This window comes from Camellia sinensis, chromosome 2 (genome assembly GCF_055761805.1).
Source record: "Camellia sinensis isolate YWXY chromosome 2, ASM5576180v1, whole genome shotgun sequence".
In the NCBI taxonomy this organism is placed as follows: Eukaryota; Viridiplantae; Streptophyta; class Magnoliopsida; order Ericales; family Theaceae; genus Camellia; species Camellia sinensis.
Window position 1 is genome coordinate 194,402,334 of NC_138962.1, and position 71,730 is coordinate 194,474,063.

At 38.2% G+C, this 71,730-nt stretch overlaps 1 long non-coding RNA gene and 2 pseudogenes across 7 annotated transcripts in view; 1 reads left to right on the top strand and 2 right to left on the bottom strand.

The window, feature by feature from the left end:
• LOC114263113 (hydroquinone glucosyltransferase pseudogene) overlaps positions 1-3,743 on the bottom strand; it is a 17,791-nt pseudogene extending 14,048 nt beyond the window's left edge. Inside the window, exon 1 of the transcript XR_014360224.1 lies at positions 3,263-3,743. The product of XR_014360224.1 is annotated as a hydroquinone glucosyltransferase pseudogene (transcript). The remainder of the gene's footprint in view (positions 1-3,262) is intronic.
• A 14,087-nt stretch (positions 3,744-17,830) lies between these two features.
• Positions 17,831-27,950, top strand: LOC145820520 (uncharacterized). Of its 5 annotated transcripts, XR_014362223.1 has the most exons (7): positions 17,831-18,418; positions 19,388-20,453; positions 20,638-20,729; positions 20,860-20,897; positions 21,060-21,457; positions 21,890-21,958; positions 22,738-27,950. It is a non-coding gene; the product is annotated as an uncharacterized LOC145820520 (long non-coding RNA). The 5 variants fall into 5 exon arrangements; XR_014362224.1 differs by having other exon boundaries at positions 20,638-21,457; positions 22,738-22,806; positions 26,743-27,950; XR_014362222.1 differs by having other exon boundaries at positions 20,860-21,457.
• A 5,992-nt stretch (positions 27,951-33,942) lies between these two features.
• On the bottom strand, positions 33,943-46,045 carry LOC114263124 (hydroquinone glucosyltransferase pseudogene; annotated as a pseudogene). Its single transcript, XR_014362225.1, has 2 exons — positions 45,899-46,045; positions 33,943-35,541 (listed from the first exon to the last, which is right to left on the bottom strand). The product of XR_014362225.1 is annotated as a hydroquinone glucosyltransferase pseudogene (transcript).
• Between the last annotated feature and the right edge of the window lie 25,685 nt (positions 46,046-71,730).

Below are 71,730 nucleotides of genomic sequence, written 5' to 3' on the forward strand. Positions count from 1 at the left end.
GTCATCTCCGGGCTTTGACATTCACTCACATCATTTCATAACTTCGAGCTCTGCCAAAGAAAGGCAACTGTAAACACTCAATTTTTGATCGCCCTTAAGACTTGGGTGCCACCAATTGATTGCCTAAGGATGAATTTACACGCTTGTCCAAATGGTCGATTTTCTCAACAAGAAACCTCAGTTTTAAGCCTCAAAAACCTATAAAGCTTGTGCCTTGTTTTTGGACCAAAACAACAGATTTTCATGCCTGACCACTATTAGTGGACAACTGGCCACTTGTGTAAAAAAATAGATCTTTTTGACAACTGTGCCAACTGTCTCCACAGATGCATGCACTACACCAGCTGTATCTGTATGGATATTTTCAAGATAGTCTCATATATTTCTATATATAGATGACTCCCTCTCATAATTTAGGGTTAGAAAATTTTGTGGAGAAAAGTCTTCAAAAATATTTTTCTCTCTACATTTCTCTCTTTCTCTCTTGCAACTTTTATACCTTTTGTTTAGACACTCTAAACCAAACCTTGAGGGTTCTTTGCTGAGGTGTTTGAGCTTGCATTTTAGCTCTTGAGGGTGTGAAATTATTGGTTTGTGAACAAAAGGATCACTCTTCTTCAAGAGGTATATATCCTAGCTCTTCTTTCCCGTCATTTCTTGTTATTTTTGTACTGTTTTTCACCTATATTTATAGGCTGAAACTTGTGGTTTAAGGCCATTAAAGGTAGAAGGGTTGACTACCCTTCTTCAAACCTTGCTTCCTAGGCCTTTACCCTTGTGTTTCCCACCTTTTCATAAACTCTTTTTGAGCTTTTTATTAATTTGGTTTTGAAGTCCCAAAAATGGAGGGGTTAGCCTTCCTTCCTTTGGCCTGTTTACTAGCTTAATTGCTCCATTACTTTAGCTTGCTTTTGTAGATGTTTTTACCTTAATTTCAGTGTTGTTTTAGCCTATTTTAGTACTGCTTTAAGTTGTTCATGTCATTTATGCTTTGTATTGCATGCTTGTAGTGTAACGCTCCTCATGGGTTTGGTGTTTTAGGCATTCGACACCAACCTATTTGAGTTGATAGCATTTATTTCAAGCTTTCCATACTTGTGTTCATCTCTAATCATCTCTATACTTCTCTCATTTCTTGGTTTCTTCTTTGCTTTGAGAGTCGTTTCAAACCGATTGTTTGTTTAAGCTTGAGATAAAGATTGTCGTGCTTAATGGTTTAATCTTTTCAGAGGTTCATTACCAACGACATGACATCTCTCTCATGCCCAAAACAACCCTTTGGTTTGACACTTCCCTCCTTTAATGGACTTAATACTCATTTTGGACTCAATCAATTGATGAATGGAAAAGTAATAAAATAAAGTAATAAATTAGAATAAAATGGACCAAGATAATAACATGGGTTGGGTTCAATCGGATGTTAATTGAACCCATTAAGTCTTGATTCGTTTCATACTTGTTAGTAATGAAAACGGTTCAAGAGTCAATGTCAACCATTTCCCTTGATTAATTTCATGATAGGGAGATGTTCTTGTTTGTCTTTAGTTCCATTTATTGAGATTGCATCCCTTGATTCTTAGGCCATCATGCAATGAATTTGCTTTGATTGATGGTTTGTGAATCAAGCCTACCCCTCTTTTGAGTTGTTTGATGATAAGGAGAGGCATGGTGGATAGACATCCCTTAAAAATGCTCTGTTTGTGCTCTATTTGTTATCTGTTACAGCAAGGCAGTACCCCAAACTAGTTGTCGGCCGGCCACTTTTTTTGTACGACCGTCCACTACTTCTGGCCGGCCATCCACCTTTTTTAGCCAGGCAGTACCACTTTTTTTCACAGGGCAGAGTAGAATAGAGGCTGAGGCGCAAAACAGTGCAGAAGCATTTTCGAGGTGAGCAAATCATGTGCATACATAAGCCATTCCCTCATTTCTCAGGGCTTGTTAACTTGTGGACTTGCACTATTTAAATACTTAGTTAGAATAGTTAATTAACTTGGTGTCGTAATTAGTTAGATTAATTAATTTTGTGTTGTAATTATTTAATTAGCTAGCATGGTTAGTTAAATTCAGTGTTGTAATAATCAGTTAGCTAGCTTAGCTAAATTCATTCATTCGGACCCTCCTGCGCAAGGGAAAACTTGTAATAATGTGTATGTCTTCCAACCCCACATCTTTCTCCCTTTTATTTACTTACTTATGATAGATAGTATAGAATATCATGTTTACTTAGCATTTTCTATGATTTGCCTCCATTGTCTTGCATGCATTAGGCTCGGCGCATCATTCTAATTCACATTGTTATTTATTTCTTACTTGAAAACATGCTTAAGTCGCATGCCATCAAATTGATTCACATGTTATGTTAGTAGTCGAGCCGATTTGACTTGCATGTCGCATGTGTTGCATTAGTCATGTTGCATTATTTAGGAACATACATGTTTTCTTTGTTTTGCTTTGTTTGGCTTGCCGTAGAGTACTAGGTGAGCACTTATTGCTTTAGCATAGCACATGCGTGTGATTGTTGTCATGTCAAGCATGATTACCATGAGGCTAAGTGCTTAAGTGATACACTTATTTGAATGCTTGTGGATGAAGGCTAAGTGCCTAAGTTCCCAAGCCGAGACACTTTGGCGATGACAGACACGTGGCCTTTGGCACGGGTCACGGGTTTCTTAAATTTTTGAAAAATATTTAGGTAGCAACTCTGTAATCTGGCGACTCTGTAATCTGGCAAAACAGTCCATTTTTGGTATTTTGATTCAAAATCGATTTTTCAAAAGATTTGCCGAATTTGGGCTCTTTTATGTTTATCTATTTCACATTGCACTTGTGAAATTAGATTCAAAATCACGGGAGTCCGAATTGTAGGGCTAGTCGTATCTGAAAGGAGCACGAAAAGAAAGCTACAACGTCAATACTGCCAAACAACATTAACAATAACCAAACGGTATTGACGCGTACTACTGGCGAGTTTTCTTCCTCGCACTCTAATTTGGCCACGTAGTGGCTCTTGTCGTGCTACCCATAACCCAACACAAGGCCGTTTACCAACTTTCATCAATCAGCTCAGCTCCGAGTTGTCCAACCGGTCAATTGCGGCTCGACCAAATATTGCGAGGCCCATACAGAGGATGATGTCCTTAGCTTAGGCCATCCTTAGGTCGGCCCATTCCATATGTAGTCCAATTCTTTGTTCAATGTAAATTTCCCTCAATTGCGCACATAGCTTGGCTTACACTTCTCAACCGAGCACACACATAGCTCAGCCATTCTACTCATTGGATTTTCCCCTCTCAGGCTTCTCACAACCCATAAAAATCTTTGGCCACTTTGTTTCAAACCCAATGCTAACTCAATAAGCTAGTCATGAGAGGTAGAGTCTCACCACTTCTAAATGACACAAACACTACTAACCCACTTGACTGATTATCTAACTATTGCAAACACTCGGACCGTTCCAATCCATCACTCAAACCAGTTCGGATAAGCGGTCTAACTAGATAAACTAGCGATTTGCCCGGTTCGTCCGCCAACAAAGCTTTTATAGCTCCCTCTTCCTTGTCCACAAAGGTATTCATAATTATGCCCTCGGCTAAACCATACCTCTTAAAATTCTCAATGAGTCCCTTGTACGCTTTGCTTGATCGGTCTTGAATCGAGGCTGGGAGATTTCTATCGTGAACCGGTACACAACCAGAGAATTGTATCGGTTTAGGTAGGTCTCTGTACTTGCCCGTAACCATCTCATCGATCTTCGGCAAATGAAGGCAAAACAACAATGAGATGGTTAATGAAGGAAAGACCAAGTATAGCGAGACGCACAACTCCTTGGCTACATCAATGGTGTCAATGTCGAATGGATCGAGGATGAGAGAAACCAACCAGGTAGTGGTGGATAAGGAAGCTAAAGTGTGTTTGAGAGAGAGGAGAAAGAGAGTAATTGTGAAGAAGATTTGGGAAGCAACACTAAGGGGGTCATTGGGTAATTGAACAAGTAAGAGGAAGATATGGTGGATGGTTCGGCGAAGGGGATGAGAATGGTGACGAAGAAATGGTGGTTATGGAATAGTTGCTTGGCGAATTCAATGAAAGGGATGAGATGGCCCTTACCTGGACTTGGTAAAACAGCTACATGAGATGTTTGGTCTGTGGCAGCTGAGAAGAGAATCATGGTTTTGGTGATATGAATGAAGAAGTTTGGAAATTAGTAATAAGACCTAAACAAACTAGAATTAAATGAAGTATCCAAAGTAATAGCAACTTCCTGAAATTTATATCATTAAATGGAGAATGATATATAATATCACTTTTTAGATTTATTTTTTATATTTAATGATGTAGAAGTAATGTAATTGGTTGTTAATTAAGAAAAATATGAGAGAGTGTGTTGTCTTAAATATCCTAATTGATTGCTAAATTATTGAGTTTAAAAAGGATTGAGCTTCTCTCATGTTAGAATCTCAATATGAGAGAATTGATTGATCTGTATAGAGCCCACCATAAGTCCCATTTCAATAATCTGAACTGTTCAATTTTTAGGACTCATTGAGTAGAACATTCATATAAAAAATTAAGATGATCGGATATCAATAATTATATGTTTGAATTAAATTTATATTACAAAAAATGAATGGTTATTCTTGAAATTATATTTGTCATCTATTTTTTTTAACATATATGATTCAAATATATAGTGTGTGAGTGATTTTCCGATCACACTGCCCAACTCAGTATTCAGCTGGAGAACACTGGCAGAATAGATGACACCTAGCTAACCTGTAACAGAAAGAGAAGATTCCGGCGGTGGTTCGGCCACCCGGGGGCACTCCGATGATCAAGTCAGTATATCTCTAAAAAATAATCAATAGTGCTTAACTCACTAAACAGAATATAAATTGCGTACCTTAGACCCATCGGGGGTGCCTCTCTTTTATAGCTAACTCAATCCTTGTCCCAACAGGAGCCTAGCTCTAATGGACTTAGGATTACTATTAATCTTGGACTCCCAGTAGGATTAGGATAAACTCCCTAAGAGTCTTATCCTTTCCCAACTGTAGTCTTTCCCTTTTCTAGGACTCTTGTGCCTTATCCGCTTATCTCAGATTCTGATATCTTCGGAGATAACCTCGGCTTGACCGAGATCACCTCGGCATCATGACCTGGACACGTGGCACCTCAGCTGACATGTCGGCGTCACCTTGCCACGTGTTGGTATTCAAAAATATATCCCCACAACTGCCCCCTAGGTTCTATTACCTCGACATTTTGAGGTGATGGAACCTATATCAGTACCCCATGCTAATTCATCGGCTTAATCCGAGATCATCATCGTAGGCCGACATGTCTTCTTCAAGATCAAGAATTCCAACGAACTCCTTTATGCATATGAGCTGTCAAACATTACTTTTCAACCGTTTCATTCACGCGTTTTACCCTTATTGGATCGTGCTTGTGACGCGCCAGTAAACCGTATTGTCTGCGCGCGCAGTCTGACGCATTCGCTGCTCTAGGTGCATTAATTTGATTTTGTCGCCTTTTCAAGTTTTAAAAAAAAAAATTTCCCTCTTCTTTCATTCCTTTACTTTTCATTCTTTGATGCTCTCTATTACTTGTTGCCATTACTGCATTTGTTCAAACTTGTGAATGTGTTTCTTCCACGATTTTGCCCTTGCCCATATCTTGAACACACGCACTGTTTCACCACTTCCCTATACTTTTGCAACTGTTCTTGGCCCTATACTTCTTGTATTCTTTATACTCTTGATAGACCATCTCTGTTCTTGATTCTGAAACTCGTTCTTGTTTCTGTTTTTTGTGTTTTTTCCAAATTCGTGCCTTCAATCTTCGTTTCCATAGACTTAGGTTTGGGATTTGTCTGTAGAACCCACAATTTAGGAAAAAACTGAAACCAACTCCCTCTAGATCCATACAAACCCTTACCAAAGTGCACTTTTAGGTTTTTGGCCGAGGTCCTTTAAACCTTCCAAAAATACTTCTTCCAGAAATCTGATATCTCTATTTAAGCCGACATCATGGGTATGTAGAAACATAGGGTAAACACCCCATCCAAACTAGAATTCTTTAGACAAGAGTTTGAAATCCCAGCCGACGTCCATCTGAGGTTGGCTGGGGATGATGACTCCATCATGCCTACCGATGACTCCATGCCTTTCCCTGTGGTAGCCTTCATTGAGTGTGGACTTCGGCTCCCACTCAACATCCTTTTTCATGAAATACTTCATTATTACAAGTTGAACCCAATGCAACTTTCCATCAATTCCAATCTAACCATCAATGGTATTATAGCCTTAGCCAAACAAGAAAATGCTAGGATCACATTAGCTGACATCCAATATTGCTACACTATGTGTGGCCTTAAAAAAGACACTGGCTACGTTTACTACCTCAAGCCGAGGTCCACTGAATACAAAATCGTTACCGACCTCCCTGACTCCAACAAGGGAGCTGGGGACGATTATTTCATTACTTCGGGGAACTGGGAGTTCGCCCCAGATGAAGACCTCCATCTCTTCCCTCTCCTTCGATCAGTCTTTGTAGAGGCCAATGGTAAGAGCCCTGCATTCATACCTACTTATTTTTTAAAGTATTTCATACTTTATCTATTTCTTAATGTTTGTTTTTCTTGCAGCTGTTCCTAAGCCACCAAAGAACTTTCGCCAATCCTTCATTCCCAGCAAGGATTTGAAGAAACTCTTAAACCTGCCAATCCATAAATGAACGGCGCCTCTGGTTCTCAATTTTATTCCAACATATAAGTTAGCTTTGCCCGACGTCCCTAGGAGGAAGAAGAAAAGCCTTTCTCCAACCTCTGCCACAACTCCCCAAACCGCGTCCACATCTTGGACAGACCAAGGATCAACCTCTGATCCAGCTAAGCAACCGTCAACTTTAGCTCCATACTTGATTCCAATATCCCAACGCCGCCGTCGACGCCGAACAGTTTTTACTGCCGAGATAGGTCGCCCAAAACCAGTTGCAAAAGATCTCTTGGCCAGCATCCCTTCTGATGTTGATGAACAACCGACACAAACCCTGCCTCCTCCAAAGCCAAAACGAATCAAAAAGGCTCAGCCAAAAGCAAAGGTGCCTCAGATCGATTCTGAGGATACCTTACCAACTTCCAAACTGGCTTTGAGCGAGAAAACTGCCTCTGTCCCTGCGAAGAGGTCCACCGAAACGCTTTCATCCGATTCTACCAAATCCAAAAAGCTGAGGTCATCTTCTGTAACGACCTCGGGGTCTAAAAAGCCTGCTGCCCCCTGGGCCCCCAAAATTACTCTGGAAGATAAGCCAGTCATGGCTAATGATAGTGCTGAGGACATCAATGTCGGCGTAGCCCTCAGTACTACTCTGCTTCTCCCCGGCGATCTTGACCGAAACACCGGGTTGGGCGAGTATGAAAATTATGCTCTAATGCTTCAACGTTCTGTTCAAGTAAGTGTCTTTCATCTGGTACTTTTTTCCTTCTTTCTTATACTTAGAAATTTTCTAATAACTTTTGTTTTGTTCAATTTCAGGCCATCCAGCATGCCCATTCTTTCTCTGCTCAATCTTTCAAAAATCGAGAAAAATTGGCCGAGATGAAGAGGGAGTTCTCTTCTCTTCAAAAGGCCAACAAAAGCCTTCAATCAAAAATGAAGAAGTTGGAGGACCAAGCCGAGGCCGCCATCAAGGCCCAAACCGATGCCGAAGAAAAGGCTGAATCTGCCAAGGCCATTAGGAAGGTCTCTGAGGCCCAAAAAAAAAAGAGAGGCTGAGGAAAAGATAGAACAGGCCCAAAAAGAGCTTCAAGAGGCCTTAGCCACGAAAGAAACCGAAATCAAGGACGCCGATGAGAAGGCATATGCTCAGGGCATGGCCGATGTCACAGAGGCCTACGAAAGGCAGGTGAAGCAAGCATGCAACAGGGGTTTCACCCTTGGTTGGATGTCTCTTCTGAAAAAGCTTGAGGTCCCCGAGGACTAGCCTCTTCAGAAAGCTGACGCAATTCCTCTTCCATTCCCTCCAACTCCTCCACCAGCTCAATCTGATGATGATTCTGAATCTGAAGAGGAGGAGGCCTTGGTCAGGAAATCCAAGGAGGCTAATGGGGCCAAGTCTTCTTTTCTGAATGAGCAAGTCCTAGACTTGACTCAAGATGAGGAGGGTGATGAGGTCCTCAAAGATGCTGCTCCTGAGAGGGTTTCAGCCGACGTCTCCCTCACAGACAAGAGTATTGAAGAAACCTTGCAAAAGATTGATGATGAGCTTGCAGCGGAGAAGACGGCCGAGGTGGCTTCTCAACAGTCTTCTAAGGTCCTAACCCAGCTCACTACCGATGCTGGGGAATCTTAGTTTTCATGTCTTTTTGTTTCTTGTATTTCGAATTTTGTTTTTGAGATAATGTAAGCTCTTTGTATGGTCGATGTGCCCTCTTTTTGTTGAATGCTAATACAACTTTCTTTCATTGAGTGCTTGCACCTTTGTCTTCTTTTGACTACTTTTGCGTGATTCTATACTTAGAATATTCTGCATGTCTTTAACATACTCTTCCTTCTTTGTGCAATCTTCTCGGGGTGACACACCTCGGATAGACAAACTTCTCGGTTTAACTTAACTTGTAAACTTTTAACAAGTGTTGAACAGCATATTGGTTTAACTCCACTTGTAAATTACTACAAATTTCAACAAGTGTTTAACAATGATTTTGGTTTAACTTCAACTTGTAAATTGTCCACAAATTTCAACAAGTGTTAAACAATGATTTCGGTTTAACTTCAACTTGTAAATTGTTACAAATTTCGACAAGTGTTAAACAATGATTTCGGTTTAACTTTAACTTATAAATTGCTACAAATTTCAACAAGTGTCAAACATCGCTTCGGTTTAACTTCAACTTGTAAATTGTTACAAATTTCAACAAGTGTTAAACATCGCTTCGGTTTAACTTCAACTTGTAAATTGCTACAAATTTCAGCAAGTGTTAAACATCGCTATCAATTCTCTTCCCCCTGATGTGAACTTAAGTTCCACTTGGGTTCTCATCATACATGTATTCCTGAAACATCGTCAAGTTAAAAATCAAGCTCAAATCTTTATTTATTTACTTCGGCAAGTAACAAAAGAACAAAGAAAAAACTCTAATGATAGAAAAAGTTTCAAATTGCAAGTTTTCCAAGGCCTTGGCAATTCTTTGCCCCCATTATCTTCAAGCTGATATGCTTAGGACCTCCACGTCCTTGTCTTTGATTTCTGCCCTTTGTGTGCTGCAGGTGAACTTCATTGCTGCCATGGAGAAATTTTTTACCTGTAGCTAATCTCCTCGGACCTCTTTTATCCCATGCTCTGTTGGGAACTGCAATAGTTGGTACAATGTTGAGGGACCTGCCCTCATTGCATGCAGCCATGGCCTTCCCAGAATAGTATTGTAAGGGGATGGTGTGTCGATGACGGTGAGTTCTATCTTGATCTTCCTGGTGCCAGCCTACACCTCCAAGTTTACTGCTCCTAGTGGCCATGTCGGGGTTCCATTGAACCCGACCACCGGGCCGTTGGATTGCTCCATGTCATCAGGGTAAAGGCTGAGCTCCTTGTAACATCTGACGTACATGATGTCACAAGAGCTTCCTTGGTCAATCAGGATGCGTTTCACTTAGCACTCTCCAACCTGGAGGGATACTACCAAAGCATCATTATGCGGGCGCTGGACCATCTCGAGGTCGCCTTTGGTAAAAGACACTACTGGTCCTAAGTACTCATCTGCCCGATGTCTCTTGTCCCCGACTTGGTAGACATGTTGCAAGTGCTTCACCTTCTGAGTCTCCCCCTGATTTCGTTCTCGTTGACCCTCGAGTGAATTACATTAATTACCCGAGGTCCTCCTGCCTGAGGCTGATGTGCTGGGGGAGGCGGAGCTGCTTGCGCCTCGGGTAATCTTGCATGTTCTTCTCTCGTTCTGGTGTCGTCGACAAGGTCTCTCAAATGGCCTTGCCTCACCAGGTCTTCCAAGTGTGTTTTCAAGGCTCTACAACCCTGAGTCATATGCCCATCTGCATTGTGGTAGGCACAATGCCTGCCAAGGTTTCTTCCCATAAACTCTCTTGGAGTCTTCGCTAGCGTTCTGAAATAGGGTTGGTTCCGAATTCTCTCCAGGACATTATGAATCGGGATTCGGAACACAATTGTGACTGCCTGTGCAGCCTGTAGTTCTGCTTCTTACTTGTTGGTTCCGTTATTACTTCGGCCTCGCTTCGGCGAGCCATTTTCTTTCTCGTGTTTTGTCTCCTTATTTCCCGACGTATCTTCCTCGGCTCTGGCGTACTTCTCGATTCTGGCCATAAGCTCTTCTATACTTTTTGGCAATGTCTTTGTCTACGACTTTCGTAGTGGACAGTTGTCTTTCAGGCCGTTCTTGAAAGATACGACTGCTACCTCTTGGTTGCATTCGGGTATTCGGTTGGACACTTCATAGTACCTCTTTGCATAGGCCCTAAGGCCTTCATCCCTGCTGATCTTCAAAGCCATCAATGCGTCCACCCTTAATGGCTGCAGCTTGTTTGTCATGAACCTGGCCACAAACATCTCAGCCAGGCCTTCCCAAGTCTTCACACTTTCCTTCGGTAGTTTGTGGAACCAATCTGATACAATCTCCCCGAAGGATGAAGGGAACACTTTGCAGAGCAATGGCTCATTCCCACTATACAATGCCATTGAGTTCAAGTATAATCCAACATGGAAGTTAGGGTCTGACTTACCATCGTATATTTGGAACCTCGGCATACTAAATCTCTTCGGAGCTTCTATTTTGTCTAATTCTGCCGAGAATGGTGTTCTCGGTGTAAACACCCCATTTTTGATCGTCCTCAAGACTTGGACGTCATCGTTTGAACACTCGGTGATCATCCATGTTCGTGTTCATTTTGAGATCCTAAAGGACTTAGCTACGCGCCTTGCCTTAGGATCTCTCGACTTGACTGTTTTGTGCTTGGTTGTGGACCAAGGACTTGTGGTTTTTGCACCTGAGGGTAGGAAGTGGCTTGTTAGCCATCCCTTAAACCCATCGGCTGTGGCATGAAGCCACCGACTTTACTTTCTTTCTACCAACCAATTGTTTGGTCGGTCGGCACAGATATTTGGCCGATTGTCTCTTTTCCTGGCCGGTGACTCCTTTTTGCCTTTTTCAGGCATTGTGCATGCCAGTTGTGCCAGCTAGAGTGCACAGACTTGTCCTCCATACACGTGTATGGAGGACTTGCACCCTTTGCACCCTTTTGCTCTAAGCTTCTTGAAGAAGCTTAGACCCTTTGTCTTAGCTTCTCCAAGAAGCTTGGACCTTTGGTCTAGATTCTTGAGGAAGCTTGACCCCCTTGCCTTAGCTTCTCTAAGAAGCTTTGGTCCTTGTTTTGTTCTATAAAAGGAGGCCTCTCCTTCCATTAGAGAGGTTGAGCAAATCAGAGATATATATGTCATATATCTCACTCTCTCTCTATATATCCCTATATCTCTTCATTTGTGTGTGTTATAGTGTCCAAAAGGGTGTTTTGTTCTTAGTTTTGCACTAAAACACCTAGTGTTACACCATACTTTGGTTTTGGGAGGTGTTGAGAGTTTGTTCTTGGAGTTTTGAGTGGGTTTTGATCAGAATGAGGGGGCTGGAGTTGCTGTTCTTCAAGTGTTCTTCAAGGGTGAGCACTATTGCTTTATATTTCCCATTTTTGTACTAGCTTTTAGCCTATCTTGCATGTTGTTTTAAGCTTATTGTATAACTGATAAAAGTTTTGATTTTGCATGCTTTTGATCTTTATTTAAGGTCACTTTTGTGTTTGGGGTTGTTTACCCACTCTAAGGCCTTGTTTGGCCTCCTTTTTGTACCTTTTTTGTGAGCTTCGGGGCCACCTTGTATTGGCCTTCTCACCACTGAAATCCAGAGGGATTTCAATGGTGGGGATGGTGTTTTCAGGTCCTAAGAAAAAAAGGGTCATCCCCTCTCCTTATTGTCTTGTTTACTTGCATTTTTGGCCTTACAAAGGAGCCCATATTTGCATGCATCCTAAGCTTGGTTCAGGCCCTTTTGGTGACTCTTAGGACCTGCCTAGCCTCTGTCCATGCTTGGTTTGGTCCCCTTTTGTTTGCTTCTTGCATGTGTAGAGTAACCCCTTTCTTGGCTTATCAAAGGAGCACCCCATTCTAGTATGTGTTGGCTATGTTTCAGTGGGTTTTTAGTCATATTTTGGCATGCCATGAATCTGTTTTTGGCTGGTTTGGTGGTCCCTCATTTGCTTCAGATGCTTGTAGTGTAAACCATGCTTACTAGCTCACATTGCATGTTGTTTTGGCCCTCCATTCTAGCATATTTTGGCCATGTTTCAAACATGTTTTGTTCATATTTTGGGCTGCCTTAGCTCTATTTTTAGGCCTCTTGGTTGGTTGGTGCTTTCCATGCATGGTTGTAGTGTAATAGCCTTGCTTACCTTTGAGTTTTGAAGCCCCTTGCATGCGTTGCTTGAGGTGTTTGCATGTTTTGGTATCATAGGGAATGCTATTTGAGAGCTTATATGTGTGCCATATTCTCATGTTTAGCATGCCTTCGATGCGTTTGAGAGTTGCATCATTATGCCTTGTTTATGAGCCTTTGCATGAGCTTCATTTTGGTGCATGCCAAGCCCTCATTTCAGCTCATTTTGCCACTGTTTAGGGACTGCATCAGGTCTGTTTGGGGTTGGTTTCATCATTTGAGCATTGCTTTGCATACCTCTAGTGTAATGTGCTTCACTAGTTTCGGTACTTGAGCCTATTAACATGCATTGCATGAGTTGTTGCAACATTTCGGAGTCATTTTGTATGCTATTTCAGAGCTGGAGTGTATGCCATTGTGCCTCATGTTTCATCCTTGCCATGCTCTTGGAGAGTTGTATCTTGTGCCCTTGGCTTGGAGCCTTTGCATTGTGCATGCTTGTGTATGTCTTGTTGCTTTGATTTCATCATTTCAACACTATTGGCCACTGATTTTGGCATGCTTGAGAGCTACCCATGTTAGTGTAAGTCCATCTTACCATGTTGTTGCATGCTTGTTTCATTTTTCATGTTGTTGCATGCCATACATGTCCACATGTTTAGGTTGTATGCCTATTGCATATTGCATGTTAACATGCTCATGTTGCATTAGATTTGTTGCACACTTGAGTTATTTGCATGCTTTCTTGCTTGCCTAGGTTGCATTGCATCGTGTGTGCATCTCTTGCCTCTTGATCAATCATGATAGAGGTTGGGACCCTTTATGTGTTTTGTGCATTTCATTCCATATTGAGTTGCACACTTGACTCTTTGGCATCATGCATGGAAATGCGTGATTGGTGGCCCGAGGGTCGAAGACCATCCTCCCTTGAGTTCATAACATGATAAGGAGGGTGGTCGTGCACACATTGCTTTGAAAATGCATTGCCATGCTCTATTTGCCCTCTGCTGCTGCAAAACAGGATTCTGCAGGAAGAGTTGGCCGACCGACCACATTCAGTGCCGGCCGGCTATTCATTTCTGGCCGAGAGCTATACAACTGGTCGATGACCACTTTTCCATGGCCGGTGACTATTCCTCTTGGCCAGTGACCTTCCACAGTGCTCAAAAGGTGGTCCAGAAGCAGCCTTAGGACTTGTGCAGTCTTCAGATGTGCAGAGCAGTGTAAACGGAGGCAACATGTGGCATGGCGACGGATTTCCGAGCGAGGCGAATCGAGCATGCAAGCATTTGACCCCCTTCTCGAGGTAGCTTTACCGCTTTAGTAGTTTAATTAATTTGTTAATTAATTACGGTTTTGTAATATTTAATTAGCTTGTTAATTAGTTAATTTGTATTATTCTTTCAAACCCTTCGAGAGTGGGCAATGTTGTAATAAGTGTGCATGTGTGTGATGCATGTCTTCCAACCCCCATTTCTTTCTCCCTTTTATTTAACCGCTTACGATGGTTAGATTTAGGGCATATTTCAATTAGCATCCTTATGCTATGCATGTTTGCATCATTCATATGTCTTGCATGCACCGGGCTCGGCGCATCATACTAACTGCATTGTATTTCAATTCCAAGTTGAATACGTGTTAGTTGTAGCATCTCACATGCCATCTTAGAATAGCCGAGCCTATCTTAGTTGCATTTTTCATGTGTTGTATTAGCCATCTTAACATGAACTAGGATCATGCATTGATTACTAACTAGTTTTTGTTTTGGCTCGGAGTACTCGGTAAGTGTTTATGCTTTAGCATCCTTGCATGAGTGTGAGTGATTGCGATGATAGGATGCTTACCATGAGGCTATATGCTTATGTGATATAACTGCCTGAATGCCTGTGGGTGAAGGTTGGGTTTCTTGAGTTGGAATAATTCGTTGAAACCTGTGTTTTAGCCTACTTGCGAGTAGCAAACTTCAATCCATTTTTCGAAACAAACGGATATACGATGCTTTGTTCCAACTTAGGCAATCCAGTCTATACTTGTTTTGCTGTACGCATCACGTAATAATTCTAGGCTAATAAACCAGAATAAGAGCACATAATGTTTTCAAAAATCGATATCATGGTTAGTAGAGGCCGATCTTTGATCGAGCGAGCGGGGGTGCTCATAGCTGACCTTTCCCAATCATACCCAAGTTCCCGAGCCGAGGCAACTTTGGTGATGACAGACACGTGGCCTTAGGCAACGAGTCAAGGTTTCCTAAATTCCCCCAAAATAAATATTTAGGTGGTGACTCTGTATCTGGCAAAGCAGCCCATGTTTGACACTTCTTTCTAAAAAATTGGTTTTTCAAAACGATTTGCCGGATTTCGACTCTTTGATGATTCATCGGTCTTGCATTGCACTCTGCGAGATTAGATACAGGACCGTGACATTAAGTCCTAAACTGTAGTGAGCCCAATGAACAAAACGGGGTTTCCCCCCGGGACGTTCGGGAACGTCTACACTCGGTTTAACAAGGGAAGTTACCTCGGCATGGTCTTGCTTCCTCTTGAAGTAATCTCTTAAGTCTTCTTTGGTCCGGCCAGGAGCTCGGCTGTCTCCTGACTTCAGTGTTTTCGGGGCACTGCTCTCAGCCTCGTTGCGAGCCCTTTTCAACCTTTCTTCGTTAGGTGTATCAAAGCATAGCGCCTGTCCCTGAACATTCCGATGTTCTTTGGGGCAGGCCTCCCTGGTGCGGTGCGTCCTCCGTGATTCTTCTATTCTCGACTCTCCTCGCCCAACCTCCCTCAAAGGCCGATGAGAGTGTCTTTCGCTCCTGGTGTGCTGTGGGGCTTCTGGGATTGCATTCTGCCCTCCCTTCTGGGCCTTGGCCGCTGGGATCGGCGTGTCCTGCAGCGGAAATGGTGGTTGCATGACGTTATTTTGCATTATGAAGTTGACGACTGATTGCAGGTCTGCCAACTTGTTTGCCATCTCTTTTACTTCTTCATCCCTCTGCAGGCATCTATCTTTCCATACCTGAAGGTTATCTTCGTTATAGTACCTACTTTGGTCCGTCTTCTTTGGTGCGTCGCTAGTCGGGCCGACGTCCTTCTCTCCGTGATTCTGGTCATGAGTTTCTGCGTTGCACTCGTCCCCTTCGATATCAAGGTCAATAGGTCTCCCACTCTCAGCAGGAGTGTCGTCCCCAATTTTTTCCTTCTGTGAGTTACTGGCCATCTATTCTCCTTTCTTTCCCACAGACAGCGCCAAATTGTGTGAGTGATTTTTCGATCACACTGCCCAACTCAGTATTCTGCTACTGTTCTCCAGCTGAATACTGAGTTGGACAGTGTGATCGAAAAATCACTCACACATATAGTTACTAATATACAATCATCTTATTTTTTACATAAATATTCTACTTAATAAATTCTAAAAAGTAAACGGTTTAAATTATCGGAATCGATTTCAAAATAGGCCTGCCAAACCTCAATACTCTCTCAAGTTGAGATGATAATTTAAAAGAAATCAAACCTTTTAAAAAACTATATTTAATTTTTATACTTAAATAGCAATGTTCTCATTAACGAGTTATTTGAAATGATTTAAATGATTATATTTTTTGATTTTTTATAAAAAGATATAAAATAAATTAAAAAAATGATGTAATCTAAATAAATACACATATTTAATTTATAATAAATAATACCTAAATTATTAATTTTTCCCTCATACCCCACTTCTTTTCTCTTAAATTATTAAATAGCAACGTCTTTTATTTATTTATTTATTTTTGGGGGGTGTGGGGGGGGGGGGGGGGAGGGGGGTTGTTAACGGCCTTTCGTTCTCACTTTTACTCTCTTTTCAACACACATCACACATGTACATTTTTATTTTTGTGTTTATTATTATTATTATTCTTATTCTTTATCTCTTTCCCTTTTCTGATCTCAATAGGAATTTTGATCTCTTTTCCTTTTCTTATCTCAATAGGATACAGATTGTTTGGTAGTAGGGCTTCTAGAACTCATGATATGCAAAATGGCAGGCCTCGACATGGCATAAAATTTGGTCCAGACATGAAAAATAGTGTGAAAATCAATATTCATTGTTTTGTCATGGCCTAAAATGGATTCGGAATAAGTTTTATTATTTTATTATAAAAAATTAAGATTTGAAAGATTAAAATTTAGGAATAAAATTATTTTTTAGGAATTAAATATTTTTATTGTGAAAAGTATCGTCATTATATTTTTGACAACGAAAATTAGACATTGGTGATGAATTATCATCCTTTTGAGACTAAATTTTTTGTCTAAAAAAATAACTTATTTTGAAACCAAATTATTTTGTCTCTAAAAGTCTATTTATTAGTGACATTTTTAAAATTTTGTTTTTAAAAATTTTGTTTTTTACTTTTCGGAACAACATTTTAACGACTATTCTCACGGTGATAAAAATTGGTCTCTATATATTTTTTCCAACAAAATTTTCACTTTTAGAAATTAAAATATTTAATCTCTAAAACTCTTATATGTTGTAGTGTTTAGATATCAATTTTGTAATATTGTCGTTTTCAAAAATAATTGATTCTCCTATAATTCAGGATAGATGTGAAAGTCTTCTTAATGACAATCTAATAATGGAAATGGAAGGAGGTGCAAACGATTAGCATAATGATGATTAAAAAAAAAAATCAAAGAAAAAATGAAAGAGAGAGAGAAATGCCAGAAGCCTCGCCCTCTCCAACCTACATAGGAGATTTATAAAAAAATAAATAAAGTGCGTAAAATTTCTTAAAGTGTGAAGGAATTTACCATTAGGTTATTACAATATGAGAGCCTCATTTGTATGGGACCAATTAAAAATTTCCTTTGGTTTATATTGTCCTCTTCAATGGTCCCGCAGGCAGTGTTGTCACTACAAGAATTTACACATTTTGCGATCACTTTTGCCGATCAAAAAAATTTTAGTCGCAAAAAAATGACATTTGGCGACCAAATATTAATTAGTCGCGAATGATCGTTATTTTTGGCGACCAAATATTATTGGTTGCAGAAGATTATATTTTGGCAACCAAAAAATATGTTGGTCGCAGAAAGTGGTATACTTTTGTCGACCAATTACAAATTTGGTCGCGGAAGGTCACATATTTTTTGGCGATCAAAAATTTGGTCACGAAAAACTTATTTTCAGCAACTAAAAAAAATTAGTCGCCAAATTAGTATTTTTAGCGACTAATATTTTAGTCGCTGTTCATTAAGATTTGGCGACCAAAAAAATTTGTCAGCGAAAGAACCTATTTTTGCGACTAATTTAATCTTTTGGTCGCCAAAAGTTTGGGGGGAAATTTGAAAGATGGAGGGGAGAAATGAAATTTGAACCACCGTGGCACTCATTAGTTGTATCCATGTACTACTGTTGCAACTTGTGTGGAACAATGAAAGGAACAAGACTTTTGAAGTAGCAGATGACTCCCAAACCTCATTTTCTCTCTCATGTTGAAAACCCTTCTCTCCCGCATCAAACCTCGTCACAACACCAAACCCAGTTCTTCCCCTTCCTTCTCCTTCAAACCCTACATCAAGCAACTCGTCAACGAACTCTGTGACATCCTCAAAACCCACCACCACAATCAATGGCAAGACACCCTCGAAACCCGCCTCTCCGAAGAAGAAATCGTCCCATCTGACATTGCCCATTTGGTGCTCGACAGAAAAAAAAATTAAAGCCTGATGGTTTTTGTGGACATTGCCCGTCGCACATCGCCATCAACATCGCCCTCTGTCTAATGGACTCCTCATTTCTGGGCCGTGGAAGCAGGGTTGGAGGGTGAGATACGAAGGGAACGAGTGGGATTCGGAGACCTTGAAGGTTTTTGTGGTCCCTCATTCGCATAATGACCCGGGTTGGAAGCTCACTGTTGAGGAGTATTATGATCGACAGTCGAGGCATATTCTTGATACCATCGTCGAGGCTCTTTCGAAGGTGATCTGGGTTTAATTTTGGGGTTTGAAATGTTGTTCCTTAATCTGAATTCAGTTGGGTTCTGTTTGTAAACTGAGTTTAATTAGTTAGTACTAGTTGCTTGATCTTAATTTTGTTGGGTTTTACTGATTTCAAAGGTGATCTGGGTTTAATTTTGGGTTTGAAATGTTCTTTATTGATCTGAATTCAGTTGGGTTCTGTTTGTGAATTGAGAGTTTAATTAGTTAGCAGTAGTTGCTTGATCTTAATTTTGTTGGGTTTTACTGATCTTGATTATTGATGAACAATGATTCTGCTTTCGATCTAGCTTAACTATAGTGCCGGTAAACTTACTGAGAAAAAAATTATACTTCATGCAAAAGAATCTAATGGTCTTCATTACGGAATAAGATACTTCCACACAAATTCACATTTTTGGTTGAATTTTGACAAATTATATATTTCATCAATTATTGGACCAAGTGAATTGGATGTAAGTGATGAAAAAAAAGTCTGTAATATATAGTAGAGTAATTTCACAAATGATTTTTTAGATACTCAGGCATTTAGTTTATTGGATGAGAAAATATATGCAAACTTGTTGGCTTTGAAAACTACTAATGGAACTAAAAAGTGAGAGGCTCACTAGCAGGTTTCCGTTACCAAATGCTCTCTCTCTCAAGAATGTTCAATCTAGTAGTTTAACAAATGATTTTTTGGGGACTCAAGCATTTAGTTTATTGGATGAGAAAATATGCATACTTGTTGGCTTTGAAAACTACTAATGAACCTAAGAAGTGAAACGCTGACTAACAGGTTTTCTCTCTCTCTCTCTCTCTCTCTCTCTCAATTATGGTGTGTGTCAATTGCCTTGAACTTAATTGGGGTTGGATTGCTAGTTTATTGATATTATCTTTGCCTAGTCTATGGCAAAAAGTTATTAATGTTGAATGCTATACTAATTAACATTCTTTGAACTTGGATTTGCAGGATCCTCGCTGCAAATTTATATGGGAGGAGATGTCTTATTTGGAGAGATGGTGGAAGGATGGAAGAACCATGATGCTGCTTCTTCCTGGTTGTTTTTGCCTTTGTTCTTCTTCCGCTCTCTGGTGGCCCTCTTTTCCTCTATGTTCTGTTTTCTTTTAAAATCCTAGAATTTCCCCTTTCATACCCTTAATGTTTTTTATGCTTAATACCAGGAACTTTTGTGAGTATGCATAATGTGTGGTTTCCAAATTACTATTGTGCATGTGATATGACCCCTTGGGCTTGACTAGTAGGAAGATTGGGAAGCATGTGGGAAATGTATATAGATATTATTAGATCATCCTACTTCCTACTTCATTACAATCTGTTGGTCCTTGTAGGATAAAGTATTGCAATGCAGAATTAAGAAAGAGACTAGATTATTCTACGATTAAATTAGAAAAAAAAAAAAAAAAAAAGTTAAACAAACTAGAAACATAAATTGTATTATTCAAAATTATGAATCCTTTTTGCAAAGATAGTTATTGGGATGCCTAAAATAGCAAAATATCTTGAGTTTGGTGCCAAGAAGTAAATTCTGTGGTTAGGATGGAAATGTAATGCAGCCTTAGGTTTATTAAATGTGTGCAGAGAAACATATGTGAAATTCTAAGGACTTATGTAACTGTGCCTAGAGGGAGGCCCAAATTCCAGCGTACTATCATTTTGTTCTCTAATAAAATTCTTGTCTCTAAGGGTAAAAGAGAGGGGAAATGAAGAGAGTGGAAGCAAACAGAGAGTATAGAACTGTTTATTATTATGTTGCTCCATGCAGCTAAAAACTTATAAAATTAATAGGGCAGGAAAATGGAGTGTTTGTTAGGATGGGAAAGTTCCCTGCTTTGGTTCACTTTTTGAGGTTAATGCTCAATGCAAGAGTTGGATTTGTCAATGTTCGATACTGTCTTTAACTGCTAAAAAAGGTTTGTTTGGTTAAGATTTTTTATTTATCATGGTGCAGCTGGACATGAAAGATTCAGAACACTAACTAGTTCATATTATAGAGGAGGTAAAGGAATAATAACGGGTAAGTTCTCTAGTTCTTCATTGTTTATCTAACTTTAGTCCCTTTCTGTATCGATTTAATTTTGACATATGTGCCTTCAGTGTTACTTTCTGTATGATAAAATCCTCAAGTTATGCACACGGAGCTTGATATTTTGTGACTGGTTGTAGTGTCCCTCTCCTCCCCCATTTTTTTCCTTTTGCAGTGTTCCCCATCATGTATATTGGTTATTTAGTCACAACCTTCTTAGTTATTAAAGTTGAGATGGAATCATTTGGCAAGAACTTCCGCACATGGGTAATTTTTTAAAACTATGACCCAAATGAACTAAATAGTCTATTCATTGTGCAGTGGATATAGTTAAGTGTGAGAGTTTGGACACCAAATTGTTGTCTTTGTATTTATTTTAGTTTGTCAAAATGTGCAGCTGCTTTTGTGTGCCACTTCAGGTCTGATTTACATGTGGTATGTAAGCTATCCGTAATTGATTCATACGCAATCTGAACACTTTTCTGGCTGCTAACTTGTCTAAGATTCCTGTTGGCCTGGCAATGTTCTATGTTGTATTGCTGCTTAACTATATTTATCTGTTTATTAATTTCTTATGAGAGTTATGGCCCAGGACAGACAACTGGCGAAAGAAATAGTTGGGAGCAGATTTTGTTGAGTTGAGTTTTATGTATTTATTTCGAAGTTTAGATACTTGCACATCTCAGAGTTTTAATATTTGAGTTAACCTTATCAGAGTTTTAACATCTCAGATGCTTTTGATGCAGTTTATTTTTATAAGATTTATTAATTTATTTAAATCATAATCTCTACATGTTTTCAATGTGAAGTTATATTTCTGTTTTGCCATTGGTTTTTCGGATTATACTAATAATTTGGAGTTTGGTTAGCAACTTTATCAATATCTCTTTCATTGTGTAGTTATTTCACCAATACCCTTATTATGCCCGTTATCAATTGGCCTACGGAGGGTCTAATGCTGATATATTTGTGCCATTTCTTTACCGCTATACTTGGTATGGCCCTTTACCATATTTAAGGCCCTTTACCATATTTAAGGCCCTTTTACATACTGCAGGCATTCATTATAGATATTGATATGTTAACCAATTAATAAATCCTAAGGCCTCATATGGTAATGTTTTCATTTTTTTGGAAACTGGAAAAAGAAACTTGTTTGGTATATTGATTTTGTTTTTAAAAACAATGGAATTGATTCCAAAATTTTTGGAAATGAAAAAAAGTCACTTGTCTTTAAAGTGTTCACTCTCCTCACTACCCCACCACCTCACCACCGGCCATCGTGGCTATCACCGGTTATCTGGCGGCAACCTTTTGGCGAGCTCTGGCAACCTGCTGGCAACTCATATTCATTGATTTTTATTTTTTATTTTTTATTTTTTTTAGGCGGTATTATACTGTAATAATATTATTCCATTCTTTTTCAGGTGCTGATTGGTGGGCTCAACCTTTTGGAAAGTCTCTGCCATTTCTGAGCTGGGTTCCGTTGATAAATGGTATGACCTATGTATATGTAGAAACAGATTTGTATGACACAAATAACTTGTAGCAAATTCTTTTGTGCCTATGTTGTTGATCCTGTGTTTATTGCTCTTACCTAGCCAACTAAAATTTACCTTAGCAGTTCTGTGTGATATATTTTTAGGTGGGCATTATATAGAATGAAGTATCATCTTTGACTTTGTATGTGTGTACTCTACTCTTAAAATATGTTTTGTCCCAAAGTTACTTGGAATGTGAATCATTCCAGGACAGGAAACGGAAACCGGGACATAGTTTGTTACATGCTCTAAAATGTGATACGTTAAAGATAGGCTCCTCCTATAAATCACGATATTAAAATTTGTTGAGGCACTTACAGACATGGGAGTAATTTTTTGTTAACAAGTGGATATCTAATGGAACATATTATATTATTTTGCAAACTAATCATGTAAAAACAAGCTTCTAGCTAGGAGCATTATGGCCTCTTGCATTTTGTCTTTCCAAAACTCCCCTCTCTAGATTTTCTTTCAGCGTATTTGATTTCATTTTGCTCAAGGAAATAACTAGGAAAATATTTTTGGATCGATTAATTTACTTATTTGGAATGAAAGTGGTACCATGTTTCGGAATGTGTGTTCCAAAATGTATGGGGTATTAACATTTTCTGGTAATACTGGTCTGTCCTACTTGCTTCTGAAACATACTAAAAATGTTATAATGCGACAGTGTTGCTTTAATTTAATTTAATTTTTTTCATGTTGTCATTTATCCATCTATTTTTTGACTGCAGAAATCCCAACAAACAAGGTTACGCTGTTTGCAATAATAGTTTTGTTATTATACCAACGAGCTTATTCAAGTGAGTAGTTCTTCATATTCTTAATGCCAAAAAAATTACTTACTTTATTTGTTTGTATCTGTAGCGATTTACTTTGATGCCCTGAGAAAAAAAAAAAAAACTTTTGACTTTGAATTATTAGGTTTATTATGGATTAAGCAATTTTCCTGATGCTGTAAATCTGAATTATGTATTGTTTCAATTTGTTATGCTAGATGGATGTGACTTGTGAATGAAAACTTAGAATAGTTGTATTGTGTCGAATGTTAATGATTCAGTTAATTTGAATGATACTTTAAAATTATAGGTTTATTATGGATTGAATGAATTATTAGGAATTGCAGGTGTATTGTTTTCCTGCTTTGGCGACCAATTTATTAGTCGCGACAAATAAATTATTTTTTTTTGCAAAAAATGACAATTGCCGACCAAGAGTTTTGGTCGCAAAAAATACATCTATTGCCGACCAAAACAGCTCTTGGTCGTGGAAACTCACTTTTGCCGACCAAAAGTTTTGGTCACGAAAAGTAACAAATGGCGACCAAAACTTTTTTTTGTCGTGGAATGTCACAATTGACGACCAAACTTTTTGGTTGCGGAATGTCACGATTGGCGACCAAAATTTTTTGGTCGCAGAATGTAACGATTGGCGATCAAAATTTTTGGTCGCGGAATGTCACAATTGGCGACCAAACTTTTTGGTCGGGAAAATATCACTTTTCACGACCAAAGTGTTTTGGCGACAAAATAAATTAGTCGCGGTAATTAAATATTTAGCGACCAAAAATTTAGTCGCGAAATCCAACTTTTGCTGACCAATCACAATTTTGGTCGCGAATTACTTTTGCCGACCCTCAATTGGCGACCAAAGTAGCGACCAAAAAAATTGGTCGCGGATAACTTTTGCCGACCAAAAATTAACTTTTAGCGACCAATTTTTTTGTTGCCAAAAGTGTTAATTCTTGTAGTGTGTCCGATCAACAACGAATTGTATTAGGAAATTAGTAGCGCTGACTTTTGTCACCCACCATTACAAGAGCTCAAAATTTTAAAAATAAAAATTTAAGAGTAAAATTATTTTTTAGATATTAAATATTTGTGTCACTATAAGTGTTATTATTTAATTTTTAGTGATAAAATCGAATATTTAGTAATAAATTATTAATCTTTTGGGTATAAAAGTTTGTCTTACAATTAAACACTTTTGGAACTAAGTTATTTTGTCTATAAAAGTGTATTTATTAGCGACATTTTTAAAATTTTATTCTTAAAAACTCATTTTTTTACTTTTTGAGATTACCGTTTAGCGACGGTCCTTGCGACCACTGAAATTAATCCTCAAATATTTTTTGTAACAAAATTTATACATTTAGAGATACCCAAAAAAAAAAACTTAATTTTAAAAACTCTTATATGCTGTAGTGCGCGCCAATTGAAGTTAGGGAAAATGATGGAGAACTGATGTGTAAGTCTTAATATGTAGACTTATTGCCCAATATATTTTATGATAATTAATGGCATGTTTTATCAAACATTATGAAAAAAAAGTCACTAATTGTTAATTTTTAGCTACAATTTGAAAATTTTATCACAAAATATATCACTAATTTCAACTTTCAACGACAGTTTAAAAAATTCATCACAGAAAAACGTCACTAATTCTAAGTTTTAGCGACAATTTATAAAAATCATGATAACAAAAAGGTACTAATTGTCAATTTTAGTGACATGTATAAGATCGTCACAAAAAATTATTTTTAGAGACCATTTTATTAGGACTTATTTTCAATAGGATTTGGTGAGAATTAAATCGAACTATAAATACTTATTGATAGTTTATATATGGGCGAGTTACGTGTAGGTCTTAATAAGTAGACAATAGGTCCTGTGAGAATTAATGGCTTTTTTCAGCAAACATTATTAAAAAAACGTAACTAATTGTTAGTTTAGCGATAACTTGAAAATTTTGCTACAAAAATGTCATTAATTATAAATTTTAGCAATAGTTTAAAAAAATTATCAAAAAAAAGTCACTAATTTTCAACTTTCAGAGACAATTTGAAAAATTCGTCACAAAAAATCATCAATTGCAAATTTTAGTGACAATTTATAAAATTCTTGACAAAATGTCACTGATTATCAATTTTTAGCAACATATGCCAAAGGTCATAAAAAATTACTTTTAACGACAATTTTATTATGACTTATCTTCAATAAAACTTTATGGGAATTAAATCTAACTATTAGGACCTATTTATAGTTTAGAAGCCTATTTTTTTAGATCTAATAATGTGTAAGTGAGATAATTGATTGATAATTAAAAAAGATATAAGATAGAAAAATAATATAAGAGAGTGATTAGTTGATCGATCATTTAAAAAATGAGTTTAATTTTTTGGTTAGAATAATACTACTCTTGAAGTTATGGTGGCTTTAATTAATGAATGTGAGGAGACTCTTTCAAATCCAGAGGCGTTTTTCGGGTTTATGAGATTTATTACGGGTTTTGTTTCAATGATTTTAATCATTCATGTTTTTAAAGTCAAATTGATAATGCCGTTAAGGTTTTTGACATAAAATTTTTACTAAATTAGCTGATGTTAAGTTACTAAATTAATCAAATTCATAATTTTACTGCTAAAAACATCACACATTTTGCTCTTGTGCACATTTATCATAAAAAAATACTATCGATTAAAATCAATTGGACTAATAACATAATTTTCACTGCCCTCAAGCACATCACCATGTTAGGATATACCTCCTTATTGGAGTTTAGAACCCAATTGGTTTCTTAAAGAATTTTAATTTGGTTTGGTTTAGGTATAATATATTTTAATATATTATATCTAATTTATGGAGACCCAATCCAATTTGATTACAATTAGAGTTTGATTGCAAAATCCAAGATTCAATAATATATATATATATATATATATATATTGTTTTAGTCCTTTGAAAAATTAGGGCGGCGGCGGTGGCTTAGAGAATTGAAAATTCAATTCGGTGGAATAATGTGCGGCTACCAATTCGTATATTTGGTGTATTTGTGGGTTTGTTATTCAAACATAAGCTTGCTGTGTGGAGGAGCAGCAAGGATTGTTTCAACTTTCGATGGGGTTTGTTCTTAGAGCTTAGTGTCATTGAATTGATGCTAGTTTGATTCTGATTTGGGGTCTTCTTCAACTCTGATTCTGAAGATTTTTGTTCATTTATTTGGTGAGGTCTTTCCTTTTGTTTATTTGTGATTATTTGGAATTCACCTAAGGGTGGTTTTGTGAGACCATTCGTACCTCGTTTGTAATTGTTTGGAAATTTTTTAGTTGATAGTGAAATTGGATTTCAATCCCGTGGACGTACCTCACATTGAGGGAACCACGTAAAAATTCTTATGTTACTTTTAATTTAATTTTTCCGCATTAGTTTTTATTCTCATTGATTGATTTACTTGTGGGGAATCACATATTTTCCCTAACAACTGGTATCAGAGCTTACGGTTTATTTGAGTTTATTTATTTGTGTAAATCAATGGAGGAAAATGTGGGTCGTATGTCTAGCTTCAATGGAAGCAATTGGGTAACTTGGAAAACTAAAATGGAGGACCTATTATTTTGTAAAGATTTGTATGGACCCATTGAGGGTGATAGTGGCAAACCCGAGAGTATGAAAGATGATGAATGGAATAGGTTTAATCGAAAAGCCGTTGGTGTTATCCGTCAATGGATTGATGATAGTGTGTTTCATCATGTTGTTACTGAAACTTTAGTACATAATTTATGAAAAAAATTAGAGGGCCTTTATGAGAGGAAATCAGCCACAAATAAAGTTTTTCTGTTTCGTAAGTTGGTTAATTTAAAATATAAAGAGGGCAGCCCTATTCCGGAACATCTGAATGAAATAAAGAGTATTGTTAACCAACTTGCTTCTATGAAAATTGTTTTTGATGATGAGTTACAGGATTTGATGCTACTTAGTTCTTTGCCCGAAAGTTGGGAGACTTTGGTTGTGACCGTTAGTAATTCGGCGCCTGATGGAGTTGTCACAATGGGCCAAGTCACTAGTAGCCTGTTGAATGAAGAAACTAGAAGAAAATCTGCGAGTTCCTCTCATTCGGAAGCATTCGTTGTGAGAGGCCAAAGCAAAACAAGGGAGAGGAGTAAAACTCCTCATGGTCGTGATCAAAGCCGTGACAAATCAAGAGATGGTTCTTTTTCAAAGAAAGACATTGAGTGCTATTATTGCCATGAGAAAGGGCACATGAAACGGGAATGCCGAAAGCTCAAGAATAAGGAGAAAAAGCGTGACAAAAGTGTGGATAAGAAGCAAGAAGACACAACGGCAGTTACTACTGATGATCTCATGGTTGTTTGTGAAGATAATTTTATCAATTTTGTGGGCCAAGAGAGCAATTTGGTGATTGATTCCGGTGCTTCTTTTCATGTGACTTCTCGAGTTGATTTCTTCACTACCTACACCGAAGGAGATTATGGTTTGTTCGAATGGGTAATGAAGGTTTGTCCAAGATTATTGGTATGGGTGATGTTTGCTTGGAAACAAATTTGGACTGCAAGTTGTTACTTAAAGATGTGAGGCATGTTCCCGATATTCGCCTCAATTTGATCTCTACTAGGAAGTTAGATGATGAAGGCTTCAACAACAAATTTGATGATGGAATATGGAAGCTCACGAAGGGTTCTTTAGTGGTGGCTAAGTGCAAGAAGACTCGTACACTTTATTCAATGCAAGAAAAAATTTGTAAAGGTGTTGTCAAAGCACTTGAAGATGATACTTCTACCGAATTGTGGCACAAGCGGCTTGGCTACATGAGTGAAAAGGGGCTGCAAGTATTGTTCAAGAAAGAGCTTCTACCCGGTTTGAAAGGTACACATCTTAAAACTTGTATTCATTGTTTGACGGGTAAACAACATAGAGTTTCTTTTCAGAAAAATGTTGCTTCCGTGCAACAATGATGTAATTTGCTTGAATGTTCATTTTTGTTTGATAAGGATACATACTTTATGGAGTTGCACTAGTTATTGTTGGATGTTTGGTGGAATTGAACAAGTTATAACTTTTGGATATTTTGTGAATATTTTGTGGATATTTCACTATTTTATTGTATTAGGATGAAATTATTTGTAATGATGAATGTGTATTTTTATTTTGTTAATTTGTAAATGTGTTGATACCATGTTAGGTTAAGTTGTGATGGAATTGTTATATTCAACAGGTTTCAACATGAATAGGGTTATATTTGTTGAACTAAAATTTAAATTTTGATAAAATAGGTATATAATGTGGAAAAAAATATTATGAAATTAGTGACAAAATTTTTCATCCCTAAAGCAGGTTTTTTCGTCTCTTATTTGGCTTAGGTGGATGATTAATTTTGTCATGAATTCTTTATTTCGTCGCTAAATGAATTTGTCATGACAAAACATATTGTCACATTTTGTCACTATTACCCTTAATGTGTGACGAATTTTTTTTGACATTATTTCATCATTTTTAATTATGAATTTGTTTTTGTCTCTATTGGTAGCTTCTTTGACAAAAAAATTTCGACTTCGTTTATATTAAACGTGGCAAAATTATTTCGTCTCTGTTTCTTATATTTATGACAAAATATTTTTGTCTCTACTTTTTTTCGTTAATGACAAAATATTTTGTCGCTAATTACTTACAAGTATATTTCCAACAAAGTGTATTGGAGACAAAAAAATTCGTCACAAATTTATCATTTTTAATGATGAATTTATTTTTGTCTCTATTGGTAGCTTCTTTGACAAAAAAATTTCGTCTTCGTTTATATTAAACGTGACAAAATTATTTCGTCTCTATTTCTTATATTTATGACAAAATACTTTTGTCTCTAATTTCTTCTTTTAATGACAAAATATTATGTCGCTAATTACTTACAAGTATATTCCCAACAGAGTGTATTGGAGACAAAAAAATTCGTCACAAATTTATCATTTGCAATGATGAATTTGTTTTTTTCATCTCGGAGACCCTTTAGCGACGACGCTTTGGCGACAAAACGGGTGACGAAAAATGTTCGTCGTAATTAGTTTGGGTGACGAAATATATACATTTTTGGACAAATTTGTTTTGTCTTTAAATCCCAAATTTGTTATAGTGTTCTAAAAAGGAAAATGTTTTGGAGTTGATTCATTCGGATGTTTGTAGTCCTTTAAAAGTTAGAACACATAGTGGTGTACTTTATTTTATTACTTTCATTGATGATTATTCAAGGAAAGTTTAGGCTTTTCTATTAAAAACTAAAGATCAAGTTCTAGAAGTATTTAAGCATTTTTAGGTCATGGTTGAAAGAGAAACAGGGCAGAAATTGAAGTACATCTGATCAGACAATGGTGGTGAATACATTGGGCCATTTGATGAGTATTGTCGCAGCCAAGGTATTCGGTACCAAAAGACAGTTAAGAAGACTCCTCAACAAAATGGTGTTGCCCAGAGGATAAACCGCACCATTGTGGAAAGAACAAGGTGTTTGCTTTCATAAGCTAAATTGCCAAGATCCTTTTGGGGTGAGGCAATGAAGACAGCAATTGACGTGATCAATTTGTCTCCTTCATATCCTTTGAATGGTGATGTTCCTGAAAGAGTTTGGACCGGTAAAGATGTGACTTATGAGCACTTGAGAGTGTTTGGTTGCCGAGCTTTTGTTCACATTCCAAAGGATGAGAGGTCCAAGCTTGACAGTAAGTCAAGACAATGCATTTTTCTTGGCTATGGACGTGATGAATTTAGGTATAGATTGTGGGATCCGGTCGACAAGAAAGTCATTCGAAGCCGTGATGTTGTGTTTCTTAAAGACCAAATAATTGAAATTTTGGCAAAGGTGATCAACCGGAGCCAAAAACTAGTGATCTCATTGACATGGATCCATCTCCCATCTTCAATTGATGATGAAAATGGGGGAGATATGCAGCCGCCTATTGAAGATGTGGAGGATGATGCTAATCCTAATGAAGTTGAGCCAGAAATTGAGAAAGAGCATCCAACTCAAGAACAGCCACCACAACTTGAGTTGAGGAAATCTACAAGGAACCGACAACCTTCCATAAAATATCCTCTCAATAAATTTGTGTTGATTTCCGATCAAGGGGAGCCTGAGAGCTACTAAGAAGCAATTGAGCATACAAAGAAAGGTGATTGGAAAAAGGCCATGGAAAAAGAGATGAACTCCTTACTTGAAAATCACACCTATGATTTAGTGAAGTTGCCTAAGGGGAGGAAAATTTTGAAAAATAAGTAGGTCTTCAAATTGAAGAATGATGGCAAGAATCTGAGGTACAAGGCACATCTTGTTGTGAAAGGCTTTGGTCAAAAGAAAGGTATTGACTTTGATGAGATTTTCTCACCGGTTGTGAGGATGTCTTCTATTCGGGTTGTACTTGGCATGGCTGCAAGTATGAACCTTGAAGTTGAACAACTTGATGTGAAGACCGCATTTCTTCATGGTGATCTTGAAGAAGAAATTTACATGGAGCAACCAGAAGGTTTGTGGAGAAAGGGAAAGAGAAATTTGTTTGCAAATTGAAGAAAAGTTTGTATGGCCTCAAGCAAGCTCCGCGGCAATGGTACAAAAAATTTGACTCTTTCATGATGAATAATGGTTTTTGTAAAACCACTTCGGACCATTGTGTGTTTGTGAAAAATTTTCTGGATGGCAAATTTATTATTCTTTTGCTTTATGTTGATAACATGTTAATTGTGGGTCAAGATTCTACCATGATTAACAGTTTGAAATTGGAGTTGAGCAAGTATTTTGCTATGAAAGATTTGGGATCGGCAAAGCAAATACTTGGTATGAAAATTGTTCGTGCTCGCAAAGAAGGGCTGATTTGGTTGTCTCAAGAAAGTTATATTGAGAAAGTGCTTGAGAGGTTCAACATGGATAAAGCAAAGCCGGTTGGTTGTCCACTTACAGGTCACTTCAAGCTTAGTTCGAATCAATGTCCTACAAGTGAGAAAGACAAGGAAGAGATGTTAAAAGTTCCTTATGCTTCAGCAGTTGGTTCTTTGATGTACGCCATGGTTTGTACAAGGCCGGATATTGCTCACGCCGTTGGCGTGGTGAGTCGTTTTCTTTCTAATCCGGGTAAAGAACATTGGGCAGCGGTAAAATGGATTCTACGGTATCTTCGATGGACTTCGAAGGTATGTTTGTATTTTGGGGATGGAAAGCCGATGCTTGATTGGTTCGCGGATTCTGACATGGCCGGTGATATTGATTCTAGGAAATCTACTTCGGGGTATTTGATGACTTTTGCAGGGGGAGCTGTGGCATGGCAATCTAAATTACAAAAATGTGTTGCTCTCTCAACTACCGAAGCTGAATTTATTGCCATTACAGAAACTTGCAAAGAAGAGTTATGGTTGAAGAAATTTTTGCAAGAATTGGGTTTGAAGCAAGAAAAGTATGTGCTTTATTGTGATAGTCAAAGTGCTATTCATTTGAGTAAAAATTCTACTTTTCATTCGAGATCGAAACACATTGATGTGAGGTACCATTGGATTCGTGATGTGTTAGATTCGAAGTTGTTGCAACTCGAAAAGGTTCACACAGATGATAATATTTCGGATATGTTGACAAAGACTTTATCGAGTGACAAACGTTTAAAGTGTCGAACTTTGGCAGGTATGGTTGATGTCTCCACCTAAGTCGGTAGGGGGAGAATTGGTATCACTGTAACCCAAAGTTTCTGCAGCTATTAAATTTCTCTCTCTAAAATATTTCTTTTCATTCGTAGAATGAAAAATTCCAAAAACAATAAAAAAATCAATTTAATGTCTTCCAAAACAGAGAGGTCAATCCAGCCAATCCAACACACAGTCATCCTCACCTTTTCATGTTTAATTTTCTTTCTCGAAGGTGAAGAAATATCCGAATAATTTTAAAGAGAACAAGATCATTAGTAGGGATGGTAGTTGAGAGGGGAATTTTCACCGAACAAAACGGGCCGAGCTAAGATCATTATTCCATGATTGGCCAAGCAAAACTAATGAAGATTGGCCGAGCTAAAGGAGAAGAGTGCGAGTCCTTGTCAAGTTGTAAGGTTGGACCAAGCTATATGGCTGCATGAAATGTGACCTGACTACAAATGGAAGTAGCTTGACCGAGCTAAACGTGCTTGGTCGAGTTGTGAAGACCTTGTGAGGGCTAACCAGCCAGGTTTAGCTCAAACTGAAAGAACCAATCTAGGTTAGGCCAAGTTGTGCAGGTTCAGTCACAACTAGAGATAGTTTAGTTGAGTGCCTCTCTTGGTCCAGTACCATGTGAAGGACAAATTGCGTTCTACCCAAGTTATTACTGTTTGTCAGGTTGTCTGCTTTTGACAAGTGCACGTATGTAAGGGAATCAAGGGGCAAAATGTCCTCACCCCAAGACAATGAGAATAATGCACACCAGATGGAAAAGTGAGATAAGTTGTCTACATAAGACTTGCGAGATCATTCCTGAGGGTAAGTAATCTTCAGCCACAGAACTCTTTGATTCTCCTATATTCTCTGAGGGTGTTGACTTGACTGTTAGAGGGATTTTCTAGCGAGACACTCGCCGGTTAGCTCACTTATGTTGTGTTTGCAAGAAAGACGACACCGTTTGGAGTGAGACCAGCACAGAGGCAAGGAGTACGAAAGTGAAGATTATTTACTTCTCATATAATTGGCGCCATCTGTGAAAACTTCTTGAGGGAGAGTTTCATGAGGGTAGGTTGAAGGTGAGAGGGCAAGCAGTGCGATGGGATGGGGTGGGGTGGCCGTTGTCGTCCTTAATCATGGGTAAGTTCGGATTATACAAAGTGGAGAAGAGTGAAGGAGAGAAAGAAACTGGGTTTATAAAAAGTTTGATTCATGGAGAATGGAACAATTTGAAAGAGGAATGAAAGAAGTTGGATCTGCTATGTTTTGATTTATAGAGTAAAAGATGAGAGAGTGACAGAGAAAAGTTGGGCTAGAAAGAATGAAAGATTGGCAAGAAATAGCAGTTTGGGTTGTAGTGAGAAGATAAATTTATACCAAGTGGGAGTTAAAGTTGGATTTGAAAGATTTCAACTATGGTTAAGCTTAGTGGCCTCCTCAAATATTTCCAAGATTTCAACTATGGTTAAGCTAAGTGGCCTCCTCAAATATTTCCAAGATTTCAACTATGGTTAGGTGGCCTCCTCAAATATTGTTGGGAAATATCAGAACAGGGTATTTTGTAAAAATAATTATAAATTAATGATAAATTTTATAAATATTAATAATTATAAAATTCCTTCATTAATAGCTATTTATTTTTTAAAGCAAAAGAATCTCCTTCAATACAGATTTTACGGGCCCTATTTTGATGATTCGAATTATTTATTTTATCGGGAAATTCGTGTATTTCATAAAAAATAAAATAAAAATTGGTCAATCTGATTACTATAATTTGTTTAATTTATTGCGTTTGTCATTAAAAATTATATGGTTATTTTTAAAAACAAAATTATTGTCTATTTTTTTACTAAAAATTTGAACAAGATATAATTATTGGATCAACCTAATTTTTTTGTGGATGAAATACATGAAGTGCCCAACAAAATAAACAGTTCAGATTATCGAAATAGAACCCGTGATAGACCCTAATATTTATAAGATTTGGTGACATGCACAAAGGCATTAGTTGTTTGTAAAGTCTAGCTTTCACGTTTAATGACTCCATCGTGTAAATTATAAATTCTGGTGAGATATGGCTCATTCTGTGTTTACTCTCTATATTCCTAACATTGGATATAACATATTCTTTATCAACAATGATTCATCTCATTAAAAACATCACCACTAATAGCACTAATGCATTAAAAAAGTAAAAAAATAAAAATAAATAAAATACAACCAAAACATCACATCATTAATGGCGGGACTCACTGCCACCTAATTAGTGGGAGCACTAATTAGTGTTCCCAAGCATTTTTCATTCTTTATATATGTTTGACTTCTCTCAAATTATAATTTTGAAAGAAATCATCTTATAAATAATAAATGTGGTCTCTACCCATAAGAGTTTTTTATTCGAATACATTAGTCTATCAAATAATTCATTTGATATGAAGATAAATTTGGATTGATTATGTATAGGATCAAATCAATATAGCACATTCCGGCTGCAAACAAGTATAATTAATAAATTACAAATCCAACAAATTATACGTAATACACCATGTAGCCAACACAATAAAAACTAAAAAATATGAAGAACATGACAAAATGAAATGAGTTGAACTGGAAAAAATAATGATAATAATAATAATAATTTGGCCTCAAATGTTCTTATAATTTTTCCATTTGAATGCCAAATCAGATAGTGATTTTGCAGAAGACCCATCTTCACTCAAGACTTTTGCAGCCGCATCCTTGAGTCCATCCATTCTTTGGCGAACCTTCTTCCCGTCTTCTCCTTCCATTAGACTTTTCAAAACTTCTGCAATCTCTACTCGTCCCACTAGCCCCGATTCATCACTTCTCGGTCTCAGTGACACTTTCAAACCCTCAGTCAACATCACTGCATTCATCTTCTGCTCTGCATAGAGTGGCCAAGCGATGAGAGGAACACCATGGACAATACTCTCTAGGGTCGAATTCCATCCACAGTGCGTCAAAAAACCTCCGGCAGCGCGGTGGCTTAGCACCTCGATTTGTGGTGCCCATGACGGCACCACTAGGCCTTGTCCTTGTGTCCTCTCCGAAAAACCTTTTGGCAAGAAACTCAAAGGGTCGTTTTGGCTTTGTGCGTTGAAATATGCAGCATTGGCAGACTTGTCATTAGGACTTCTCACTACCCACAAAAATCTTTGGCCACTCCGTTCTAAACCCAATGCTAGCTCATTGAGTTGGTCTTGAGAGAGAGTGCCACCACTTCCAAATGAGACAAACACTACTGACTCACTTGGCTGACCATCCAACCATTGCAAACACACGGACCGCTCTAACGCCTCAGTCGAACCAGCTTGGACGAGAGGTCCGACTGCGTAAACTGGCGGCTTGCCCAACCCTTCGTCCTGTAAAGCTTTTAAAGCTCCCTCTTCCAAGTCCACAAAGCTATTCAGAATTATCCCCTCGGCCGAACTGAACCGCTTTACATTCCCGAGGAGTCCCTTGTACGAGTCGTGCGACCGGTCCTGAACCGGGTCCACGAGATCTTTACCGTGAACCGGTACACAACCAGGGAGTTGTATTGGTTCAGGTAGATCCCTATACTCACCCGTAACCGTCTCATCGATCATGGGCAAATTTAAGCAAAACAGCAGTACCATGGCAGTCGAAGGGAAGAACAAGTACGGTGAGAGGCTGAATTCTTTCGCAACGTCGAAGGCCTCAAGCCCGAATGAATCGACGACAAGCGCTGCCAGGTGGGTGGTGGCGGTTAGGGAGGATAGGGTGGATTTAAGAGAGGGAAGAGAGAGAGTCATGGTGAGGAAGATTTGGGATTCCGCGTTGTTGATGTCATTGGGTAATTGAACAGGTGGTAGGAAGGTGTGGTGGATGGTTTTGGGGAGGGTTTGGAGGACTGTTTTCTGGGCTTTAGTGGGTGGTGCGGCGGAGGGGATGATGATGGTGGCGGAGAGGTGGTGGCGGTGGACGAGTTGCTTGGCCAATTCAATGAAAGGGATGAGATGGCCCATACCTGGACTTGGTAAAAAAGCTACATGCGGTGTTTGGTCCATGGCTGCTGAGATTCAGAGAACTATGAAATTTTGGTGAAATATGGTTGTTAAACCCACTAAACCTAACCCACTACTACCTACCACACACACTCACCTCCTCACCTAACCTACCACTACCACCTCCACTTCATCCCCTACCACTTCACCTACTACCTTCTTCTCTTCTATATATTTGAACATAACAAAAGATCAATATATACAACAATCTTGTAATACATCAATAAATAATACATCATTATTTAACATGGTATCACAGCTAGGTTATCAGAGCTAGGTTAGGAACCTAGTATTTTTCGTTCCACCGGCGGGCGGCAATCTCGCCTTGGCCGCCCGCCGGACAAATCCAAATTTTCTAATTTCTCGCTCTGCAGACAGCTCTATTTCCCTTTTCACTGACCACGGCTCTGCTTTATCTTCTCAGCCACCACCACCACCCAATTACTCTCATCATGGTTATCCTCCACAACAGCCTGGTTATTATTCATCATCCGAGCCTCCAGTCAATGTCCAACATGTGGCTCATGAAGATGAAGCTGATCCGTGGTCACCATCGTCCCCATATGCCCACCTGTCGTGCTTGATTCATCGACTTCAAACGACTGCCCATCTATGAACAACCCATCAGCAGGAACTCGGTCTCCGATCTTCAAGAAAACCACATCTCCCACCACAATTTGAAACACTGAAACCTGTTGCCTTCAGCCTCGCTCTCTCCGTCGCTGGTAGCCGATTCCACTTGGGTTTCCACGTGCACGACACCACCAATCCGGCCGTTTCCGTCAACCACGGTCCTCTTCGCTGGACCTCCTTGTTCCCCCAACGAACCCTGGCCGTTCATCACAGCCTTCTCAATATCGGCTGTTCTTGTCTGATTCATCAGCCATCGATCTCGCCGTTGTCCACGGCCACGACACCACCCTTCCGATCTCTCTCGACGACATGCTCGTCAACTGTGAGACACCTTCAACTCCACGACCGAGCCATCTTCACCTACAGCCTCACTCACCTCGGTTGCTTCATGTTCCATCCACCACACCAAACCGTGGTCTCTCTCTCTCTCGAACCGCTGAGACTTCATCGCCAAGAAGGTCACACTTCTCCGGCCCCGGCGCCACCCACAAGTCGCCACCTCCGGCCCCGGCGCCACCCACAAGTCAGCGGCCTCGCCGACGCCTTGCTCGACAGCGTCCCCGTTGTGGCCATCACTGGTCCAGTCTCTCCCTCTCGGCATCCACACACATATGCAACGACCACTCTCTCTCTTCCTGGGCGTCAATCTCTGGCCTCTCTCTCTGCACCTGGTCTCTCTCTCTGTGTGTTCAATTCCGGTGAGTTGGCTTCTTTACACTCTCGGAGCCCTCACGCTAGGGGCCATGAAAAATGGTCAAAGCTGCATGTTCTCTCTCTCTCGGCAGATTTGAGAGTAACACAACAAAACACCACCAAACTCTCTCTCTCTCTTCTTTTTCTTCTGCAGCCACCTTCTTTTATTTTAATATATGCTTATTATACTATATTAACTACAGCACCCACGTCCACTTCTGCACTTCACCCACAGACTCCACCCACCAAAGCCATCATGATGTTCTTATCTCCTTCCACTTTATTTCTTTATTTATTTTATTTTTTTTTATATTTTTTTATTATTATTATTATCTCCTTTTGCTCACACCGACGGGATTTGCCTCTTCCCCATTAATACATTTTTATTATTATTCTTCTTTCCAAAACACAAAAAAAAAAAAAAAACAATTTCCAAATTTGCACAACAGCCCATCTTTTATTCATGTCGGGGCTCACCCCAATCACCATTTTACATCCAAAAAAAAAAAAAAAAACAAAACAAAACAAAAAAAAAACAAAACAAAAAAAAAAAAAACAAAACAAAAAAAAACAAAACAAAACAAAAAAAAAAAAAAAAAAAAAAAAACACAAAACAACAGCTTTGTTTTCTTTTCTGCAGACGACCACACACCGACATCTCTTCTCTACTCTGTCGCTGGTCTTTTCTTCTTGCCTCCGTCCTGAGCAGCCCTTGCCGGTGTTGCCTCCGTGTTTCCCACTCCACTGGGCACGATCACTACTCCCTGCTCCTCCACTGCAGCATATGGCGGCCCTCCAAATCGGAACATCACGGTGGCCTTCCGCTTCAGCTCCTTGTTTTCTGCCCTTAGCACGCTTATCTCTGCTCGCGCATCCTTATACATGCGTTGGAGCAGAGCCAGCTGGGAGTTTAATTGCTGCACCTCATTTGTCCTACTCTGCAGCCGGTGCGACAAGTTTGTGACCGCCGTCATGGACTCCACACATGCCTTCAAAGTATACTGATTAGCCTCCACATCCGTTTGCACTGCCATTTTTTGCTCCACCGACTGCATCGGAAAGTTCAACGGAGCAAACCCAGTGGTGTTTGGTTGAGGTTCACGGGACACCGCACCAATTCTCTCTCCTGTGGACTCGTTGAGATCGGGAAAGAGAGTGAGCAGCCCACGGGAAGACGAGGCCATTTTCTGGGTAACAGAGTGTTACAAAATATCTCTCGCAACAGAGTGTTACGACCTCTCTTTCTCAGCAAAACGAAGAATTTTTCAGAGGTTTCTCTCAGTTTTTCTGTCTCAGTTTCTGCCTCCTCCGCTTCGGTTTATAAAGACCATGACACAGAGGCAGCCACGCGCATCGCGCGCCTTTTGACGCCGACAAACTGGCACGCCTTTTCATGGCACATCTTTTGATAAAGTGGGCACGCCTTTTGAGGGCACGCCTTTTGAGGGCTCGATATATATCTACATGTATATTTTTTGGGCAGCCTATATACACACTCATACAGTGTCTTCTACACCGGTCAGCTTTATCAATCCCTTTGTTTCAACCTCAAATAGGTTTCTATCTTCCCACCTATTTGAGTTTGAGGGGGGGTTATACACAGTATCATGTATAAGTCGCTCATGGCGCACTCCCTAAGTCGCCCCCTTGGTGCACCACCACAACCTCTGCTACAACGGTCCGACATGACCCCATAAACTGTCCCGACATTGATTCCGGTTAGCTTCTACAACAACGGTCTGACACGACCACACAGTGTCTGCTACATCGGTCCGACATGACCCCGTAAACTGTTTGCTACAACGGTCCGACATGACCCCGTAAACTGTCTGCTACAACGGTCCGACATGACCCCGTAAACTGTCTTCTACACCGATCCGACATGACCCCGTAAACTATCCTGCTACAACGGTCCGACATGACCCCGTAAACTGTCTTCTACATTTGACACGACCACACAGTGTCTGCTTCAACGGTCCGACATGACCCCGTAAACTGTCTGCTACAACGGTCTGACACGACCATACCGTGTCTCCTATCCTGTTTTATTTTATTTATCAGTTTATTTTTCTGTTTTGTAACTCTCTCCAAACTCAAGTTGGTTTGTGTCTAACCTCCTTGAGTTTGAGGGGGGCTGTTAAACCCACTAAACCTAACCCACTACTACCTACCACACACACTCACCTCCTCACCTAACCTACCACTACCACCTCCACTTCATCCCCTACCACTTCACCTACTACCTTCTTCTCTTCTATATATTTGAACATAACAAAAGATCAATATATACAACAATCTTGTAATACATCAATAAATAATACATCATTATTTAACATGGTATCAGAGCTAGGTTATCAGAGCTAGGTTAGGAACCTAGTATTTTTCGTTCCACCGGCGGGCGGCAATCTCGCCTTGGCCGCCCGCCGGACAAATCCAAATTTTCTAATTTCTCGCTCTGCAGACAGCTCTATTTCCCTTTTCACTGACCACGGCTCTGCTTTATCTTCTCAGCCACCACCACCACCCAATTACTCTCATCATGGTTATCCTCCACAACAGCCTGGTTATTATTCATCATCCGAGCCTCCAGTCAATGTCCAACATGTGGCTCATGAAGATGAAGCTGATCCGTGGTCACCATCGTCCCCATATGCCCACCTGTCGTGCTTGATTCATCGACTTCAAACGACTGCCCATCTATGAACAACCCATCAGCAGGAACTCGGTCTCCGATCTTCAAGAAAACCACATCTCCCACCACAATTTGAAACACTGAAACCTGTTGCCTTCAGCCTCGCTCTCTCCGTCGCTGGTAGCCGATTCCACTTGGGTTTCCACGTGCACGACACCACCAATCCGGCCGTTTCCGTCAACCACGGTCCTCTTCGCTGGACCTCCTTGTTCCCCCAACGAACCCTGGCCGTTCATCACAGCCTTCTCAATATCGGCTGTTCTTGTCTGATTCATCAGCCATCGATCTCGCCGTTGTCCACGGCCACGACACCACCCTTCCGATCTCTCTCGACGACATGCTCGTCAACTGTGAGACACCTTCAACTCCACGACCGAGCCATCTTCACCTACAGCCTCACTCACCTCGGTTGCTTCATGTTCCATCCACCACACCAAACCGTGGTCTCTCTCTCTCTCGAACCGCTGAGACTTCATCGCCAAGAAGGTCACACTTCTCCGGCCCCGGCGCCACCCACAAGTCAGCGGTCTCGCCGACGCCTTGCTCGACAGCGTCCCCGTTGTGGCCATCACTGGTCCAGTCTCTCCCTCTCGGCATCCACACACATATGCAACGACCACTCTCTCTCTTCCTGGGCGTCAATCTCTGGCCTCTCTCTCTGCACCTGGTCTCTCTCTCTGTGTGTTCAATTCCGGTGAGTTGGCTTCTTTACACTCTCGGAGCCCTCACGCTAGGGGCCATGAAAAATGGTCAAAGCTGCATGTTCTCTCTCTCTCGGCAGATTTGAGAGTAACACAACAAAACACCACCAAACTCTCTTTCTCTCTTCTTTTTCTTCTGCAGCCACCTTCTTTTATTTTAATATATGCTTATTATACTATATTAACTACAGCACCCACGTCCACTTCTGCACTTCACCCACAGACTCCACCCACCAAAGCCATCATGATGTTCTTATCTCCTTCCACTTTATTTCTTTATTTATTTTATTTTTTTTTTATATTTTTTTATTGTTATTATTATCTCCTTTTGCTCACACCGACGGGATTTGCCTCTTCCCCATTAATACATTTTTATTATTATTCTTCTTTCCAAAACACAAAAAAAAAAAAAAAAAACAATTTCCAAATTTGCACAACAGCCCATCTTTTATTCATGTCGGGGCTCACCCCAATCACCATTTTACATCCAAAAAAAAAAAAAAAAAACAAAACAAAACAAAAAAAAAAAACAAAAAAAAAACAAAAAAAAAAAAACAAAACAAAAAAAAAAAAAAAAAAAAAAACACAAAACAACAGCTTTGTTTTCTTTTCTGCAGACGACCACACACCGACATCTCTTCTCTACTCTGTCGCCGGTCTTTTCTTCTTGCCTCCGTCCTGAGCAGCCCTTGCCGGTGTTGCCTCCGTGTTTCCCACTCCACTGGGCACGATCACTACTCCCTGCTCCTCCACTGCAGCATATGGCGGCCCTCCAAATCGGAACATCACGGTGGCCTTCCGCTTCAGCTCCTTGTTTTCTGCCCTTAGCACGCTTATCTCTGCTCGCGCATCCTTATACATGCGTTGGAGCAGAGCCAGCTGGGAGTTTAATTGCTGCACCTCATTTGTCCTACTCTGCAGCCGGTGCGACAAGTTTGTGACCGCCGTCATGGACTCCACACATGCCTTCAAAGTATACTGATTAGCCTCCACATCCGTTTGCACTGCCATTTTTTGCTCCACCGACTGCATCGGAAAGTTCAACGGAGCAAACCCAGTGGTGTTTGGTTGAGGTTCACGGGACACCGCACCAATTCTCTCTCCTGTGGACTCGTTGAGATCGGGAAAGAGAGTGAGCAGCCCACGGGAAGACGAGGCCATTTTCTGGGTAACAGAGTGTTACAAAATATCTCTCGCAACAGAGTGTTACGACCTCTCTTTCTCAGCAAAACGAAGAATTTTTCAGAGGTTTCTCTCAGTTTTTCTGTCTCAGTTTCTGCCTCCTCCGCTTCGGTTTATAAAGACCATGACACAGAGGCAGCCACGCGCATCGCGCGCCTTTTGACGCCGACAAACTGGCACGCCTTTTCATGGAACATCTTTTGATAAAGTGGGCACGCCTTTTGAGGGCACGCCTTTTGAGGGCTCGATATATATCTACATGTATATTTTTTGGGCAGCCTATATACACACTCATACAGTGTCTTCTACACCGGTCAGCTTTATCAATCCCTTTGTTTCAACCTCAAATAGGTTTCTATCTTCCCACCTATTTGAGTTTGAGGGGGGGTTATACACAGTATCATGTATAAGTCGCTCATGGCGCACTCCCTAAGTCGCCCCCTTGGTGCACCACCACAACCTCTGCTACAACGGTCCGACATGACCCCATAAACTGTCCCGACATTGATTCCGGTTAGCTTCTACAACAACGGTCTGACACGACCACACAGTGTCTGCTACATCGGTCCGACATGACCCCGTAAACTGTTTGCTACAACGGTCCGACATGACCCCGTAAACTGTCTGCTACAACGGTCCGACATGACCCCGTAAACTGTCTTCTACACCGATCCGACATGACCCCGTAAACTATCCTGCTACAACGGTCCGACATGACCCCGTAAACTGTCTTCTACATTTGACACGACCACACAGTGTCTGCTTCAACGGTCCGACATGACCCCGTAAACTGTCTGCTACAACGGTCTGACACGACCATACCGTGTCTCCTATCCTGTTTTATTTTATTTATCAGTTTATTTTTCTGTTTTGTAACTCTCTCCAAACTCAAGTTGGTTTGTGTCTAACCTCCTTGAGTTTGAGGGGGGCTGTTAAACCCACTAAACCTAACCCACTACTACCTACCACACACACTCACCTCCTCACCTAACCTACCACTACCACCTCCACTTCATCCCCTACCACTTCACCTACTACCTTCTTCTCTTCTATATATTTGAACATAACAAAAGATCAATATATACAACAATCTTGTAATACATCAATAAATAATACATCATTATTTAACATGGTATCAGAGCTAGGTTATCAGAGCTAGGTTAGGAACCTAGTATTTTTCGTTCCACCGGCGGGCGGCAATCTCGCCTTGGCCGCCCGCCGGACAAATCCAAATTTTCTAATTTCTCGCTCTGCAGACAGCTCTATTTCCCTTTTCACTGACCACGGCTCTGCTTTATCTTCTCAGCCACCACCACCACCCAATTACTCTCATCATGGTTATCCTCCACAACAGCCTGGTTATTATTCATCATCCGAGCCTCCAGTCAATGTCCAACATGTGGCTCATGAAGATGAAGCTGATCCGTGGTCACCATCGTCCCCATATGCCCACCTGTCGTGCTTGATTCATCGACTTCAAACGACTGCCCATCTATGAACAACCCATCAGCAGGAACTCGGTCTCCGATCTTCAAGAAAACCACATCTCCCACCACAATTTGAAACACTGAAACCTGTTGCCTTCAGCCTCGCTCTCTCCGTCGCTGGTAGCCGATTCCACTTGGGTTTCCACGTGCACGACACCACCAATCCGGCCGTTTCCGTCAACCACGGTCCTCTTCGCTGGACCTCCTTGTTCCCCCAACGAACCCTGGCCGTTCATCACAGCCTTCTCAATATCGGCTGTTCTTGTCTGATTCATCAGCCATCGATCTCGCCGTTGTCCACGGCCACGACACCACCCTTCCGATCTCTCTCGACGACATGCTCGTCAACTGTGAGACACCTTCAACTCCACGACCGAGCCATCTTCACCTACAGCCTCACTCACCTCGGTTGCTTCATGTTCCATCCACCACACCAAACCGTGGTCTCTCTCTCTCTCGAACCGCTGAGACTTCATCGCCAAGAAGGTCACACTTCTCTGGCCCCGGCGCCACCCACAAGTCAGCGGTCTCGCCGACGCCTTGCTCGACAGCGTCCCCGTTGTGGCCATCACTGGTCCAGTCTCTCCCTCTCGGCATCCACACACATATGCAACGACCACTCTCTCTCTTCCTGGGCGTCAATCTCTGGCCTCTCTCTCTGCACCTGGTCTCTCTCTCTGTGTGTTCAATTCCGGTGAGTTGGCTTCTTTACACTCTCGGAGCCCTCACGCTAGGGGCCATGAAAAATGGTCAAAGCTGCATGTTCTCTCTCTCTCGGCAGATTTGAGAGTAACACAACAAAACACCACCAAACTCTCTTTCTCTCTTCTTTTTCTTCTGCAGCCACCTTCTTTTATTTTAATATATGCTTATTATACTATATTAACTACAGCACCCACGTCCACTTCTGCACTTCACCCACAGACTCCACCCACCAAAGCCATCATGATGTTCTTATCTCCTTCCACTTTATTTCTTTATTTATTTTATTTTTTTTTTATATTTTTTTATTGTTATTATTATCTCCTTTTGCTCACACCGACGGGATTTGCCTCTTCCCCATTAATACATTTTTATTATTATTCTTCTTTCCAAAACACAAAAAAAAAAAAAAAACAATTTCCAAATTTGCACAACAGCCCATCTTTTATTCATGTCGGGGCTCACCCCAATCACCATTTTACATCCAAAAAAAAAAAAAAAAAACAAAACAAAACAAAAAAAAAAAACAAAAAAAAAACAAAAAAAAAAAAAACAAAACAAAAAAAAAAAAAAAAAAAAAAACACAAAACAACAGCTTTGTTTTCTTTTCTGCAGACGACCACACACCGACATCTCTTCTCTACTCTGTCGCCGGTCTTTTCTTCTTGCCTCCGTCCTGAGCAGCCCTTGCCGGTGTTGCCTCCGTGTTTCCCACTCCACTGGGCACGATCACTACTCCCTGCTCCTCCACTGCAGCATATGGCGGCCCTCCAAATCGGAACATCACGGTGGCCTTCCGCTTCAGCTCCTTGTTTTCTGCCCTTAGCACGCTTATCTCTGCTCGCGCATCCTTATACATGCGTTGGAGCAGAGCCAGCTGGGAGTTTAATTGCTGCACCTCATTTGTCCTACTCTGCAGCCGGTGCGACAAGTTTGTGACCGCCGTCATGGACTCCACACATGCCTTCAAAGTATACTGATTAGCCTCCACATCCGTTTGCACTGCCATTTTTTGCTCCACCGACTGCATCGGAAAGTTCAACGGAGCAAACCCAGTGGTGTTTGGTTGAGGTTCACGGGACACCGCACCAATTCTCTCTCCTGTGGACTCGTTGAGATCGGGAAAGAGAGTGAGCAGCCCACGGGAAGACGAGGCCATTTTCTGGGTAACAGAGTGTTACAAAATATCTCTCGCAACAGAGTGTTACGACCTCTCTTTCTCAGCAAAACGAAGAATTTTTCAGAGGTTTCTCTCAGTTTTTCTGTCTCAGTTTCTGCCTCCTCCGCTTCGATTTATAAAGACCATGACACAGAGGCAGCCACGCGCATCGCGCGCCTTTTGACGCCGACAAACTGGCACGCCTTTTCATGGCACATCTTTTGATAAAGTGGGCACGCCTTTTGAGGGCACGCCTTTTGAGGGCTCGATATATATCTACATGTATATTTTTTGGGCAGCCTATATACACACTCATACAGTGTCTTCTACACCGGTCAGCTTTATCAATCCCTTTGTTTCAACCTCAAATAGGTTTCTATCTTCCCACCTATTTGAGTTTGAGGGGGGGTTATACACAGTATCATGTATAAGTCGCTCATGGCGCACTCCCTAAGTCGCCCCCTTGGTGCACCACCACAACCTCTGCTACAACGGTCCGACATGACCCCATAAACTGTCCCGACATTGATTCCGGTTAGCTTCTACAACAACGGTCTGACACAACCACACAGTGTCTGCTACATCGGTCCGACATGACCCCGTAAACTGTTTGCTACAACGGTCCGACATGACCCCGTAAACTGTCTGCTACAACGGTCCGACATGACCCCGTAAACTGTCTTCTACACCGATCCGACATGACCCCGTAAACTATCCTGCTACAACGGTCCGACATGACCCCGTAAACTGTCTTCTACATTTGACACGACCACACAGTGTCTGCTTCAACGGTCCGACATGACCCCGTAAACTGTCTGCTACAACGGTCTGACACGACCATACCGTGTCTCCTATCCTGTTTTATTTTATTTATCAGTTTATTTTTCTGTTTTGTAACTCTCTCCAAACTCAAGTTGGTTTGTGTCTAACCTCCTTGAGTTTGAGGGGGGCTGTTAAACCCAATAAACCTAACCCACTACTACCTACCACACACACTCACCTCCTCACCTAACCTACCACTACCACCTCCACTTCATCCCCTACCACTTCACCTACTACCTTCTTCTCTTCTATATATTTGAACATAACAAAAGATCAATATATACAACAATCTTGTAATACATCAATAAATAATACATCATTATTTAACAATGGTTGTGACATGAATGAACAAGTTTAATAGTTTCGTTGGTGTGAGTTTCATGCATCTCACACCCACATTTAATAGAATATTTTGTAAAACTTTTAAAATCTCTAAAAATAAAAATAAAAGATGGAATAATGCGGGACTACTTCACATAAATTTTGATAGAATTGAATGATCTCAATTAAGAAATGTAACATATCTCTTAATTTGTTAAATAAATAATGTTTTTACCCTTCTAAATAATGCAACATATCCCAAATCATCCTCGAAATATTTTTACCTTTTTACTTATTAGTTTGATTCAACTATATAATAAAATTAAAAATATTATTTATTTTTTTTCAATTTTAAAACTGAGAATATTATCAAATTTTTCATTTTTAATTTTTTTTTAAAGTTTTACACATCAATGTTCCATTATTATGTTTCTTTATATATATAAAATTTTTAGTTTTGCACAAAAAATAATTCAATTTTTTTTTTGCACATAATTTTTTTTTTTTAGTTTTTTCAATTTAAAATTGATATTTTAAAGTTTTAAAAATATATATTTTTTCTTTTTTCTTTTCCTCCTAATTTGAAGATGAAAGCTCTAGTGTGTAAGTTCTACTCATTGATGTAATGTTTTAACTTTAAATTTTTTTTTTTTAAATTTTTACGTGCTCAATTAATATTCTAAAATTAATGAGAAGAATCATTATTGTTTGAAGATATATAGCAGAGAGAATTATGGGAACTAGTGATGTAAGGACAAACGTAAGTTCCGTAGACTCATCAAACTCGGAAAATTATTCAACGCGTTTGGTCACTTTTTTTCAACTCAAGTTTCAAAAAATTGTAGGTAGCGTTTGATTTACTTTTTTAAATTTTATTTTATTTTTAAATTATAATTTAAATGTAATATGTTAATCAAATATATTTTGAAAATATAATTTAAAATTATTTTTAAAACTCTTATCTTCTCTTTTTTATTATTATTAATTAATTAATCAATTTTTTTTCTCTCATCTCTCCTCTCATATTCTCTCACATTTTATATCTCAATTAATCAAAAAAATACTAAAAGTCCAAACCATCTTAAAACTATTTTTAAAATGCATAACCAATCAAATTTATTTTTTCAAATCATGATTCAAAAAATCATAACTCAAAGTAAAACTCTACTCCCAAATCATAATTATAAAATTAAACTGAACGGACCCTTAGACTTTTTGTTTAGTTAAGTCCAAAAATGAAAAAAGTTTTCAAAATCTCATAATGTGTTTTGTTTGTGTTTTGAGATAAAATTTCAAAAAGGATTTTTGGAAGAGAGTTTAAATTTTTTTTTTGGTTTGTTTAATTGTATATTTTGAAAATAGTTTCAGAATTTGAGAGTTTAGAATAATTTGATATTTTGTTATAGTTGAATAGATGTGTGTGAAAGAAAAAGTGATTGAAAATGAGAAAAAAAATGATTGATTGATGTGTAAGTAAGAGAAAGTGATTTTAGAATTTTTTTTCAAAAAAATTGAACTAATTTTTTTTTTTTAAATTATATCTTGAGATACAAACCAAACTAGGGGTGAGCAACGGATATATCAATCCGTTCAAACCGAACTGACCTGTCACATTTTGGACGGATGCGTGATGACAAGCAGACGATTACAGGTTGATTTTTTTCAACCCATTTAATTTTAGACAGATGACGAATTTGAGAAGAATCAATTGTGATCCATGACTATAGTTTTCTAATCCGCCAAATATCAATTCACCCTTTGACCTTTACTTAAAACATTAATAAAGTGAAGAATCGATGAAGTGTTGAGGACGGAGAAAAAAATGACTTTGTCAAATACTTATAACGTCCGTTCCAACGTCAGATCTATGGGAATTCTTCAAGCTTGAGATAAAATAATTAAAAAAATGCTAATATTTATTGTGAATTTTTAATTTGAAATTAATAATGAAATTGTATAATGTAAATTTAAAGTTTATTGAATGTGAACAATATAAAGAATGATTGTGATCCATGATTATAGTTTTCTAAATATTTTTTGGGGTAAGTATTCACAGGTCCTATTATAAGAATTTGTGCATCATCAAGTCTCAAGTATCTGTATAGATCAAAAAGTCTCACAATTGTTAGTGATGTTTTTCATCTATCGCTAAAAATAACAATTAATGACGTTTTTTATAATAAAATTTTCAACTATCACTAAAAACTAACAATTTGTGACACTTTTTATGAAAATGCCACTAATTTTTTTTTTTTTAAAAAAAATCGTGGTAACAATTGAAAATAAGTAAGACTTTTTGACGCACCAAAAAGTCAAGAGAACTTCCATCTTCCTAATAAGACTTTTCAATCAATTTTTCATTATTTTTTGAGTGATTTTTATGATTTTATAGTATTATTATAAATAATTTAATAAATACTATGTTGTGGGTTATGGCATTATAATACAAGGTTGCGGGTTTTGGCATTCTAAGTATTTTTTTATTTTTTTTTTATTTTTTAGGATACTAAATCTAGTTGTTGTTGATAATATACGATTTTTTGAGATATTTTATTAACTTTTTTTCTAGTAAATTCTGTATTTTTAACAGCACTAGTATTTGGTAGATTTTGTAAAAAAATATGATGTTGTTGACAGTTTACAATTAGTACTAGCACTTGATTATGACCTAGTAACAGATCTTCTTGGATATAGAAATGGTGATAAAAACTAATAAAAAGGAAAAATTTTGTTACTTCTTATAATTCTAAGATGTTTCGATTTTAGGCCCACTATACTTCCAAAATAAAAATAATATCTAAAGACTTTGACCATTACCTAAACGTAGTTAGTGTAAGACTCTGTCACGACCCAAATCTGCTCCTATAGGTTTAGCATTGTAACCGGCCAGTAATCCTAAGATTACCAAAGGCCTCTGAAACGAATTAACAAAATAAGGGGCTAGCGGAAGCAAATATATAAAATACAATGTCCATAGTGCTGTGTAAATATATATGGGATAGAAAATTTAAAACTTATATTCACATATAAATAGTGACGTCATATATACATATCATTATCTTACGTCACCCTTACATATAAATAAACAAAAGTCTTGTCCAAGCAAAAGAAAATGAAAGATAAAAATAAACATTACGTGCACAAAACTTAATCACTTGAACCACATGGGAACCTTCTCGGAAGGCACATTTGTTGGCTTGACAAAACAGAACTCCAGGCAACAACTTAAGCTTGGTCCCGCACTTGATCACCTACATACATAAATAATACAGTGAACTGGAGCCTAGTGAATAACAACAAGATAAAGGGTTTATGAATGATGCCCCATTAGATTCAAAAATCATATTTCATATTAGAAATAGATTCAAATTCATATGCAGATTTCATAAACAATCATACATGGTATATCTAGTAGCTAACAGTATAGTAAGTCTTAAAGACCGAACAGTCATTTGATGGTCATTAATACAATAAACAGTAGTTCCAAGAATTGGAACTGACAGAGATCTCTGTACATATATAGCCATGGTATTGTTCCCCCTAGGCGAGGGCCACATGAACATAGACTGCAATATTGTAACCTCCGAGCAAGAGCCACATAAACATAGACCATGATATTGTTACCCCCGGGCAAGAGCCACATGAATATAGATCGCAGTATTGTTACCCCTAAACAAGGGCCAGATGAACATAGGATGCCACATTACGTTACAAAAAATTGGACATTCATTCATGGTTCACAAATAGCATTTTAGAAAATAAATCATATTATTTCAATCAGAAAATAAGTATAATCAAACATAACTTTATAGAGTTGTTACTCACAGATAGCTCCGCTAGTAGAACAGATCACCTGGACAAAACAGACTGATAAACACGTGACAGATGCACATTGAACATACCTCTCAAAGATGTTTAACTTATCATTCTTCTTTCTTAGCGTGTGTTTCTAACTCTTATCCTCATTATTGTAGCTTAATTATGGCCTAGGAATGCCTAAGATGCAATGAAAATGCAAAACTGTACTTTGATACACTAAGCCAAATTTTGAAAAATAGGAAAGTTCGCTCGAGCACAATTTCTGTCACTCGAGCGGTCTACAAAGTCTGTAAAAGTACTAGATGCTCGATTTTCACGCTCGAGCCAACTTTTGGTCACTCGCGCCAAGGTTCAAAACAAAGAGTGGTCGCTCGAAAGTAACTCTTGCCGCTCGAACCAACCCCCAAACTCAGCAAAACTTCTGAGAGCTCAAATTTTACACTCGAGCAAAAGAATCGTTGCTTAAGCGATCATGCAAAATTCTGGAATTTCCAGATTACTCTCAAAGCTTCAAAACACAATTCTAATGCATGAAAACACATTCTTTTGAGCCAAAACTTGAGAAAACATGTGTAAACATGTAAAACCTCATGAATTAAAGATCATTTCGCAAAATCAAAGCTCAAAGCAAGTCAATTATGCAAAACCAAACTTGAAACTTGAGATATAACACATGCAAGAATTTACATGCTATCATTCCTTCCAAAACATGATCAATTGAGATATTTAGCACAAAAACATGTTGAATTCTTAAAACATAGCCAAGATAAAAACATGCATGTGAGAGTTTTTTGAAAACAACTTCAAAATGAAATGAGAGAGGCATGCATACATGTATTGAGCTTAAATTCTTCCATCCTAGCTTCATTCTTCTATTTCTCTTGATTTCTTGCACTAAGTGACTCAAATTCATAATTTAGGAGTTGAATTGCCTTCCTTAAGTCTTCAATTGGGCTCTATATAGCAAATCCCTTAAGTTTCCAAGCCAATTCTTCCAAATTCCTTCTAATCTCATTAAGTCTTCCTCAATTCCCTCTTGTTTGATCTCAATCTCTCCTTATTTCTCTTACTCCACATTTTTTAGTTCAACAAGATGAAGAAAGTGTGTGTATATGAGTGTTTCTAGGCTTGTCTTGGCTTATATAGGAGGGATGGGATTTAATTAAGTATACTTTAAGTTGGTTAATCTAATTCAATTTATTCTAATTATTTGGTTCTGACTTGAATTCTAATTAAACTTACCATAAATTTCAAAAAATTCTAAACTATACATTGGCCGAACCAATTTCATGTTCGGTGGTTGATAAGGCCTTCAGTTCACAGATTCAAACAGAATGGTCTACAGATATTTCTACAGCAGACAGACATAAGTACAAATAACACATAGCACATGCAATTAACTTAGGATTTCTCCTTAATTGCTTGTTAAACATTCTTAATCAAGGATTATAGACTAATCATAAGTCGAGGTTGTTACAAACTCTGGCGTTGGCAAGCTTCCAATTTACAAAGGTAGCTAACCTTAACTTTTGCTTCATTAGATCAGGCTCAGCACAATCTGTTTCATTTCCTACCTCAAACCTTAACTTTAGAAGCTATTTCTTTTATTATGTAGGAGACCTAAAGTCAATAACTTGACATGTAGTAGTAACACACTCTTTTCTTGAAATGGATTTTTTTATTTTATTTTATTTATTGAACAAAAATTTACAAAGAAAATGGTGTTTGTAGACTGTTAAATTGTTAGAGTATTATTTACTCTAAGAAGGCCTGAGAACCAGACTTCTTTCTTAGTTTATGTATACTCTAAGTAATCTGTGTTCCCTCTTGCTTTCCATCAAGGCCTTTATATCGGCACCTTGTGGAGTTCAAGTCTCGACTTCAACCTAATCTATAAACTAGGGTTATACACGGGTCGAGTTGGACTGAGTTTGGTACTAGCCCGTAATGCCCCGAAATAAATACAATAACACATCCACATCATTAATAAATAATAACAATAATAAAGTAATTATCTCCATTAGGTTCCACTTAGGTTTACAAAAGAGTAACATACAAATATACATTCACAAGTCTATCCCTGAATCTATAGCATATGTTACATAACATAATGAATATAAAGCAAATAAGAAATGCCCTAAGGGCTTACAACTTTTCAAGACAGTACTTGGTTACAACAAAATGGATTTAAATCCAATACAATTAAAGCCCTAGGCTTATACAAATAAATGCAACAAAATAAATAAAATGAGGCCCTTGCTTCCAAGTCCTCCCAAACTACTGCCTTAGCGGAGGCATATCATCAGCACTTGAAAATGGTTTTCCTACAAAGGGTAAGCCAAAACCCAGTAGAAATAATCCAACACAGTATATGAATCTTAACAAAGATATAAGGGTGCAATGCATATGCAATGCTCGTGACAAAATATTTTATATCCCTTTTTCTAAAACCATGCAATGCTAGGTTCATGCCACAATTCAAGAATCATTTCCTTTACATTATAAAATAGGGTAGTGAATCACAACTCTGGGAATCTCTAGACGAGCATCATATTTCATAGAAATTTCGTCCGCAGGAAATCGTAAACTAGGACCCATGTAAACGTAGGCTATACAAGCACTACTATTGTCATTTTACAGATATTTCGTCCACAGGATCAACACCCATGTATACGCGCGATTTTTAGGACTTTCACCATAGACCCACAGGCCAACTTATTTGATGTAACAACAACTTTCTCCCAAATTCACCTATTTTTCTCAAGACAATATACATTTTCCCACGTATTAAAGGTGTAACAATGCCAATGCAAATGGATATGAAAGTTGTTTCAATTTACCCAATCTTCTTGCAATTTATACAACAATCGTAGCTATCCTTCACCGATAACCCAAAACAGATATTTCTAAACAAATAGATAATTTCAATAAAGATAAACTTTTTAAATTCCAAGGTGTGAGTGATAATACATATCCAACTCCACCATCCTCATCCATAACAACTCAATTTCACCATTTCAATATCAATTCCATTGTCAATACAAAATCAACATTTGAGATTTTTAAGGCAAAAACCCTCTTTCCTTTATAAATCCTTTCCCAAGGTAAAAATCAATCATTTCATCATATCTCATTAAGAAATATCTATCTATAATCATTCCCAATAAACCATTTGAAAACCCCTCTTTTTGATTTCGAACCAAAACCCAAGGTTGTTCAAAAATCTACTTTTCCACAATGTTGTTTTGTAAAAACAAATAAATAAGTTAAGACTCATAAGGAAGTGCGGCGAATCCCTACCTCAAACTTACAAGGTGGAAGAGAAAAACTTCGAAAAAAATCAACGTCAACGAAATTAGGAACCACTCAGATCAAAAGGAAGCCCTTGATACGATCTACAACCTATCTCTAAGGATCAAGGTGAAAGGATACCTCCAGGTGAGTAGATCTAAGGATTTAAGTGGGAAAAGTTGAGTTTAGAGAGAAAAGAGAGGAATCACGGTTTGAGAGGAAAAGGAGAAGGGAAATCATAAGAGGAAAGTGTTTTGGAACCTATTTATATTGGTTAGGTGTTAATAGAATAATAGTTCCAAATTCAAATGAAAGGAACAAGTCAAAAATCTCCAAAAAGTAGGGCCCAAGCTGAACAAAAATCTGAAAAAGACTCACAGGGATCGACCCTCGAGACAGTGGTGTCGGCCCTCGAGAAGAAAATGCCGAGACACAAAAGTTAACTACAGACAAGGGTCGATCCTAGAAAACCGTGGTGTCGACCCTATTTTTCAATAGACAACCCAGAAAAAAATAAAAGGGAAAGGTCAACCCTAGGAACCCATTGTGACACCTTAATTGTTTAATTAATTTTAAAAAATAAATAAAATAAATAAATAAATAAGTAAGTAAAACAAAATACTAGGAAAATATTTAAATGGTGCGTGCTAAAATGAAATCTAATTACGTTGGTTTAATTATGTTAGAATTTGGGCTCAAGGATAATTAAACAACTATTAAAACTTATCCATTTGAAGGATAAGTTTCATAGCTGAGGGATAAGTTTCATTTCTAGAGTATCATAATGGATGTAGCATAGAGAGGTGACGTGTTGGCTATGTGTCACCCTAGAACGTGCCGAGCAAGTATGCTAGCTTAGTATAAAATGGGGACAGGTGCTGTGAATAGGAGAACAAGGAAAATACACACACACACACACACACACAAAACAAAACAACAACAACAAAAAAAAAAAAAAAAAAAAAACAACAACAACAACAACAACTACTATGTACAAACATAACCATAGTGGGAGTCAGCTCGCGGTGAGCAGGAGCACAATTAGGAATCGCTATTTAAGTGAGTTATATTATACCTTGAGTTACCATTATATGTTTTACGTATGTTTTGAGTTATCATAATTTATTTTATGTAAATTGTGTTTTATAAATTATGTTAGCATTTTTAATTTATGAACTCTATTTGCTTAAATTGAAACTCATAGATATGTTTGTTTTAATTTTAGAAAATATTTGACAATGATTTGATAAACATTCGTTTTGAATAAGTACCACCACGGAGGTCCCATGCCTTGAGGACTTAAATAATCATTGGCCCCCTGAATTGTCACTTTAGTGACCCTCTGACAGTCACATGCCTGGGGGGGGACTTAAATAACGTTTGGCCCTCTGATTAGTCACTTTGTGACCCTCTGTTTATCATGGATCCATTGACCCTCTGTTCTGTTCTGTACCATGGTTATAATTATTTTGTTTATATGATTTTTTGTTATATGTCTGTTATTAAAAGTAATTTATTCGAACCAAACTATTCATTGTTTAGCCTAAATAATTATCCATGGTAATTTTATACCCTCATGCTCTCAGTATAATATTTTTCACTCTGCCATGTGCTTATAGCTATTAAAACCCTTTCAAGTGAAGAAATTTAAAGAATGATGGTTTTACCCCATGGATCAAAACCCAAATGTGACATGAATGTCATTTTTTTTTCTTGTAATCATTATCTAACCGATGTTACATTGTTACATAAATAATAATTTCCATGTACACTTCGAATATTTATCTACATCTTTTATTTTATTTCACTGCATTATTTAATTTAATTTACTTGGAATTAATTTGAGAAATTTTAGAGTTAGCTACTTGCGATCCCATTCCTGCCACCGGAATGGGTCGTGACACCCATAGTGTCGACCCTATTTTTCAGTATCAATTTCCAAGATTGAACAGCAAGATAGTGTCGATACCACCCAAACTAGTATCGACCCCAGAGGCCAACAACGGGACAAGTGTCGACACCACGAAGACTGGTGTTGATCCCAAATTTTAATAGCCACACCAAGAGCACAACAACAAGGCGGTGTTGACACCACGAAGACTGGTGTCGACCCTAGGAACAGAACAAAACAAAGAAAAGAAGGCAGTTTTAACACCACCAAGAACAGTGTCGACCCTTAAAACCAAAACCCAACAAGAAAAGAGGGAAGGACGACCGCTACGGTTATGGTTTCCCAGATTCAAAAGCAATAATTGGGTCGAGTCTAAACCTGGATCGCTATATGGCCGGTCATTCGAACCAATTTTATCGAGTAGAAAATTTCATCAACCAATTTTGACTATACTAGTAATCGAAACCGTACAATTTGAAACCGACATGGCCAGTTGAATTTTGTTCAAAACTATTAGGCCAAAAATGATGAACTTTGATCTCTTTCTCTCTCTCTCTCTCTCTCTCTCTCTCTCGCTCTTCAAACCCGAAGTTGGATAGATCTAGGAGAAGAGTTTGAGAAAAAGAAAAATAAAATAAAGAAAACTATAAAAATGTTCAGATTTGAAATAGAAAAAACACAGATAGATCCATACATATTCCTATAAATCTTCACATAGATTTCAAAGAATAGTAGAGATTAAAAAATATATATATATCTAAACATAGATCTAAGCATTATTGTCACGTTCATCATACATTTGAGCTAATCTAAGCATTATCATCATCATCACCGTCAATGTTGAATAGCACCATTGTCATCATCGACTACAAATTTCACACAATCGCCACTAAAAGTGGGAGATTAAAAGGGCAAAAGGGTTTATGGGAAGAGAGACTAAAGAGTGTGAGCATGAGAGAGAACTATGTAAAATAGATGAGAAGGAGAAAGGTGAGACCATGAGAGAGATGAGAGAGGCTAAAAGGGAGAGAGGCGAACGTGAAATTCAAAGTTTGAGTAGAAAGAGGTGAGGTGATAAGGCTGTCTTGGAAAAGATGAATATAATCGGTGGAACTGTGACGTAACATACTTAGCATTAGATACTTACTCTATCGGTTTCGATGAATTTCCTTTGGCACACCCATCACTTGACCAAAAAATGGACAAATTTTCATAATAAGGTCCGCTTCCAACCGTTGAAATTTCAAAATTGTTCATAGGAAGCTCGGTTTGGTCAGTGTGAGTCGAGTTTTTTAGATGAATCGGTTATCTATACAGCCCTACTATAAACATAAAATATTTTACAAATTATATTTTATTGTTGCTAAAAGACAAATAACAGACAAACTGGTGTAGACACCCCATTTTGACCGGCCCTAAGACTTGGACACTTCTTTTTTATCACCCGATGATGAAAATAAGAAGGTGTATCTCACAAAATCCTCAATAAGAAAACTTAGAATTTGAGCTCTGTTTCCAACCCTAAACAGCCACAAATTACCTTTCAAAGGGAATATTCTGACCTCACGGTTGCATCCAAAATGATTCGTTTAGCTAGGATCAACCTCTGTTGCACTTCTGAGGGCCTCACTGAAAAATTCTCCCGAAATTTGGGTTACAACACAATTACTTGAAATTTCTGGGCCAAATTATAATTTTCAAAACTTAGGAAATATTCTGTTATGTGGGGGAATATTTTCTTAAGTCAAGGAATATTCTATCCATATGCAGAATATTTCATCAATGCTGACTGTGACGCTAACGTGGCATAACTGGATTGGTCCTTGCTGATGATGTGGCGCTGACTTGTCTTTACCTAAAAAAATGAATTTAGGGAATGCTGATGAAGGGGTTTGAACCCCCAACCTAAGACTCTACAGCCAACACCTTAACCACTCTGCCAAAGCTTTGCATTGTGTTATATTTCCCTTTAAATAATATTTGACCATTTCAAACCAGCAAGCAAAGAAGATGTATTTTTTGCATTTTTTTTCTTATGTGTAGAACACTCCCCTACCCCATTGGCTAACCCATATATCACCAAATACATACCTAATCATCCCACATTGCCAAAGAAATGTTTTGTTTGCATCCATAAAGGAGTATCCCATACAACCACCTTAAAAATTTGCCCTCCTATCACATTCTTGTCTCCCACCTTCTTTTTGACATTGACTCTCCCTCATTGCCTATATAGAATGATCAGATTGTAAGAGAGAGGGAAGACCATGAAATTGAAGAGAAAAGAGTGACAAAATGGTGAAAAAAGAGTAAAAAATTGATTTTTTGAGCAAAAAACACTCTTATCTTCCATATGCACCCCATACCTTCCATACAAACTGAAATTCCATCTTTTTTACACCCAAAACTCCTCAAAAAATTCTGAAATAGATAAATTTCAGTAGTGATTGATCAAAGGAAAGAGTGAGTGTTGTTGAAAGTTAAAAGAGAGAGAGAGAGAGAGAGAGAGAGAGAGAGAGAGAGTTAGCCACTTTTCCACCATACATACCCACAGTTCCATTCTAGTTTCGAATTGAGGATTGAGAACACACTTCCTAAACTTGAGGGCGAGCAAAAGGAAGTTTGGAAATCATGAAGTTCAATCTTTTTTTGAAAGGTGAATATCTAGTCTTTCATTTTCTTATATTTTCTATCTCATATTTATTTTCTTGCTTCTTATTTCATAGTATTTTGTTATAATCCAAGTGGTTTGTTTATCTCATATTTATTTTCTAACTTCTTATTTCATAGTGTTTTGTTATAATCCAAATGGTTTGTTTATCTCATATTTATTTTCTTACTTTATATTTCATAGTGTTTTGTTATAATCCAAATGGTTTATTTATCTCATAATTATTTTCTTGCTTCTTATTTCATAGTGTTTTGTTATAATCCAAATGGTTTGTTTATCTCGTATTTATTTTCATATTTTTTATTTCATAGTGTGTTGTTGTAATCCAAGTGGTTTGTTTAGCTCATAATTATTATTTGTTTTTTTGCTTATTTGCTTGCACTTGTTTCATATTAGTTGTGTTATAAGGTAACTGGTAGTGGTTAGTTGAGCCACCTACATATTTCTTGTTTGTTTATTTTCTTGGTTCCCCAACAAAGCAAGTTTTACTTAGCCTAGTTGGCCAGCCCGCCTATTTGGCCAGTCGATTAGCTTCTTTCGGACAGGATGGCGTAGTCTCCCAATGTTGACCAATTTCCACCGACGTTTCCAAGGAACATGAAACTTTTATTTTATTTATTTTTATTTTGAGTGTTTTGCGAGTTTTTTATTTTGGTGTAATATTCTCCTCATCCTTCTCTAATTTGGTTTGTAATTATTTTTTTCAAGTGTTGTAATAATTTCTCACCCCGCTTCTTTCTATCCCGTTCTTTTACTTGTTTTCTTTATCTGTGAATATGCATCATATTTTGTCTTTTATTATATCCATGCTTTGCATCCATGTTTCATGCATCTTGATTTGGCTAATTTTGCATTTGTGGGTTTAATCAATTCTTATGTGATTATGTGCACCACATCATGTTCTTGAGATGATTCACATGTCATACTTTAGAAGCTGAATCTTTAGTTACATCTCATGAGTGAATTGCATTAGGATTTTATATATAAGATCATACATGTTTTACTAACTTTGTTTTGTAACTTGTTCGCAAGACATCAAACATGTAAGTTTTTATACTTTAGCATATGTAGACCGCCCGAACTCTCTCCGCGCACTCCCCTTTCGGAGAGGGCGCGAATTGGGTCCATGCTACTACAGTTCGGACTCCTGTCATAATTCTGAATCTAACCTCACAAAGTGCAATGCGAGACTGATAAATCACCAAAGAGTCCAAATCTGGCAATTGGTTTTGAAAAATCAATTTTGAATCAAAAAGCGCTAAACATGGACTACTTTGCCAGATTACAGAGTTGCCACCTAAATATTTTATTTTTAGAAAATTTAGGAAACCCTGACTCGTGCCAAAGGCCACGTGTCCATCATCACCAAAGTTGCCTCGGCTTGGGAACTTGGGTACGAGAGAGGAAGGTCTTGAAATGAGCACCCCCGCTCGCCCGATCAAAGGATCAGCCTCTACTGAGCATGATATATTGTTTTTAAAAAACCTTATGTGTTCTTACCCGATTATTAGCTAACATTACTACATGATGCGCACAGCATACAAGTATAGACTCAATCACGAGAATTGAAACAAAACAATTCATGTTTGTTTTCGAAAATGGTTTGAAAGTGCTACTCGCAAGTAGGCTAAAGCGCGGATTTGCCACTCTAAAGTGGGCTTAAAACATGATGATTTTACCACTTCGCAAAGTGGGCTTAAAACATACATTTGATGAATTGTCTCAATTCAGGCAATCAAACCTTCATCCACAAGTATTCATACAGTTAATCACTTAAGCAAATAGCCTCATGGCAAGCATGCTATCGTTGTAACACTCATATTCATGCAAGTATGCTAAAGCGTAAACATTAATAGTGTACTTTGAGCCAAAAAAAAAAAAAAAAAACTAGTTAGAAATCATACATGATCCTAACTATACAAGATGCCTAATGCAACGCATGCAAAAATGCAACTAAAATAGGCTCGGCTTGCTAAGATGGCATATGAATGCAACACTTGATAACATGCTTTGAAACACGTATTCAAGTAGGTATTGAAATACAATGCGGTTTGAATGATGCACCAAGCCCGGTGCATGCAAGACAAATGAATGATGCACTCATGCAAGCATAAGGTATAATAATTGAAAATATGTCCTAATCTAACCATCGAAAGCAGTTAAATAAAAGGGAGAAAGATGTGGGATTGGAAAACATGCAGACACACACACTGCCACCACCCGAACCCGCCCCTATGGGTTAAGGCCATAACTGGCCAGTAATCACGAGATTACCTACGGCCTCAAACCAAATGAGACAAAACTCATCAGAGTAGAGGGGCCAAAACGGAAGCAAATTTAAAACTTTGTCCATAGAGCCGTGCTTATATGCATTTCATAACATTTCATACATACGTATGTTAATAACTCACAACAGAAAGTATAGTAACATAAAGTTCTATACAGACAGGATCATTCAAATCTAAGTCTCTGTCAAAACAAAGCTATATACAGACGTACACCAAAGTCCTCGCCAACATGACAAAATAACATAGAATGGTAGAAGGGCGATGACGTGTCTCGTGCGTGAGACGCAAGGGCTGACTCTTCAAAACCTTAGTTGTTCCATACAGACTTCACTGGGGCTGGGTTTGGACTTCTCTTGGCTCACCTACAAACACATGAATGAGCGTGAGCGTTAGCCCAGTGAATAATATCAAATAAAGAATACACATTGGAACAATATACAACAAACAGCCTTGGGCCCAATTTATATTTCTACTAATACATACATACATAGACATATGTAAGTTAAGTAACTGCGGTTCCAAACACATCATACGGCCTTGGGCCCAATTCATTAGTGTCAAACTGTTATTCGTATTAAACTGGCCTTTGTCCTTTTCAAACTTCCATATCAAACTGGCCTTTAGGCCTTTCAAACTTTCATTTCAAACTGGCCTTTAGCCCTTTCAAACTTTCATTCATGTCAATTTGGCCTCTGGCCCATTCATGCATGTTAAACTGGCCTCTGGCTCAATCATGCGTGTCAAATTGGCCTCTGGCCCATTCATGCATGTCAAACTTTTATTTGTGTCAGAACGGCCTTTGGCCCAACCATTTATGTCAATCGGCCTTCGGCCCAATCATTCATGTCAATCGGCCTTCGGTCCAATCATTTATTCTTGTCAAAACAGCCTTCGGCCCATTCATTCATGTTAAAACGACCTCTGGCCCATTCATTCGTGTCAAAACGGCCTCTGGCCCATTTATTCATGTCAAAACGGCCTTTGGCCCATCCATTCATGTCAAAACGGCATTCGTGTCAAAACGGCCTCTGGCCCTTTCATTCATGTCAAAACGGCCTCTGGCCCATTCATTCATGTTAAAACAACCTTTGGCTCATTCATTCATGTCAAAATGGCCTCTGGCCCATTCATTCATTCATATCAAACATTTGTCTATAATTCAAACTCGCAAACTTATAGGGCTTATAAGGAAATAAGCAATTAGACAAATGACAAGTTTCAAATATCGATATTACTCACAGTGATCAGCTCATGGATTTGCCCTGGAGCTTGACCCTACACATCATATAACACATATGGGTCACAAACGATTCAATCCGTTCTTTAATTCACATATTCCTCTTTAGGCTTCATTCTTATCTCTTTAACTCAATTACAATGCTTAATGCATGCCTAAGAGTGCTTGCAAGTGAAAGAGAACGGAAAACGAAACACAGAACGATCACACAAAATTTTCAGAAACAGGGTCCCCGCTCGAGCGTGAACTTACCCGCTCGAGCGAACCCACGAGGTCTGCAAAAGTACTGGTTATGTCATTTTTACGCTCAAGCGTGGAACTTGGATGCTCGAGCGGAAGTCCACCTTACACAGCTCCGCGCTCGAGCGTGGACTTCCCCGTTTGAGCGAATATCATGGTCTGCAGAAAATACTGGGAGCACAAAATTCACGCTCGAGCGGCGATTTCCCCGCTCGAGCGGACATCAAATTTCTGGGTTTTCCAGAATGTGTTCTTGAGCTCAAATTCAACATTCCAACCACATTCCTTGCATATTATGGCTCCAATTTCACATATACTTGTATTAACATGGTACCAACACTAAAACACATCAACATGGAGCTCAATTTCATGACTCAAACACATGCATGGCTCATTTTCTACCAAACTCATTACCAATATAACAATTTCATGCATTCAACACTTACACCCTTGTAATTTGCACATGCATGTGGTATATTATTCTCATTCTCAACTCATATGATGAAGAGGTGGTCAAGAACATAATCTTCAACTAAAAACTCACATAGATCATGCATTTGGCGCTCAAATACGCAAATTCAAAGCAATTACATACATGCATGCAACATTGACCTTCAATTCAACATGATCAACTCAATTTCATTTCAATTCTTGTTATTGACCATTAATCAACTTTGAACACACAAGATTGCACATTACACTCATGAATTCAAGAATCAATTGCTTACCTAGTCGCTCAATTTTTCCAATCAATAGCAAATTCTTGAATAATCTTCAAGATCACCAAGCTTTGAGCTAAATTGCACAATTCTCTCCCTTTCTCTCTCTCTACAGCCGACTCTCCCTCCCTCTCTTGGAGCCCAAAATCAGCCAAATGATAAGAAGGAGGGATTTTGGGTGTATAGTGCCTTTTTACAACACTCTCCACTAATTTCATTATAATAATAATAACAATTGGGCACTAATTCATTAATTTAATCAACTTAATCTGGTCTGAATCAATTTTTCAATTAAACTTCACCATAGGCTCTAAAAATTATGCCAATCACAATGGCGTAATCAATTTTGGATTTTGTGGCCGATAAGGCCTTCAATTTAATTCCTAAAGCAGATAAGCAAACAAATATTCCTACGGTGAACAGACAAAAATTCAAAATCACACATTTTCACATAATGGCACACAAAATCATATAATCAAACTCATAATAAGGACCAATTAGCTAATTACGGAACATGGTTATCACACACACGCACCCTTATTACAACATTGTGCCCTCTCGACGGAGGGTCCGAATAAACAAGCCAACTAGCTACAATAATTAAGCTAACTATTACAGACCAACTAATTAACTAATCTAGCTAATTAATTATTACAAACCGAATTGAAACTAACTATGCTAAGATAATTAGAATATTACAGAGATGAATTAAATTAGCTAAGCACATTAACTAATTAATTGCAAAATCGGAAAATTAACTAGCTAAGTAAAGTAGTAAAAAATGGCCTCGAGGGGAGGGAGGCATGCATGCTCGGTGTGCTTCGCTCGAAAATGCATTGCCTTGCCATGAGTTGCCTCTGCTTGCACTCGCGGTGATCTCAAAACATCATATGAACTTCCAGGTTGCATCTGCCCCAACACAGGAACATTTTGAACAATTTCTCCTGCAGGTGGCCGGCCGGCCACCTCAACTGGTCAATAGGCTACCTCAACTGGCTGGCCGGCCGGCCGACCAGTACAAGTGGTCGGTAGGCTAGTGCAAGTGGCCGGCCGGCCACTTCTCTTTCCAGAATTATTCCTTTGCTGCAACAGAGAGAAACAGAGCCAAGACAATGTATTTGGCAAGAAATGTGTGTACTACCACCCTCCTCATCACGTCTCAAGCTCAAATGAGTGTGGTACTTGGCTCTCAAGCCACCAACCAAGCATCTTAACGCATGATGGCCCAAGAACCAAGCTTGTACAAGCTTTAGTGAATACGCACATACTCAAAGTGTCATCACCCTATTATGCATGATCAAGGATGACAACGACCAAGAAATGTGACACGTTTCATCACTTTGAGTATGAAATGTGCCACGTTTCTTGTGTTTGGATTAATGTTCGATCCAAACATATGCAATGCAATACACATATGTTATCTTGGCATGTTTTTCTTTGCTCAATTCTTGTTTACTCATTTTAGCTTATCAATTAGTCCATTAACCGGTTAAGTTCAATGCGCAAAGTCCTCTAATTTGAAAGACGACCTAAGCTTCGAGTGTCTCGAGCATGAAGAAAGTATCATGCTATTGGTTAGTAGAAATCCTCGAGGGAGGATTAAAACCATTAGATATGAATGCCTCAAGTTCATGCTCAAGCCAACAAGGGGCTTAAGGCCACTTTCAAGGTGAATGAAAGTATAAAACAATGGAGTGCAATGACACATATTTCAGCACTGAGATAGCATGCTAAGTGACTAAAAAAGCAATGCAAACAACTCATGTAATGCACGCTCAAAAAGCCAAATACATTAAACTAGTGAAGAGCATCACTCTAGAAGCATGCAATATCAAACTCAAAGGACCAAACCAACTCTGGACAAACCTCAAATATGTCAAAACAGAGGCTAAAATGTGCTAAGATGATAGCATGAAAAATAAGAAAATCATGCTCATGTATTGGCTCATAAACGAGGCATAAAGCACAACTCTCAAAAGCTATGAAAGAGTGAAATATGTGAGAGTGTGACTACACTATATACACTAAAATCATGTGAAAAATGAGGCTAAGGCATGCAAACAACTCAAGCAAAGCATGCTAGAGACTTTGAAACTCAAAGCTAGTTAAGGGCCTTTGCACTACAACCATGCATAGCAAGTCTCATATGACCAAAACCACTCAACACAGAGTTAAAGCATGCAAAATCAGTGGTAAAAGCATCCTGAAGTTAGACTAACACATGCTAGAATGATAGGCTAAAGCATGAAGCATGTTAGGCCAACACGCACAATTGCACTACAAGTACCAAAAGCAAGCAAGAGGTGACCCAAACATCCAAAAACAGAGTTAAAGCATGTCAAAACAAAGCCAAAAACATGCTTGAATTAAGTCACAAAAGAGTAGAAAAGCATGCTCAAGTACTTAAACAAAACAAAGCTTAAGATGGACAAGAAGCTTACCCTTGAAGAACAACAACAAGACAACAACAATTCTAAGCCAAAACAAAGTCTAAGACCTGAAATCAAGCATCAATGGACCTCAGCTCCACAGTGAAGGTGTTTGACTAGGTGTCTTAGTGCAAATATGTGAAGAAAACACACTTTTAAGCTCAATATAGAGAGGGAGTGGGAATTCTAGAGAGAAAGAGAGTGAGAGAGATTTCAGCTCCTTAATTTTCTGAACCCCTCTAAAGGGGAAGGACCTCCCCTTATATAAACAAAGCAAGAAAAAGCTTGCTTGACAAGCTAAAAGCTTGTTTCCATCCCTCCATACACGTGTATGGAAGATGAGTCTCAGTGAGCCACAATTGGCTCAAAAGATATGAAAATATCTAAAAAAGAGAAAAATTGGCCGCCGGCCAGTTAAGGTGGCTGGCCGGCTACCTCCCCTAGCCGGCCGACCACTCCAAGTGGACTACAAGAGAGAAAAGTGGCCGGCAGATGCCAAAAGTGGCCGGCAAGCCCTTCCCCTCCCTCAGTCAAGAGGCATCAAGGTTTGGCCCAAAAACCAAGCCCAAAACACAAAGTGTTAAGAGGCTCAAAGACACAACACTCAGCCGAGACCCTCAGGCGCCCAAAACAAGTACAAATATGCACAATCATCGAGTGCACAACTGATGACGTCGAAGTCTTGAGGTTAGTAAAAAATGGGATGTGTACAGCATACCGTTTGTGTATGTTTTTCTTACTATGTTTAGCATTCTACCATGAGGCTATTTGCTTATGTGATATAACTCTATGAATGCCAGTGGATAGAGGTTGTGTCGCTTAATTTGGAATGATGTTGATTTTCATGTTTGTAAACTCAATTTATTTGGATTGTACATCTTCAAAACTCTTTCAAAACTACATAAAATCAAGTTATTCCAAAATATGTGGCATAGTCTATATTTGAATGCTTCACATAGTAAATTTTAGGATTTATTAAATAATCAAAATATAAACATATAAAGTAAATAAATTCATATCATGGTTTAGTAAAGGCCGATCTTTTGATCGAGTGACAGCGGGGGTGCTCAATTAATGACCTTCCCTTCTCATACCTAATGTTCTAAACCGAGACAACTTTAGTTATGACAAACAATGGCCTTGGCATGAGTCATGGGTTTCCTAATTTCTCAAAATATTAGGTGGCGACTCTGAGATTTGATGACGCAATCCACTTCTAACAAAATGTTTTTTTTTTTCAATAAAATGGATTTTCCAAAATTTGCCAAATGTGGACTCTCATCTATGTTTCATATTGCACTTGTGAGACTAGATCAAAGAGATCTCGGGAGTCCAAACTGTTCAACGCCCACAGGTCCCCCCCCCCCCGGGGCATGTTACAGCAGGCAGGTAATGTAATCACATGGTGATCATATATTATTTATGAATAAGAGACACCTGGTGGTGTAGTCACATGGATGTGTAACCTTCAGCTCATTGTTTTGCCAAACTGCCCATGGTTTTGTTAACCTATTGTATTCTCTAGATTCCATATCCTCTCACCATCCATGACATTACTAAGATTATAATTTTCATCACATTCTTCAAACATTTCATCTCATCCTTCTAGATCTTGTTCCATCATATATTTTTTCAAAAATTTACATCATCTTTCTGATAAATATGTTTCAGAATACACCTATTCCAAGTAATCGTATACTGATTTATAAGGCAATCCTAGAACAAGTATTTTTTTTTTTTGCCAAGGATGGTGTTACTGCAAAGGTAGTCCTTCCATAATAAACTAAGTTAAACCTAACCCTTGCTAATTTTGTAGTTTCGTGACATATTATGAAAAACCCTCTTGCTTTGGCTTTTGTTGGATCTATTATAAAAGGTGCTTCCCAATCTTTGAACCAATCACATTTATAGGGGATCACATTATTTTTGTCTTTGACTTTTATCAGATAATGAGCCGCATTTAAACATTCATCATTTACTTCCGTTTAGGCAGTTGTAAATGTGATAGGTGCCATGCTTGGATATTCTTTATAGATTTCATAAATTCTCTTGATCATGAATTGTTAGAATTTAGTGAGTTGATAGAATATGGTATCCTGTGGGTGAGGTGGAACGTCGTATGTATTGACTATTCCCAATTTAAACATTTGAACTAAAGGATCTTTTGGGCTGATGTCCTTGTCTAGATCAAATGAAACCTTTAGCATTATATAATTGTACAAGGATGTTCGTCTGTTGAAATTGCAACATTGAATTCCTAGATAGGCGACACTTTCTTCATACCATTTCAAAAATAACTTAACGAAAGTACGTCTTATTTTATCTTGGATGTCATAGAAGAGTTGAAGAAACAAATATAATACTTTTAATCCTAAAAAAGTTTTGGCAATTAAATGGGTTGTCCTAATGAGCTTGTTCAGGGAACAGCTCTTCCATACAACCTACATTTTTTTGATAATTTTAGCGCTGCCTTATGTCACCAAGTCTAGTATTTCTTGATCTTTGTCAGGAGTATTTCTTTCTCTGCCGGTGTGAGTCTTGTCGTTCTAGATGCCATCTGTAAGTTCTTGAATTGTAATATTTGCTAAACTATTTTTATTACCATTAATATATTCTATATCAAAGGTAAATTGTTTTAACTAGCGTTGCCATCGTAAAAACTTGTCTTATGCCTGCATGTTGGATAAATTCTTATTTACGAAGCCTAGTAAGACTTTACAATCAGTTCTTATTAAAAACAGTTTTGGAGCTAAAATATTAAAAACTTTTTTATTCCTTTTATTATGACTAATAATTCTCTTTTCATGGTGGGATAATTACATTCTGCTTGATTAAAACTTCCATTACAATACCTGCATAGCTTATTATTTTCCTTTATTTTTAATATTGCACTCCATTGATTGTTACTTGCATCCGTTTCTAATACTAACTCATCATTTTCATTAGGAAGAGTCAGGGTAATAGTGTGTACCATATATACCTTCTAATAACTAAAGAAAAAAAAATGGTATAACTCTATATTTTTTGAGTCATAATCATAAAATATATATATATATATATATATATAACCAAACACCACATGAGATATAATCAAAGATTTCATGACTTATAACTAAAAAACAAAATTGGTCATAACTAAATAAAAAAATGACATAATTAAGAGTGCATATGATACACTCCTTTCAAGGAGTGTTATAATAGAATTTCCCTATAAAGTTAGATTATTTTATTTATTTATTTTTTTTTCATACTTTTTGTTTTTATGAAACTTTTTTTAATTTTTTTATTTTATAAATATTTTACTTTTTAGGTACATATAAATTAGGTATATTTAAAATAAAAAATGACATATGACATTTTTTTTATTTTTTTTATGATTATTTTTATTGAATCATATGCATCTAAAAAAAAATTGACTAAAATTTAAAATAACAAAATTTCACTAAAAGTAAAAAATTATGAAAATAACTTTTAAAAACTAAACTAAAAGTGTTTTCTTCACACGCTGGAATAATTCCGGTGCGGAATAAAGTAAACATAGATGGGTATACGAAATAAGCATATCTCCTACACTACAAGAAAAGGGACTTAAAAAGATGGAAGTTTTTGCGACGGCGAGATTACCGTCGCAAAAAATGATTTTTAGCGACGGCGTTTTGTACCGTCGCAAATAAGATCTTTAGTGACGGCATTTTACCATCGGCAATAAAACTACACGCGTAGGGATAAAAATACGGAAATTAGTGGTTCATTTGCGACGGCCAAAATTTCCGTCGCCAAAAAAGGTTATTAAAACGGCGTCGTTAGCTCTAATAAGTTATCACTTGCGACGGGGAAAAATTTACCGTCGCAAAAAGTGGAAAACATTTGCCACTCTTCCCTTTCATCTTGGCGGTCACATTTGGGTCGAAATCCCTAAATGTTCGAAATCTCCAAACGACGAACGGTGGACTTTTTCCCCCTCTGGACAAGCGACGAACGGCGACCAAGGTAGGGGTGGTGCGGTGGTGCGGTGACGACGGCAGCGAGGGCCGGACCGGCGACGACGACAGCAATCTCACTCAGCGTATGCTCTCTCTCTTTCTCTCTCTCTCTCTCTCTCCCTCTAATCACGTGAAGCAGCTTCTCTCTCTTTCTGTTTTCCCTTGTGCATAATATATAGCTGTGCAGATTTGTGCCCTTATCAGTCCAAACCTCCATTGTTGCTCAATGTTCATATATCTGTCCATATATATATATATATATATATATTTTTTGTAATACCATTCGTAGTATGGTCTTGAATTTAACTCTTATGAGGAATTTGATACCTGTTATAGTAATGTTTATTTTCTATTATTAAATAACTTTATGGGATTTGGGTTTCTTTATGTTAATGTTTATTTTTCTCCCATTATGAGATTTGGTTTGGAAAAGAAATAACATTATGTGATGTAAGTGATGACTATGATCTACACATTTTAATTTTTAGGTAATTAAAAATAAAAATTAAATAATTTTTAACATTTTAAAGACATTAAATAATTTTTTTTAATTACTATGCATAGCACAGGTTGAATGTTGATAAAGAATTATTGCTAATACATAACTAACCTGGTAACAAAAGATCAAAAGTTCAAATATAATCACGGCCACTTTTTTGGTCAATAAGAACCTTTTTAAACCATAATGAGAGATCATAGTCATTGACCTTTTTAACCATTGATTCATTTTTTTAAAAATTTTTTTTGGGGTCTCATCCCTGTTCCAATCAAAATGGATTGTTGGAGTGTAATTTTTACAAATAATAAATCACCAACAAATTAGTTATTCCAAGATGAATATGCACCTAAATTATTTCACTAAAATGGAAAAGGAAGAAGAAAATGTTACACTTGATCAAGTAACAATTTGATCAAATTAAGGTGACCTCACATGAATTGAAACCCAAACAATATAGAACATAAAATATAATATAAATTAAAAATTTGCACTTATTTTCTAACCAACTAAATGAATAGTAATATATCCAAAAAAAATAAGAAGAGTAATATAGACTCACAAACCAATGACAATCAAAACAGATCAAGCAAAATTTTGTGTCTAATAAAAATCTAGTAAATTTCATTTATGTATATATATTTTTTACGTAAATTATTAAATTATTATTTGTTGGAGTACCTAAAGGATGCATATATAATTAGGTATTTTGTTATATAAACAATGGGCCTCTATATTCATATTCCAGTTGAACCCAGCTCCAGCTCAATTTATCAATTTGAAAAGCTGGACAGTTGGGTTCAGTAAGGCCTAGTCCAACGTCTAGACTATTTGAAATGGGCCATCTTTTGAAAGTTTTAAGAGGTCCCACTTTCCAGCTTTTAGTTTGGATCATATTACACTACACCAATTTATCAATTTGAAAACCACAAGGCTCGGAAAGTCAATGTCTAGTTTTTCCAATTTCTCTTGGACTTGTAATTCACCTTGCATTGAACTAACTGGGATAAGTATTTCATTTTTTATGTTCTCCCATCAAATCGGTAAATAACTAACTAGGATAAGACCACCTACCTATTTGAGAGAAATTGGACGGATAGGTATCATGGTACATGAATACGTAGGTATTATATTTAGAGTTACTTTGATGAGATATTTTTGTGGATGTGTACAGATGATGGATAAGAGTTGGATTGATTTGCCCAATAGGATGTCGAGTGAATACATTAATGGGATTGATGAATTCCTTTTGTTTGCCTACACCAATAGGGTTGAAGGTTCGATGATCAGTTGTCCGTGTAGGAAGTGCGAGAATCGATACTATTTTGTACGAGAGGGTGTACGGGAGCATCTGATTTTGAATGGTTTTTTTAAAAAATACAAACATTGGATTAACCATGGGGAATCTTACGTATCTCTGCTTGGTAATCGAGAGAATGAAACATTAGCTAATTTAGACATTGGGGATGATATGATTGGAATGATACAAGGGGCTATGGGAAATCCACATGCCGGTACAAGTGTTGAGGGTAATGAACCACAGGGGCCTGATCCCCATGCATTTGAACCCCAGCTCGGTCCAAATGCAGAGACTGCAAAGTATTTCAAACTTCTTCAAGATGCACAAACTGAATTGTATCCGGGTTGTCAGAAGTTCACATCTTTGTCATTCATTGTTCGACTTTTACATTTGAAGGTGCTTAATCAGTGGACAGACAAGTCTGTTGACATGCTGCTTGAGTTATTGAATGAGGCGTTCCCGTTGGGTGTGAAACTCCCAGACTCATATTATAAAGCTCAAAAGGTCACAACAGATTTGGGCTTCACGTATGAGACGTGGGATGCATGTCCCAACAGTTGCATGTTGTTTCGAAACGAGGACGCCAATCTTGATAAATGTGTCATATGCAACAGTTGTAGATGGAAAGCAAATGGTGATGGTGGTTCAAATAGTCCTAACAAAGGTGGCAAACGAATAGCTGCAAAACAGATGAGGTATTTTCCTTTAAAGCCAAGGTTACAGAGGTTGTTTATGTCATCCAAGACGGCCAAGTTAATGAGATGGCATGCAGAGGAACGAACTGATGATGGTGTCTTCAGGCATCCTGCTGACTCCCTTGCATGGAAAGATTTTGACCGTCGGAATATTGACTTCAGTAATGATTGCCGAAGTGTAAGGCTTGGCTTAGCATCTGATGGTTTTAACCCATTCGGAACGATGAACATAGTTCATAGCACTTGGCCTGTTGTGCTCGTTCCATACAACTTGCCGCCATGGATGTGCATGAAGCAACCATTTCTAATTTTAGCCATGCTTATTGACGACCCAAAAGGACCTGGTGACAAGATTGATGTGTATATGCAACCGTTGATTGAGGAGTTGAAAGAACTATGGAATGAGGGTGTGTCAACATTTGATGCATCAACAAATCAAATGTTTCAAATGCATGCAGCTTTACTGTGGACCATTAGTGATTTTCCTGCATATGCAAACTTGTCAGGATGGAGCACTAAAGGCGAATATGCATGTCCTTGTTGCAATAAGGAAACTACATCGTGTTGGTTGAAGCATTGTAGGAAACAATCATACTTGGGTCATCGCAGATTTTTACCTACTAGCCATAAATTCTAGAAGGATAAAGTATCATTTGATGGTAGTCGGGAAGTCCGACTCAAACCCAAATTGTTGTCTGGAACTGAGATGTTGCTACAATTAGAATCTGAGGGTATTTTAACCCAATACAAGAGGATGACCTTAAGGAGAGGCACAGGAGAC